Source organism: Pinus tabuliformis, chromosome J (assembly GCF_031772625.1).
Source record: "Pinus tabuliformis cultivar Carrire ecotype Pingquan chromosome J, CPIR1, whole genome shotgun sequence".
NCBI classification, from domain to species: domain Eukaryota; kingdom Viridiplantae; phylum Streptophyta; class Pinopsida; order Pinales; family Pinaceae; genus Pinus; species Pinus tabuliformis.
In genome coordinates, this window is record NC_142295.1 from 1,428,722,051 (window position 1) to 1,428,794,139 (window position 72,089).

Here is a 72,089-nt window from a genome sequence, read left to right on the forward strand (position 1 = left end):
TTGAGAACATGTAACAATACATAGTACAATACTCACAAGTATCCAACACTATCTCCACCTGTGACACACAAAACTAGCTCAGATCCAAACAAGTTACAGGTTCAAATCTTCTCCACTACTTTGCCTGCCTCTATTGCACAATACTAAGTGAAAATCACGTGAGCACAGGCTATTTCACTGGGCATATACTGCTCAATCCTCATGGGCATACTCAATCCATTGATTGTGCAAGATCTCATGCACAACTATAGTCACAACTGATAGCAATCTCAACCTCTAACACCTGTCTCCACTGAACTGTACATGCACTAAGTTAACTGATGTATTCTTCAGTTGCATTATGAGTTAATAATTAGTGAATTAATTTAATCAATTAATTCACATCACTCATCACTAGTCTATTTGTAGTTAGACTAATTACAACTAGTTTAATAAAGTCAAACTGAACACAACTCCATCAACTCCACATCCAACTTCACCAAACTCAACTGCTTGAGTTCTAACTGAAGTCCTGCATGCAATAGCTCAACTGACCCACAAGAAAAGCATATTTCCTTCTGACAGCTGCATGTGCCACATCTGTAGCTCAAACTGAAGTGCTCCAAGAGGATAAGATAATGTTTATAGTCTAAATATTATTATGAGACAATAATATTTGACTTTTCTATTTTTTAGCCTGGCAGTCTAAAAATAGACTCTGATCACTCCGCTATGAACCAAAAATAGAAGTCCATCTATTTTTCCCAACATGACCAATCATCCATAAACAACATCCTGCAACTCATAGACCATGATCCATATGTCTAAAAATAGACTTTGCACCATAATTTTCCTGCGGGCCCACTTAGTGAAGGCGACTCCTTTCCACTAAGCTCCATCATCTTGTTGCATTCTCAACAAGGCCTCAACGCAATAGAAGAACACTTTATACAACTTGAGAAGCCAAGGGCTCGCTTCCGCACAAGAGTTGACAAAGCAGAAATTGAAAGAGCATTTTATTAGAAAGATCACACCGCCCATCAACTCATCCCAGAACACTCAGAGAAAGTCTGGCAATGCGGTTACAATGAAAATAACTTTTGTAGACAGTAAAAATAATCCCATCACTCTGGAAGTAGCAGGTAGAGAAACTCTTCCAGACACTTCGACAATGTCTCCAAAACTAGACTATAGTATATTTGATGAGATGAAGAAAGATCGTGCGAATATTTAACTCTTTGAGCCGACAAAGATCGCGAGCTAGCTGGAATTGCTTGTCCGCGCACTTGAATAGTTCATCTCAAGTAACGGTGCTTATTCATAGAAGGGATCTAGTATGTCCTCTGGTTCCCTCGAATCTATGCTTAATCCTTTAACGTTAGATTCAAATGCACTCTGTGCTCCATTTCTGTTAACGTTTGAAATTTTTAATTATAATGTGTTTTGGGTGCAACCCAACTTGGCAAGATTCTGGACAAGAATTTCGAATTTTGTGAAGTGTGTAGTACAAAGGATGTCACGGAGTGTGAAGTGGATTGTGCAATAGATAAATGGAGCACAAAGAAGACCATGCAACAAACTCAACACAAAGTATAGGGATGAATAATAAAGGAGGAAGGTAGTTATTGATCCAGATCTGTGTTTTATGGTTGTATCTTTGTGAAATGTAGGGGTGAGGTTCCGCAACTGAGTGCGCAGAGGCCTAGGTCTACATATTAGTGCATAGACCATTTGTAGCTTGGTGCATAGACAACCTACAACTGTGTGTGCAGGGAAAGAACTGTTTGTTGTACCAAATTCTCTAGTATAAGAAACAGTTCTTGTGGACATAGTCCCCCATTAGGATGAACCATGATAAAATCTGTGTCTTCATGTGTTTTGCTTATTATCTGCACTTTGTTTCAGTACTGTGAAGTTTATGTATTTTTATGATATGTTTAAGTGATGAATGTAATTATGTGAAGTAATATATAAGTGTGAAGTAGCTCATGAATGTGAAGTAATTTATAAGTGTTAAAGCATAATAAAATATAGAATTTCCACACCGCACTATCCCTCAAGGTTATAGAAACCTGGTTCTACAACCTCCCATGGTCACTTCGGGTGATATTGCGACTTGTTTGCAGGTTGCTGCTGAAAAGGCCAGTGATTGAGGGTTTTGTTGGTGCACAGTAAAATCTGAACCCGGTCATCCCAACCTAAGCCGAAAAATGGTTCCGCTGTCAGGACTAGGATCTGTTTGAGGGATGTTTATGTGGCATCTATCGAAGAAAGAAATCCAAGAGTGGGTAGAACAGAAGGAATGAGAATTTGTAGAAAAAGAGAATAGAAACCCTCGTCTGTCAACTAGGAGGTGGTTGGAGAAGTATATTTTTGAAGATCAATACAAAATCTTCTTCAACTCATTCCATGTTGAGCTATACGAGTGGATATCAAGGTTGACTAAGAGAAAATACTATTTTAAAGGAGACGAACCTAAGGAGTGGACTCCTGAACTAATACAACAACTCAAGAACATTGACAATAGGATCTCAAGAGCTGTTGAATTTTGGATTGATAACATCTTGGGAGGATTCATTACCGAGTTCCTAGTAGACTCGATTGTGTCATAAAACGAAGTAGAACATAATTTTTTCAAAGGACCACGAGGTGAGTTCTTGAAATATCTAAAACTTTGGATTAAGATGCTTTTGCGCAAAAAGGGAATTTTACGAATGCAATCAAATTATTACTTACTTATGTTTGGGAGAAGATCCGAAGAAGAAACTAGAACAACGCAAAGTGGAAAAATATATAGAATAAACACTAGGAAGAGATCTTATGGCCAAGATCTGAAGACTTATATAGAAACTGACTATAGCCCCATATTGAGTGAGTCTGAAAGTGAAGAAAACCACCCTAAGAACCCTGAAGGAACTCAGAAGTATTCACCCTTTGAGCCTAAAAGTTCGTCGAAGCTAGAATCAAGTAGTAATCAGGGTTCTTTTAGTTTTCTCCACCTCCCCTACCCTCCCTACCCACCATCCCACTCCCCTTACAAATCCCCTTCCCCCACCCCCTGCTTCCCCCCCCCCATTCCAAGAAGAACTATGGCCGATGATATTAAGCTACCTACCTTTAAAGGGACTGGATCAGAGGATCCAGGATCCAGAGCAATTCTGGTTTTTATGCGAAGTAGTATGGACAACGAAGCAGGTCTATGACAAAACTATAAAGAAAGCGCAACTTGTCACAACATTTTGAGATAGAGCGTTGACTTGGTACATGAAGTATTTGAGAAATCAGATCAAATCATTTGCAGACATTAAAATAGTGTTGGTAAAAGAATTTAAGAAGATGAAATATGATCGCTATGTATCACAGAGCTAAAAGAAATCAAACAGAAGCCTATTGAGTCTGTTTGGGAATTTGATCAAAGATTCAAGATATTATTGGATTAGGTGAGCTTTGAAATAGCTCTGCAACAACATAAATAATGGTTTATAGTTGCACTACTTCCACATATAAGATTTCCTTTGTCACAATAGAATATAGAAACTCAAGATGAAGCTTTAGAACTTGTGATGAAATTAGAATCTTCGCCTATAGGGGATACCAATGCAGGTATGCAGTAGATCCAGAGTCAGCTGGCAAATTTGACTCTATAGATACAAGATATGAAGAAAAGTAAAGAAGTCTGCAAAGAAGTGTGGTGTACGAAGTTTAAATAAGAAGGCCATTCTAAAGAACAATGCCCTCTCTTCAGAAACTAAGTGGCCAGTGGAGCACCGAATCCTTTGAATCCCGGATCCATCTTATGGTGTGAAATATGTAAAACTAGAGGTGAACATCATGCAAAAGTTTTATACCTATTACAGAGGTATGTCCAAACTCCAATAAACTTATATTGCAAATTCTACAAATCAGTAGGGCATGATGAAAATAATTGTCGAGTTTATGAATTGATGGTAGAGCGTTGTATTGATACCTATAGAATTCATGTTGAAGAACACGAACATGAGGAACATGGATAGTACAGTGGTCGAGGTGGTTATCATGGCTGAGGTCGAGGTGCTAGTCGAGGTGGTGGAGCTGGTCGAGGTCATGGACATATTATCTGCTACAACTGCGGCTAGGCAAGTCACTTTGTAAGAGATTGTCAGAATCCTACTACGACATGTAATTATTGCAAATAATTTGATCATGTAATTGAGGAACTCGTCTTGCCCAATTTGGTTTCTGCTACTGAGTACTCTGTTTTGTTGCAGATGATGGTAGAAGAAATGAATATTCTCACAACAATTTTCCTATAGTATGATAATGAGAAAATATACTATCAAAACTCAACACTAGCTACAAAACCCATTAGCAACCTTTATCGAAGTCTAGAGATGGGTGATTATGTGGAGTTCACTGTGGATGCTTCCACTTCAATTGAAAATATTGGTGCACTCAAGGAGAGGATAACAAACTAATTAATTTTGTCCTCCATTTCTTTGGGTTATAATTGTTTGTACTCTAGGTTCGCATACCCAACTAATTTGATTTAGTGAAATATATCAAATGGTTGAGTTGTTGTGTTTCTCCTAGTTCTCTCTAAATGTTGATGATAGTATGAAGTTAATGGTCTATTCAATCAATCTAGATCCCGGAACTAGATTAAAATGTATAACTTTCCTTATATGGACTTACAAATTTTTTCCTTTAGTAATATAATTATATTTCTCTGTCCTCCTCCTCTAGAGATATCTCAAAAGCAAGCCATAACACTAGAATCCAAGGCATAGCGTGGCGGTGCTAGAGATATAAAGCCTGAGTACAAACAAAATGGCCTTGTATACCCAACACACCATAAACCATCAGAACATGGGTGAGATTGAATCGGGGACCTGATCTTGTATTAGAGATGAAGATTTTTTTTAAGAACTTGACATTTAATACCATTTGTTGCCCCAAGAAATCCATATCAAGTATGTTGGCTCAGCCACAAATCAAATTCCACTGTAATGTTGACATTTGAAAATTTGGAAAGCTAATCATTGAATCCATATTTTGGGGTTGTATGCTCTACTATTCATTTTTATCCCATTGATTGCTATTATATGTTATAGCATTTATTGTATCGAGTTAGTTAATGGCAGTTCCCAATGATATCTGAAGATTTGTAAGTAATAATGCTACTTGTGTGTGAAAATGCAAATTTAGGTGGATTGTTGTTTCTCGGGATTCCAATGCCCAATCAATTTCAACATGTGCCTTGCGTGCTCATCCACATAGAATTATATTATAGTTCTCTTCCTTTGGCAAATTGATTAGTAATGTTTTTCATGTTTTTCAAAGTGTATGTGAAGTCCAAGTATGCCTCGGTTCTATCATGTTTCACTGTTTTCTGAGATGAGATTTGATGTATGTAAAATGGGGTTGTTAAATGAGTTTCATGTGATTCTTAATCCCTTCAGAGGAAGGGATTCAAGATAATGTATGTGCATTTTGAATCATTTCTTATATCAATTCCAGGAGGTTGTCACAATTCTGTTTTTTTATTATCAAGAGTATATCATTTTTAGAGTGGTGTTCTATGTGCAATAAAATACTTGTGAGGTCCAACACTATGTATGGGGTTTTGATTTCAAGATATGTTTGTCTAGAGTAAGGAATATTTCAAAGGTTTTCTACAATAGGCGGAAGACTAGGTTGTTGAACTTTCTATTGGCCATGTCTCTCTTGAACAAAATCTAGAAAACAAGAAGCAAGGTGGATCGTTTTTCATTGTTTGAGTTGATGAAGACAGACTGAGTTGATGAAGACAAATGAGTGTGATACGTTGCTCTAGCTTTATAAAATGTCATCACAATCTACTAACCATGTGATCCTTCAAATTTTATTATGTCTTTTAAACTAGCAAAGGACAAATATGTGGCAATAGTCAATAAATCATTTCCTTCAAATTTTATTATATCTTTTAAACTAGTAAAAGACAAACATGTGGCAACAGTGAATAAATTACTTCCAATATATTATTGGCATAAATTAAGCTACAATGAACACTAAAAACAATGCAATAGACTACTTTTTACTGTTCCATTGCATAAATTTTTTACTCCTTTTTGCACCCTATTTCTTAGGCCAAGGCCGCAATGATTAGTTTTAATTAATCAAAATTTAATATAACAATCTTATCACATTGAAATGCAATTTTAACTATCTGCGATTAAAAATTATAAAAATCATAAATATTTTGTATAAGAAAGGTGGGACGTGTTTACCAACATAGTCAAACGAAATTTCTTTGAAGCGACTTCCACATATTCTCTCACATCCACGCGCTTTACCTTATCATATTCCCTCGTGATCAACGCAGGCAAATGCGTGGCAATTGCTATAAATCTCTCCTTCAGTTCCCTGAGCTTTGGAATCCCGACATAAAATAGTCGCTAATCTCATCTGTGCTTCTAAGCATTCCACGGACAAATCAGAACCACGGGGGGTAGCCATTACCCATAAAGCATCGAATTCTTCTGTATCGAGGGTGCCAAGTACAGTTGCAGTTGCTTCGGCTCTGCCATGGGAACCGAGGCGAGCAAAGTGGTACCTCAGTCGGAATCTTTGTGGCCGAGGTTCAAAAGGCATATAAAACAGAAAAGCAAAAAACAGTCTTCCAAAGCAGGCGATTTCTCAAATTACGGTGTCGAGATTTCTCCTACTTGCCCTAACAGCGCGAAATCGAGGCCTTTGGTGAGGATTGTATCTATTAACCGAGACGGAGAATTCGTTCCTATAATTCTGTTACCTGTTGGGAAATCAATATCCAGAGAGCGGCAGCCCACAAAAAGGGAGAAGTCAATGGGATTCGATGCAGTAGAGATGAAGGTCAAGTCACGCGATCGCAAAATTTCGGTGAACTCACGCAAACTTGAAGTTTGTACTCAACAAAAAGACGAGGCTTCCATGAAAAAGTCAGATAACCGGTGGTGGTTTCGATTCACCAAGGCGTTTAAGTTCCCAAAGGTAAGGCTTCGATTTTTAGCATACATCAGCGGTTTTTGTGTCGGATATATATATATAGCTGGGAGGAATGTGTGACTGACGTTGCCCCGCTGCTATTTTTGTCTGACAGGCACTTGCTTTTCACGCAAACGGCCATAAGGTTTCGCAAAACCCTTATCCAAAGAAGTCAGGCAAAGATACCAAAACGCTGTGGTGGAGCGGCACGAAGCAGAAGAGGTCCGGGAGAGAAAGAAAGTAGCAAAATCGATCCCGGGACCAATAGAGCATTTATCCAAGTCTAATGGCACCTCCGCTGCAGTGGATTCTAAGAGCAGCAAGCTCTGGAAATTTATTAATTTTCGTAGGAAAGTGAGTTGTCATGGTACCAGACGTCAGGGGATCAAGTCCTCTACCCTCTCACAGCTTCCGCGCCCAAGAAAAAAAAAATAGTACTGCACCTAATTTCCAGCCTAAAAAGATTAATATGTCTGCAGAAAGAAAGGGAAGCATTACAGGGGACACCACAAGCGAAGGTGACGGATACAGTATGGCAATAAATTTATGGATTTTTATTATAATTATGGCATGCTTAGTAATGTTCTCAAACAGGCTCTTAGCCGTTCTGTGCACTTCCATGTGGTGGTATTTACTTCCCAGCCTCCTAAAACAGAACAGACTGTCAGCGGCAGCATCCTGTATTAACAGTGGCAGATTAAATGTTAAACAGGTGAGCCGAAGAAAATATAAGGAGAGTCCTTGCGATGTCAGCGGCCCCAGTGAGTTGTGTGAGTGAGGGTTTTGCAGTGGTGTTGGTATGCAAGGTTGGAATTTCAAAACAGACTCACCATTAAAATTTTACAGTTTTCACACCGCTGTACGGCTTTTACAATTTCAAAAACAGACGTTGACGACAAATCACACCTCTGGCCCGCTTGTAAATTTTTAAACTGTATATTTGACCGACAAATCACACTGTGACGGGCAAATTTCATCCCTGTTGTTATGTTGCGACGACTACTTCAATTTATAGTCAATTTCTACGGAATACTCTCATTCATAATGAATCGAGTGTTCGCATCGGTATACATAACACTAGGCATTTGTCGGGTTGGAATGGGATGTTAGGGGCTGGCCGTCCGGTGGTTGCCATTCACCCGTGACTAATGTTATAATGTCTGTATTAATGTAACATATCAGATTTTGACTTTGAAATTTATCTGTTTATTTTTTAAATTTATTTGCATGGGTAATATATTTGACATGAGTTACGGTGCTATCTTTGCCGCAAATTCTTCGCCATTCAATCCACACAGATACAAAACTTTAAAAAGGGAGCATATCTATAATTGAAAACTACCAACAGATGCAAAACGCATGGTTATCAAAAGGCTGACAATGTATTTACCCGGTGGGTTATTGACTTTGCTTGTTTCAACTTTTCGTGGTAACTCACTTTTACAGGGAAACACCATCACAGTATGAAACAAGTGTAACAGTGAAAACTACAAACAGATGCAAACAAAAGCATGGTTATCAAAAGGCTGACAATGTACTTTCCCGGTGGGTTATTGGCTTTGGTTGTTGCAATTTTTTTTTAACCTATTTTTTTTGCAATTTGTTGTGGTAATTTATTTTTTGAGAAATATTGTCACAATATGAACTAAATATGATATGTAGCATTCCTTTTTAGTACATGTATGTATGTGATATTGATAAGTCATGGTATCGCTATAATATTGTAACAAAGTCTATTTACAAGTTAATAATATCCATAGTAAAATAGGTATAAATATCCATAATATTGTAACAAAGTCTATTTATAAGTTAATAATGTCACATATCTAACCTGTCTTTAAGCATGTAAAAAAAATTTTCTACTATGATGTCTGCACCATCATTAACTTAGTCGTATATTCCTATGTCATTTATAATTGGCATTTAAATATTTCTATTATCGAATCAATGGTTTATGATAACGTATGGCCTAAATGTCAAACGCCATTACGCTACCATGCTGTCTCGGTACTATGCCAAGGTTAACCTTTTATGTGATTATAGAACAACCCAACCAACATTATATGCTGGCGCTCCCTCCGCTAGACACCTGGACTGGCTTTTAAGGCTGCCGGCCTGATCACGTGCTCGGGCATGGCTTTCCAAGCTGGAACTCTCCCGCGCTTGCACTTTGGTTTTACCGCCATGATCGACGGTGTAAGGATTCCGGGAAGGATCGAAGGCGGAGGTTGCTCCACGTCTCAAGGTTGGGACTTTGCGTTTATAAACTCAATATTCCGGATTCTTTACGATTTGGCTGGTTATTGTTCAGCGCTCCAGCGCTCTGTGCATCTCTTCATCGTAACTGGAGATCTGTCTCATATTCCGGCGCCATTCCTCTGTTGCCGCTTCTTGCCCACATGCAACCTCACCGTGATGGTCTCCGCTCCGAGGATGTAAGTCTCCAAATGCGCATGGTAAGAGCTCCATCTGTAAATGTAAGTCTCCAAATGCGCATGGTAAGAGCTCCATCTGTAAATGTTCTCATTGATTTTTAGAGTTGTTTAATTAACACACAGAATAACGACTGCACATTGTTGATTGACAGATGGAGATAATCCGCTATCGAGGCTTCCTCGGCGGTCTGCTCTTCTCTCCGGCGTTATCCTCCCAAATGTTTACAGGTACACAAATCATTTCTAACTTACCTTACGGGTAAATACTCTTGGTTCCATGTTTCAGGTTATATTTCCTCTGTGATTTATACTTCTATGCTTATTTTGCAAACCCCAGCCACCTTATCCCTCTACGATTGACGCAGATGGCGGTCAAGGACTTATGAGTTTACGGGTCCATGCGTGTAGGGTTTGATCTTGGTGGAAGCTGGTTAAACTTTCCCTTCTTCCACGGCAGTTTGAGTCTGAGTCTCAAGTCCATGAGACTATACAGCTCGACTGTGTCTATGTAACTACTGTACATTGTTTTGTCATATTTTATTTGTATTGATGGCTAAATTTACATACCCATCATGTTTCCTTCCGAATTAATAGATTTGGGACTGGACCCATATGGGTTTGACGGTTCTTGTTTTAAATGCAATGCCATGTTAACTATACTGGTTTACTTTTATTTTCCGCATGAGGTTTTCCCAGTAAGGGTCGGCTTTGAACATTATACAGTTTGCTTATTTAAGTTCTCGTTCTGGGTTCTAATCTCGTATTACCATATCTTTGATTTATGACGACATTTGTCCCTTTTTACAGCCGGACTTAAGGGTTTCCAACGAGTTCGCCCTGCATTTCATTCTATAGATGTAAGGACGAACTTGATGTTGAGTTCTGGCAAGAGAAAGACCTTCGGTCTTACATTCAGACTTTGGATATAAACTTTATGCTGTTCCTTTATTATCGAGAAGTAGATTCTGTATGCTATATAAGATTTGCTCTACAGCTCTCAGTTATGAATGTCATGGCTTGGCCGGCTTTTCTATTACAGCAATAATGGTTCTCTTCATGGTTACAGTATTTAGCACATGACTGCCCGTTCACTAGGATGATGGTTTCTCTGTTTGTTACAGCTGATGCGGACCGTCTGGATAAAGATTACTATCTATTGGCTGATAGAATGATACTGTTTACCTATTGATAAAATAATGATGTTCATCTGTTGATGAAGTAATACCGTCTCTATGTTGATGAACCAATACTGTTTATATGTTAATGAATAACACTGTCGCGTATTCAGGTTTAATGCTATGAAAGTCTGCTTGCAGTATTACCGCTCAGATTCTGGTTATTATTTGTAATCCATGCGTAGGTTAGGTTCTGTCTTCGAACTGTTTATCTTCGAAAAGAATATTGGCAGAGTCCGGCTACGGCCAGCCGCAGGTATCCACCGAGTCATCCCTGTCGCGGACTTGACCCGAATGGAGTCTTAAGGGTTTTGTTTCGACTCTACCGTCCTTCAGACCTAGCAACCTGAGAGCTATCTAAAGGAGTTCTTTTCAAGGTTATAGTTACACAGTTAATGGTACTTTGGCTTTCTATGTTCCTTATATGATAGGGGTCGATCCTACTACAGGACTCTTGGGTCTGTTCGCATGTTACCCGACCATCATGCTCTAACCCTATCTCCTGCTAACGTATTCATGTTACTATAACAGTTTATCTTCCCATTTCAGTTGTGCGAATAACTATGGTACTTATTTAAACATAACAGTATGCATTCCGAATCTTGCATAAACAGCTACAGTTTACTATCTACCAGTATTTTGGAGATTCTGTCGCTGTTAGCTATAGGTATTCTAAATTACCTGTACTGTGTAAATAACTGCAGATACTTCAGAGTTTTAGCTACTTACCTGTTTGCTGCCGGTGGAAAAATCTCTTCAGTAAGTCTCCTGTAAATTCCTGTGTCAAGCTCGTTATCCACCCATCCGTGAGACTTGTCCTCCGGGACCTGAGCCTCCCCCCGAGCTTACCCTTACCGGATCACAATCCTCAGTAAGACAGCACTTAGTGCTTGACTATCTGGTCACTACCAGACTTAGTCCAAAACAAGGTTTTTTCCCTTTTCTTCTTCTGTCTGTCTCTACAGCACCGAGAAAACTGTCCACCCTCCCCATTCCTTTTCCTGGAAATCCTTCCAGTTAGAGGAGGTGGTTATTTCAGTTTCATTAACTACTTTCCTTTTCCTTTTTCCAGTTCCCTTTTGGGAGCCCAATGCTTTTCTGAGTAATTCTTTAAACATTACTTTAATGCATATTTAAAATTAACAGATTACTCTTAAAAGAAAATAAGTTCTCAATGTCATTCAGTTTTTACCACAGTAAACTTTAAATAATTACATTTACGGGGTCATCACATCTCCCCCCCCTGAGTTTGGACATCGTCCCGATGTCTAATGTTCTCAAACAGCTCCGGATAAGCTTTCCGAAAAAGCTCTTCATCTTCCCAAGTGGCCTCATCCGGCCCATAGTGCTGCCACTGCACTTTAATTTGGGTAATAACCCGCTTCCGCAGCTGTACTTCTCTCCGGTCGAGAATGTTCAGCGGCTCGACCAAGACCTCTCCTTCCGGTTCGACCTGCAAACAATACCAGTGTCAGTTTTCTATCTCTTGACACTTCTTCAATTAGTTCAATTGAAAGTAACTCTTACCCGTATATCTTGCCACTTGATCACATGCTTAGGGTCATAAATATACTTTTTAAGCATGGATACATGGAAGACATTATGAATTCTAATGTGGCTTGGTAAGGCTAGCTGATATGCTACTGGCCCAACTCTTGCCAAGACCTGAAAAGGTCCAAAATAACGAGGCGCGAGTTTGGCACAACTGCTCCATTGCAAAGTACTCTTCCTGGCTTGTATTCTTATGTAAACGTGGTCGCCCACCTGATACTCTTTGAACCTTCTTTTTCGATCTGCAAAATTCTTTTGCCGATCCTGAGCGGCCTTCAGGTTAGCTCGCACCTTTTTAACCATGTCCTCCATTTCTTTGAGCATTTCAGGTCCCAACCTTAACTTATCCTCCGGGCCACTCCAATTTGAGGGCGTCCGACATTTGCGTCCATACAAGACTTCAAATGGAGACATTTGAATTGATGTGTGATATCCATTGTTATAAGCGAATTCCACCAGGTGTAGATAATCCTCCCACTGAGTCGGTTTTTGCATTACACATGCTCTCAGCATGTCTTCCAACACCTGATTCACTCTCTCCGTCTGTCCATCAGTCTGGGGATGGTATGCTGTACTAAAATTCAACTGTGTACCCAGTTCTGCAAATAGTGCTTTCCAAAAAGCGGATGTAAACTTTACATCCCGATCTGATATTATAATCTTTGGAAGCCCGTGGAGTCTGAACACATTCTGCATAAATATGTGTGCAATTTGGACTGCCCTGTAGGTCGATTGCACTGGAATAAAGTGGGCTGCTTTACTCAATTTATCAACTACCACCATAATAGAGTCATTGTTCCTCTTTGTTCTAGGCAACCCAGTTATAAAATCCATGGATATAATCTCCCACTTCCATTCCGGAATTGGTAGGGGTTGCAATAACCCAGCCGGATGCTGATGCTCTGTCTTGATCTGCTGGCATTCTAGACATCGCGCTAAATATTCAGCTACATGTCTTTTCATTCCTGGCCAGTAGTACTCCTTCCGAAGTGCAGCAAGCATTTTCTGATATCCAGGATGACCTGCGTAGTGACTGGTATGAAACTCATTCAGAATTAAATCTCTAAGATTATTGTCATTTGGTACAAACAGTCTCTTTTTATAAAACAACATTCCATCTTTGCTCACTTCATACCCTTGCTGGCTTTCCTGGCTGGAAAGTGACTTTTGTTGCTTCATTTGCTGATATTCGGCATCCAGGTTTGCTGCTGTTTTTATCTTTTCTTGCAAGGAGTTCTCCCACTTGCTGAGAGTAACTTCATATAAACAATGTACTTTTCGGCTTAGAGCGTCTGCTACGCGATTTTCTTTTCCTTTCAGATGCTTGATATCAAAATCGAATCCGCTTAAGAAATCTGCCCAACGGGCTTGCCTTTCATTCAGAGTGGGCTGACTGAAATAGTTTGTCAAGCTATGATGGTCTGTTAATAGCAGAAATTTCTTACCCAAAAGATAATGTCGCCACATTTTAAGGGCATGTATAACAGCTGCCAACTCCAAGTCGTAGGCAGAGTACTTCTGCTCATGTTCTTTCAGCTTTCTTGACTCATAGGCGATCACTCTTCCTTCTTGCATTAACACACCTCCAACGCCTTCTCGACTAGCGTCGGTGCATACTACATAATCCTTATTAGGATCAGCTATGCTTAAAACGGGGGCCGTAGTGAGTAAGTGTTTAAGTCGTTCAAAACTTTGCTGACATTCCAAAGTCCATTTGAATGTCCTTCCTTTCTTTTGTAAAGAGGTGATAGGATATGCCACTCTCGAAAAACCCTCCACGAATCTTCTGTAGTACCCTGCTAACCCCATGAAAGATCTGATATCTGCCACATCTTTGGGCACAGGCCAATTCATTATGGTTTTAATTTTCTCAGGATCCACTGCAATCCCTTCCTTGGTGATCACATGGCCTAAATACTGAATCTCTTCTTTGTAGAAATCGCACTTGCTGAATTTAGCATACAGCTGATGCTCTCGCAGGGTTTGCAGCACTATCCGGAGGTGCTCCTCGTGTTCCTCCCTGGAACGAGAATAGATCAGAATATCATCAATGAATATTAGTACAAACTTGTCTAAAAACTGATGGAACACGCTGTTCATCAAACACATGAATGTGGCAGGTGCATTAGTCAATCCGAAAGGCAACACTACAAATTCGTAGTGCCCATATCGGGTTCTGAAGGCTGTTTTAGCAATATCTTCTTCTTTAATTCTGATCTGATGATAACCAGATCGCAGATCGATTTTGGAGAATACTGTCGCCCCCTTGACCTGGTCAAAAAGCTCATCAATCCGAGGTAAGGGGTATTTATTTTTGATTGTGAGTTTGTTCAGCTGTCGGTAATCGATACACATTCGAAAGGTTCCATCTTTCTTCTTGACAAACAGCACCGGTGCTCCCCATGGAGATACACTGGGACGGATATAATTTTTATCCAACAATTCTTGTAATTGCATTTTCAGCTCAGTCAACTCAGGTACACTCATCCTATAAGGTGTCCGCGAAACTGGGGCAGCACCTGGTATTAACTCAATGGTGAAGTCAATATCCCTCTTCGGAGGTAATCCAGGAATTTCCTCCGGAAACACATCCGCGAATTCTTTTATTATTGGAAGATGGTCTAGCGGACTCCCTTTATCTTTGGTTTCTGCATAATTTATCTGAATGGCATACACTTGGCATCTTTTCCGAATGCATTTCACTAACTGGGATGCAGTGATAGGCCGGACCTGCACTGGCCGTTTAATTCCCTGCATCTCCTGTTCCATTCCCAAGTCATCCTTGAATCGTATGACTTTCGTTTTGCAGTTCACTAAAGCCCAATGCTTTTCTAACCAATCCATCCCAATCAGGACGTCATAGGATCCAAGTGGAAGCATGTTCAAATCTGCTACCACCTGCTGTCCTGCTACCGTTATGGGGCAGTTTTTGATTTTTGCCATTACTCGTCTTTTAGCACCTGTAGCTAGCTGTACCAGCCACGGATTCTTGAATTTTTCAGGCTGCAATTTACACTGTTCAACTATCTTTGGACTAATATAACTTAAAGTAGCTCCTGGGTCAATTAGAACAGTGATAGAAAGGTCTGAAATTTTACCTTCGAATTCTACCATGGTGGGCTGATATTCTGCCTGGCGGTCGTCCAAGGCTGCATTAATTTTTGGCACACTTCGCCCCATGTCGCCCACGGTTGATGCCTCATGAATCTTAGAGATCTGATCAGTTCCCTTCCGTTGCGGACAGTTCTTGACATAGTGTGGTCTGCCACAGCCCCAACACTGTACTGGGGGTCTGGTTGCTCCCTCATTATCCAATTTGATGGATGGCTCTCCCATTCTGGTTTCACTAACAGGCTTGGGTCTGAATGAGCTTCTTGGTGCTGCTTTGCTACTCTGGCCTTTGACACTTCCTTTAGCTCCACCAACCCGGCCTCCTCTATTGTTTCCCACAACTTTACTACCCTTTTTCTCATTCCATTTCCTATTGGAACTGTCCCCTTTCTGTTTGCTCTGCTGGTAGCACATTCTTGCTTTACGGATAGCTTCGTCCATGGTTCTGGGATTGTCAAATTCAATCCTTTCTCTCATATACATGGGCAAACTGCTAACGAACCTTTGCACCTTTGCTTTTTCTTCTTTAAGGTAGGGTACATAACGGAGCAAGGAGGTGAAACGATTGATGAACTCATCCATAGTCTGCTGTCCCAATCGCAGATCATGGAATTCCTTTGCTTTTTCGTCATAAAAGCGCTCTGTCAAATATCTCTCTTTAAAGTATTTTTGAAATTTTTCCCATGTTATGGTTCGCTCGCTTACCCCCTTTACAATTTTAACTTCTTCCCACCACAATGTTGCCTTCCCTTGCAACTGAAAAATGGCCAATCTCGCCTTCAGGTTATGGTCATACTCATATAGCTGGAAATATTTATTCATGTTAATCAGCCATGCTTCAGCTGCTTCTTCTTGCTCTCCATCGTAGTGTGGGGGTTTGATTTTCCGGAATTCTCCCTGCAATTCCACCTTTTGCCGCTTTGAAGTCTGCTGTTCTGATGCATTATCAGATTGATCTTCTCCATCTTCTGGAATCTCAGATTCTGCGTGATAACGCTGCTCCTCCGTCATTCTCTGTTGCTCTGCGCTAGGGTTGGCCAGTGGCGGGTTCTGTTTGTCAGACAAACTTTTTAATATCCTTTCCTGCTCCATTGTCAAACGTGCATTGTCCTCACGCAACCGAGCCATTTCATTCTTCAGCTCTTGAACTGTTTCTAATATGGCCAGATTTGTACTACGGGTCTCCTCCCCCAACTGCACCCACAACTCTGGGTTGTTTCCCGGATTCATTTTCCCTGTATTCACCTGGTCTGTTCTAATCATAAAACAGTCAACATTGTGAGCTTCTGGCACAATTTAATCACCTCAATCAAGAAATATCAATGCTATAAGGACTTTTTTTTTTTTTAAAGGAAAACATGCTATTCATACCCCAGAGGCCACAGTATGGCAACCCGGGCTCTGATACCAATTGTCACATATCTAACCTGTCTTTAAGCATGTAAAAAAAAAAATTTACTATGATGTCTGCACCATCATTAACTTAGTCGTATATTCCTATGTCATTTATAATTGGCATTTAAATATTTCTATTATCGAATCAATGGTTTAAGTTAACGTATGGCCTAAATGTCAAACGCCATTACGCTACCATGCTGTCTCGGTACTATGCCAAGGTTAACCTTTTATGTGATTATAGAACAACCCAACCAACATTATATGCTGGCGCTCCCTCCGCTAGACACCTGGACTGGCTTTTAAGGCTACCGGCCTGATCACGTGCTCGGGCATGGCTTTCCAAGCTGGAACTCTCTCGCGCTTGCACTTTGGTTTTACCGCCATGATCGACGGTGTAAGGATTCCGGGAAGGATCGAAGGCGGAGGTTGCTCCACGTCTCAAGGTTGGGACTTTGCGTTTATAAACTCAATATTCCGGATTCTTTGCGATTTGGCTGGTTATTGTTCAGCGCTCCGGCGCTCTGTGCATCTCTTCATTGTAACTGGAGATCTGTCTCATATTCCGGCGCCATTCCTCTGCTGCCGCTTCTTGCCCACATGCAACCTCACCGTGATGGTCTCCGCTCCGAGGATGTAAGTCTCCAAATGCGCATGGTAAGAGCTCCATCTGTAAATGTTCTCATTGATTTTTAGAGTTGTTTAATTAACACACAGAATAACGACTGCACACTGTTGATTGACAGATGGAGATAATCCGCTATCGAGGCTCCCTCGGCGGTCTGCTCTTCTCTCCGGCGTTATCCTCCCGAATGTTTACAGGTACACAAATCATTTCTAACTTACCTTACGGGTAAATACTCTTGGTTCCATGTTTCAGGTTATATTTCCTCTGTGATTTATACTTCTATGCTTATTTTGCAAACCCCAGCCACCTTATCCCTCTACGATTGACGCAGATGGCGGTCAAGGACTTATGAGTTTACGGGTCCATGCGTGTAGGGTTTGATCTTGGTGGAAGCTGGTTAAACTTTCCCTTCTTCCACGGCAGTTTGAGTCTGAGTCTCAAGTCCATGAGACTATACAGCTCGACTGTGTCTATGTAACTACTGTACATTGTTTTGTCATATTTTATTTGTATTGATGGCTAAATTTACATACCCATCATGTTTCCTTCCGAATTAATAGATTTGGGACTGGACCCATATGGGTTTGACGGTTCTTGTTTTAAATGCAATGCCATGTTAACTATACTGGTTTACTTTTATTTTCCGCATGAGGTTTTCCCAGTAAGGGTCGGCTTTGAACATTATACAGTTTGCTTATTTAAGTTCTCGTTCTGGGTTCTAATCTCGTATTACCATATCTTTGATTTATGACGGCATTTGTCCCTTTTTACAGCCGGACTTAAGGGTTTCCAACGAGTTCGCCCTGCATTTCATTCTATAGATGTAAGGACGAACTCGATGTTGAGTTCTGGCAAGAGAAAGACCTTCGGTCTTACATTCAGACTTTGGATATAAACTTTATGCTGTTCCTTTATTATCGAGAAGTAGATTCTGTATGCTATATAAGATTTGCTCTATAGCTCTCAGTTATGAATGTCATGGCTTAGCCGGCTTTTCTATTACAGCAATAATGGTTCTCTTCATGGTTACAGTATTTAGCACATGACTGCCCGTTCACTAGGATGATGGTTTCTCTGTTTGTTACAGCTGATGCGGACTGTCTGGATAAAGATTACTATCTATTGGTTGATAGAATGATACTGTTTACCTATTGATAAAATAATGTTGTTCATCTGTTGATGAAGTAATACCGTCTCTATGTTGATGAACCAATACTGTTTATATGTTAATGAATAACACTGTCGCGTATTCAGGTTTAATGCTATGAAAGTCTGCTTGCAGTATTACCGCTCAGATTTTGGTTATTATTTGTAATCCATGCGTAGGTTAGGTTCTGTCTTCGAACTGTTTATCTTCGAAAAGAATATTGGCAGATTCCGGCTACGGCCAGCCGCAGGTATCCACCGAGTCATCCCTGTCGCGGACTTGACCCGAATGGAGTCTTAAGGGTTTTGTTTCGACTCTACCGTCCTGCAGACCTAGCAACCTGAGAGCTATCTAAAGGAGTTCTTTTCAAGGTTATAATTACACAGTTAATGGTACTTTGGCTTTCTATGTTCCTTATATGATAGGGGTCGATCCTACTACAGGACTCTTGGGTCTGTTCGCATGTTACCCGTCCATCATGCTCTAACCCTATCTCCTGCTAACGTATTCATGATACTATAACAGTTTATCTTCCCATTTCAGTTGTGCGAATAACTATGGTACTTATTTAAACATAACAGTATGCATTCCGAATCTTGCATAAACAGCTACAGTTTACTATCTACCAGTATTTTGGAGATTCTGTCGCTGTTAGCTATAGGTATTCTAAATTACCTGTACTGTGTAAATAACTGCAGATACTTCAGAGTTTTAGCTACTTACCTGTTTGCTGCCGGTGGAAAAATCTCTTCAGTACGTCTCCTGTAAATTCCTGTGTCAAGCTCGTTATCCACCCATCCGTGAGACTTGTCCTCCGGGACCTGAGCCTCCCCCCGAGCTTACCCTTATCGGATCACAATCCTCAGTAAGACAACACTTAGTGCTTGACTATCTGGTCACTACCAGACTTAGTCCAAAACAAGGTTTTTTCCCTTTTCTTCTTCTGTCTATCTCTACAGCACCGAGAAAACTGTCCACCCCCCCCATTCCTTTTCCTGGAAATCCTTCCAGTTAGAGGAGGTGGTTATTTCAGTTTCATTAACAACTTTCCTTTCTTTTTTCCAGTTCCCTTTTGGGAGCCCAATGCTTTTCTGAGTAATTCTCTAAACATTATTTTAATGCATATTTAAAATTAACAGATTACTCTTAAAAGAAAATAAGTTCTCAATGTCATTCAGTTTTACCACAGTAAACTTTAAATAATTACATTTACGGGGTCATCACAAATAAAGTTATAATTTAAATTTACAAAATCATAAAAAATTAGCTAGTGGTAAAAGAAGACAAAACATGTCAATTTAAATTCAATTTCATGTCATATTTTTTCTAAAATTTAATATCTATTTTTTACCTAATTTATTCGTTTTCTTTAAAAGATATCATTAATATTTTACATAAATTTTTAAGTAGTGACAAAACTGCGACCCCCCATTTCTCTATTGATTTATGTTTTTCAATTCCAATTTCTTTAAGAGATGTGTTGTAAACATTCTAAAGATTGCTAAACAAATTTAAAAATAAAAAGTAAGCATATTTTTTAATTATTATTAAAATACTAGTAAAAATGATCATCTTTTCGTATATATAAAACCGCCACCCAAGAAACTACCCTTTCAAATTTATAAAATCAATTTTTTTTAATAGAAATTTGAAAATAACATATAACAAAATGTTAAAATTATGTTTTGAAAATTTTTAAAATATATTTTAAATTTTTTATAATAATTTTTTTAATTATGATTATAATAACATATTTTATATTATTCAAAATATAATATATAAAATTATTTGTTTAGAAATTCTAATTCTATTTTTATATATATTTTTAAAGAGTTTTAACATTTCATTTAACTTTACATAAAGTTATTTATATTTTGTGAGTGATTAACCATAGCTTTTACCAATATTTACTATCAGTTGACTTATTTGCAAATTTAGTATTTACTTTTTTATAACATTATTTATATCTTCTAAAACCATTAAATAGGTTCACTATAGCTTTTACTAAAATTTATTGTGACTTAGCTTTGTTACAAATTTAGCATTTATTTTTTATAATTAACAAGTATGAAACTCAACTCATTTAATTGATAAATATATATATATATATATATATATATATATATATATATATATATATTTATCTTTTTTCATTTAAGTACTTATATATATATATATTTATTTATCTTTTTTCATTTAAGTACTTTTTTGCTTTTGCCATATAATGAGACACATTAGCATGCTTTTACCCTATATATATTTTACATAGTGAGAAATCTATCATAGTTTAGTTATCAAACTATCGGTGGGAACGAGCATTGTTGGCTTTATCTGTGAATGTAGGCTGATCCATCACTGCTATTCAAGGAAAACTATCTCACTTGGAATTACCTACTAATGATCCATAAAGGGGAGGTTTTCACTCTTGCCAAATTTCTTTGAACCTTGAGCTCTATTAGTATACATCAATGTAACTAAATATCTATTAGTAATTATAATATAATTGGTTAGTAATTTCTTTCAAAATAAACTTAATAATAACCAATATTTTATTCACACATTAAATTTACCTGTTAAAAGTTAATTATGATTTATTAGTAGTTTTGGAGATATTATATAATTATTATTAAATGAAATGTTGTTTATTTTCCAATCACATTGTGCTAGACTTTCTATATATAAATGAAAATATAAAGTTATAATTATATATTTATAAATTTCAAATTAATTTGTTAGTTTATGTAAAGTTAAATTGTAATTAGTTTTGAAATGTTATGTATGAGGTTTAAATTCTCCAATTCACATGTTTCTAGGTAAAAAATATAGATATTATAGAAATTATAGTTGTAATGGTTGAAATCGATCTCATACACACTAGTACAAAACAACTACAATTATTAATTCTTCTTAAAAAAATTATAATTAAAATAATATTCAATTTTATTATTTTTAAATAAAAAATTAAATTATAAATAAGTTAATATCTTTCTTCATATAAATAATTAAAATTAAATATCATTTAGAAACATATAATTGTACTCTATAACCTTAATATGGCTTGAAAATACATCATCTTAACATTAAAATACACCAAACTAGTTTTCTTGCTGATATTATCTAAGTTAAAATTATCCTTACCTACTGAGGAAAATCCAATGATTTGTTTGACGGTGAGTTTACAATTGAGATGTGATTGGATTTTCCACTTTCAAGGAAAATGCATGAGTTAAAATCATATTTTGATTGTGTTAACAAAAGTGATAATATATATATCCTATGAAATGTGTTTAATGATTTATTCAAATGTAATAGTCCACATGTCAGTGTGAGAAGTTTTATTTTAGGATATTTTTGGTATTTTTAATGCAAAAAACTCTTACCTTTTTAGTTAAATGGAATAGAATTTTAAAATTTTGAAATAGACTCGTCTCATTAATCATATACAAACCACAACTATATTAAAATGATCAATACGTTAACAAGCTATAAATTAAATTTTAAAATTTTGAAATAGGCTCATCTTATTAATCATATACAAACCACAACTATATTAAAATGATCAATACGTTAACAAGTTATAAATGAAATAAAATTTTAAAATTTTGAAATAGACTCATCTCATTAATCATATACAAACCAGAACTATATTAAAATGATCAATACGAACTAACAAGTTATAATTTTTTATTATGCTCACAATTAACCTACGATATTTTATCAGATAAATAGGAATTACACTTCCACCTCTTTATATATATTTATTATTGAATTTAGTTTTCCAAAAAAATTCTTCCAAGGCACTCTCATTTAAAAATTGTGTTTGAATTTTAATTCACCCTCCTTTTTCTAACATCATCAATCTGTAAAATTTAATAAATTATATATTAGAATTAAGCAGGTTGTCTTTATATATGATTCATTTAAATTTTAAATAATTTTTTATTGAATGGGTAATAGTATGGAGTTGAGTTACACTTTTTGGTAAGAGGGGGAGCATTTAGGTGAAAAAAGAGAGGACTTGATCGAACAGTTTAAGCGTTCAATCGAGCCATTTTTAAGCACTTGCTCGAGCTCCTCGAAGACTAAAAAATAGTTCAATCAAGTTATTTGAATTTAAAATAGCTTGATCGATCTATTTAAATTTAAAATGTTCAATCAAGCTATTTGAATTTAAAATAGCTTGATTGATCTATTTAAATTTAAAATTTAAGCGCTTAATCGAGCTTCTGAGATCCTAAAATCCACAGTTTCAACAACCCTTCTATAAATTGTTTTGCAACACCATTTTGTAGCCTTGCACACTTAGGGAAAATTTGACCTTAGGTGGCAAAGTTGATCATGTTGGATTCATGAAAAAATCCTCTATCCAATGACATATGAGTTTGACATTTTTGAATTCATATGAAAATTTTCAACTAATTTCTTTTAAACATAATGCTTGAAACTTTTTTGGACAATTTTAAAGAGGTTGAATAAAAAATCGATAACATAAAAATACATAATGAAAAAATTTCAAAAAATACCACTATCTCGTTTATGAGTCCTCTTCAAAAGTGTACTCTAGGTTTTTCAATTTATTTAAATAGTTGAAAAAAACTTTATATATTTAAATGTAATTTAATATTACTTCACTCTCTTTGAAAAATAATAAAAAAAAATATAATTTTGCATAAAAGATAAATTTTTAATACGAAAAAATTAGTTCTTTATGTAGAGCATGCTCATATATATATATTTTTAAAATTACACATTTTAGAGTAAGTTATGTTAAGTGAACACACACATACCTCTTAATATGTGTGAAAATTTACAAGGAAGAGCATTTCATTTAGTGGAAAATTGACATATTATAAGACCCTAATGTTTTTTGCAAAATATATCACTATTTTTGCAAAACATATCACTAAGTCAACATAATTCTTCACAAATTGTCTTTTTATTCTGAATCAAAATTCACAATACTTATATAAATTTTGAGGACTTCAATTCGATTAAAAAATATAATTTTGAAATTTCATCACCATATTTGACCAAAAAATATAACCAATCTTCATACATTCACCGCAATATGTAACCTCCAAACAAATTTAATAAATATTTCCGCTTTTGCAAACAAAAAAAAATACCTAATTTAGAATTAACATATATCTCTCACCTAAAAAATATCAATACCATGTACCATCCTCATGGGCAATAAAACCTCCAAAACAATAAAACATACTTAACTACTTCTTAATTGATACATGAAATCAAGAGCTCCTCTTTGACTAATATCTCAACGAACTACACATGATTTATATTATATGCGAGATGCACGGTATCAGAATGAACTGCTACAATTTGAAAAGAGCTTCATTCATACATCAAACTTACACCACTTTGGGATTTCACAAAGCTATTTTATATTCACGTAACCAATCTCGAGGTGAATTTCTTCTAAATGACTCAAGTCTTATTGAGATTTCATAAAAGTTCCCCAAAAAAAACAGTGTTTACAACCTAGGTCATCTTTTGGTTTAGAGTACCTATGTCTAAGTAGAGATAGGGCCATAATTGAAGCTTGTTTTTAATTTTTTTTGAAAGAGATATTACTTTTAATGAAAATTTCAATTTAATTGGGGTAGAGATTAGTAATAACTTTTAGGAGGATATATAGTTCATAAGTGTTTGTTATTTGTATTAGTATTTTCAATTTTATTTTTATTTAAGTGCTTAAATTAGTATAAAATATATTTATGTTATGATAAGGAACATTTTATATAATGTAAACATTTTTGCCTTATGAAATATATCACATTTTTTCATAACGGAAACATTTGAAACTTTATTCAAAATATCTTTATTCAAAATTATGGGAAGCTTAAATAAATGAAGATCAAATCGACTATTTTAGGAATAATAGAAATTTCATATCAACACGTCAAATAGAGGTAGTGGTAGGTTTGGAAAGAAAAAAACGTCGGCAATTCCTATTTCCACTTCTATAGCATTATAAATGTCCTTTGACATGCGAGGGAAATAGCGCTCGCCCTCTCTCTCCACGCTCGCCCTCTTTCTTCACGTGTTGTCACTCAGAGGGCGAGCGCTATTTTCCTCACATGTCAAAGGGCATTTATAATGCTATAGAAGTGGAAATAGGAATTCCCAAAAAAGTCCTCCCAAACATCAATTTCCAGACCTAATTTCAAGCAACTTGCATTCAATTGCTGTTCCACGTGTCTTCAAAAAGTCTATATGTCAAGGTCAATATTAAATGGTTTAAAAATGAATGTGTTACAAGGGTTGATTGACAGTATAATGACGAGTAATAAGCACCTAAGTATCTCACTAAAATATTTAATAATTTCAAATTATGTTATATCTAATCACGTACGCATCAACATATTTCGCATTAACTTATATCGTAAAGCAGTACGTGACAAAATCATATAATTTTTATTATTATCGGAGTTAAATGTGGAGCATCTGATTCACCATGGCATTTATTGAAGTTTGTAACGATGGGAATCAAATGTTGAGCCTCTCTCCCCAAGTGAAGGTTCTTTATAAAGAATTAATTAACCCGCCATTTCAATTCAATTTGTATGACGCATCAGCTATAGGATATAATAATCAAGAGTTATTCCAGTCTCGTTCAAAACTATAGCGATTTTTATGCCAATAAAGATTATGCAAATGAGACAAATAAAATTAAGCAAATCAAACAAAACGTTTATGGCATGTGACCCCGCCATGAGCAGGCCTAACTCGAGGCTGGGTTATTTAACAATTCAACCCAAAGTGATAAATAAATGAAATATCAACACATACCAGAACCCGAAACACAACTATCAAATCGAATCTCCACCGATCACCCCAACATAACGAACTTGATAATATATTTTATTAATAATATTAATAAAATATTATTAATATAATAAAAATAAAAATAAAAAGATAATTATTTATATAGAAATATTAAAGATACACATATATTATTACTCATTTTACAATTTTAATTTTAGCTATAAAATTTCACAGACATATTTTTTTGAATAAAATGTTTCTATTAAATTAAATTTTAGGTGCTAGAAACTTTAGAAACTTAAATAGTATCTTATTGAAGTTATCCATTATTAATAATGATTATTGGAATATTTAGTGTTGAATATATAATTAAATTATTATTAAATACTTTAAAAGAAGCTAATGAAATATTTTAAAGCATTTTATAATGATGACCTTAAATTTGATCATTCTCTCTGTGAACATTATTAATTTTTTTAATAAAGAGATTCCCATATCATATGCATCAAAAGGTGTAGATAAGTTAAAAAAGAAAATATCAATTTTTTTTTGTTGTAGTAGTAGATAAGTTAAAAAAGAAAATATCAATTTTTTTATACATAAAATGGTGCAACACCAAAACAGTTACATCTATTCATCGAACTAGCCACTATGTTGAGCTTGCTTGCACAAAGACATTGCATTAAATGTTAATTTGAAATCCATTTCCAAATAGATTTCCTTAATCTAAATATCATTAGGATTTCATTAAAATATTTATAATTTATATGGTGGATTAATTTAAAGTATTTAATGATGTGTGCAATCATTAGAATGGAAAGTTAATTGTAAAAATTAAATAAGAATGAGAAAATTAATAATCAGTAAGTATTTTGATTAAATTCAATGTATAATTAATAAAATATTTCCATAAAAAATAATATTATTAGTTTTGATCCATTTTAAATACTGATCTAATATGAGTTGAGAGGGATCTAATTTCTTCATGTGTAAATTTTTTTATGAACCGATATTTTATTTATTTATTTATATTTAGGTAGACATGAGCGAAATTTCAACTTTGATGACAGACACACAAAGTTACACATAATACTAGGTTGTATAATGAGCCTCTCGGCTCAATTATATGCAAAATACTATTACTAGAAATTGCATCAGATGTTGCAAAGGAAACGCTGTAAGGCATAAATTTGAGAAGAATCATGACATATAAAAAATCTGTGAACATTATTAATTTTTTTAATAAAGAGATTCCCATATCATATGCATCAAAAGGTGTAGATAAGTTAAAAAAGAAAATATCAATTTTTTTTTGTTGTTGTTGCACCATTTTCTTTTTTGTTGTTGTTATTCCCTTATATATTCAGAGAAAATTTAGTTTGCATAAATATAAAACTCTGTGCATATTTCTTTCTCCTCTCCTAATATTTTTTGAACCTTAATCTCTTCCCTTATATATTCAGAGAAAACTCAGTTTGCATAAATATAAAGCTTTGCATTCATCGCAAATTGAACCTAAACTATTTGCATAATAAAATAATCTTCCTTTTACCTACAAAGAACTCTTAACTTTTATATTTTTTTATTACTCATTTTTTTATGATATTTATTATAATCATCTTTTAAAAATATACGAAGCCAAACTCTACCAACTATGAAGCAAAATGTCAAATAAGCATTTCCCAACTCCTATATAAGCAGCTATAAACCTAATTACAAGCAACTATAAAGCATCAATACAGTGACTTACTCTATCCTTCAAGAGTAAAATGTGGTAGTTGCAACAGATTTAATAGTGCACAGGGCTGGCAAAATATCATAATTTGGAGTTACGGACACAACAGAGTCTTGAGTGAATGCTCAAGATCTTCCAAACCTAGACAGTTATATAGATCAAATCAATTATAACTTTTGGTCATAAGAAATTAAAGAAGTGGGATTTGAAATGTACCCTATATTCAGACACAAACGTTCTTCGTGTCCTTTTCAGTTTTTAACCAAAAAAAAGAGTAGCAAACTATTGTGATAAGCCATCTAATATAATAAACAAAATGTTGTAAAGCTCTACAAGTTGAAAAGACTGAATACAAAGAAGAGTCCCCATCTTCCTTCTACAACTGTATAACAAAGGTTTCTATCTTTAACACTACAAATGTACAAGCACAAAGATTAGATAGGTCCATTTAGTTCTGAAGTTGTATAGCTACATTGAAATGAAAAATGAAATAAAACAGATTTTGTACATACATAATCAACCCCATCCAAAACCTGCACGACAAGTCCTGCTCCTAGTGAAGTTAATCTCAAAACTCTACTCAAAATTGCATCAAGATTACACAAAGGCATGTTAACATATAAAAGATTATGATCAATTCCATGAAACCAAACAAAGCACACAACATCGAAAAGAAATTTTTTATTCTAATATTTATATGTGTTTTATTCATCGAACTGCACAAAAGAATACATGAACTTTGGAATCAACCTTCTGAAACATAAGCAATAGCCCTTGGTGAACTCCCAAACAATGATTCGCTTGCTGATGCAAGTCCATGTAACATGTTAACTACTTCAACAGTATCATCTAGGATTAGCCTTACTGGCTTCTAACCAATAATGCATGCAAATACCTCCCTCTTTGCAGTTTTAAGTAAGGCTGCCATTGCACTGTCAAAAATCTCAAACATGTCTTCATCTGAACGATCATCTCCTATACACAAGACAAAATCTAGAGGATTCCCCTAGCTAGCCATCATTGTTAAAAGATGTTCAACTATAACACCCTTTCTCACTCCCCTGCACATTTTGAATCCAAACAATTTTAATAAACTTCCTATCTTGAAGATCTTCTTGCAAGATCAAAATGGCATAAATAAAATTCACATCCTTGAAAAAATTATCCTTAAGACTACTTGATTAGTGTACAATACCTAAGGCTTGACTTCCACAATTTGTTGACCGGCCTTGACAACAACTGGCTCATTTGCCAGCACACTCTCAAGATGATCCTGCAACTCCTTTGTTTGCCAAGAACCAAAATCTAGATCTACATCCTCGAAGTGCCATAGAATACTACTCTATTTGAACTCAATAAATAAACCATCTGTGCTTTCCATGTAAAACTTCATAATGGGGCCCACAACTGCTTTCCAACCAAAATCCATCGTTGGCACACAAGTTTTCCATTCTTCATCCTTCTGCCACCTGCTCCGGCAATGTAAATGAAAAAGGTTAAGATGTAATTTGAACATTCGAAAGGTGTGCAAAGGCTTGCATGATTTTCTAATGTAAGCATATAAAGTTAAGAGTTCAAATACTTGAAAAACAAAAACCATGCTCTGTAACAATCCCAAGGTTTTTACAAGTTGAAAACCAATCATTCAAAGTTTGTTGCCTTTGTCCACTTACAATAAAGACCAGATTCTTTGGATCATTGCAAAGCATGTTTAGGACCGCAGGACATGTGAGTTGCCCTCGTCCACTTACAATAAAGACCAGATTCTTTGGATCATTGCAAAGGGTGTTTAGGATCATAATCCAAAAGAATGGCTCATCTAGTACTCTTTTTGTAAGCCTAGACAATATGATCAGTTGAAAGTTTTCGAAAATTATAATAAAAAAGGATGGTTTTTTGACAACCTCCATATCGAAAATGAACTTTGTTTCCAGAGTAAACAAGTTAAGCCTTTAATAGGGGGTTGCTAGCCTCATAAGCTATGATAACGATTTGATGTCTGCTGCCTTAAAAGTCAAGCTCTGATGGAAAATTGAGGTCACTCTAGGTTTAAATTCAGCAACAATCTCTAGGTTCAATGTTGATGTGTACTCCTTGGAGTATTCATTTTTTTTTTCCTTAAGTACAAAATATCTTCCCCAATGTATTGATGGGTTAGGATTTCTTGGTCTACACCTTCCGTCTCCTATTTGATATTTCTGGGAATCCAAGTAGACGTAGATGGAGAAGAAGTAGAGGCATATTAATATCACTCATTTAAATTTGTAACCAAAAATAACTTGATACGCACAATGATACATAGACAAAGTTCTATGTAAGTTTGTACCTGTGTATGGATCGATAAGAGCTCTGATCACCACTATGGGATTCTCGTTCAATTGGATGATGGATTACAACAATTAAAACTCTTCCCCAATGTATTGCTAGGCTAGACTTTCTTGGTCTACACCTTCGAACTCCTGCTTGATATTTCTCGGAATCCAAGTAGAAGTAGATGGAGAAGGAGCAGATGCATATTAATATCACTCATTTAAATTTGTAACAAAAACAAACTTGATACGCACAATGCTACAAAGACAAAGTTCAATGTAAGTTTGTACCTATGTATGGATCGATAAGAGCTTTGATCACCAATATGGGATTATCGTTCAGTTGGATGATGGATTAAAACAATCAAATGTAAGGGGTATAGACAGTACTAACCTGTTAGTAAGAAAATCAAACCACAAATTTGTCATCTTGCAGGAAATACCATGAGCCGTTTTGCAAAAACAGGTTCATTAAAGGATAGTATTGGTAAAGCACCAATGGAAAGTGAAAATGATTGGTCAGACTTAGCATGTGCTACAAATAAATGTGGATTATCATTTACCAAAAATAACTCCTCAAGAAGTACATATGAACCCATAATAATTTGTCCTCAAATTTCCTGTCCTTAACCATCAATCTAATCATTTTTGGTCTTCTTTTAAAGAACATTGTCAATTTTCATCAGTATGTATGATTGAGCAAGGTAACTCCTCAAGATGTGTAACATACCTAATAATTTTTCCTCAAATTTCCTGTCCTTAACTATCAATCTGATCCTTTTTGGTCTTGTTTTAAAGCACAATGTCAATTTTCCTCAGTATGTATGATTGAGCAAGGAAACTCCTCAAGATGTGTAACATACCTAATATTTTCAGGAATGGGACTTGATTTTCCTCACTGTATCTCTCTTTCTCATCCATCCATTGGCTGCGCTGATACCACACTCTAGTATACCTACTATCGACACCTACCCTTGGTCCAAATTATAATTATAATTTTAAGTTTTTAAGCTCCCAAGACTAAACTTTGAACAACCTTGTTTGTTCTTTGCCTTCCAAATATGTTTACTGCTAATACTTATCTAGATTTCATTTTATACAAAAGAAGAAAACTAAGACTATATGGAATCTCTTCACATGTAAGGCAACATTTATGTTTAAGGATACCATGCATACTGTCCAGAAATTGGAAGCTCTTGAATGCATGCATGACCGTTGGCAATAAAAAGAAAACCGAAACTACTACCTTACTATCTATGTAAGGTGAGATCCATAACATTAGAGAATTTTAGTAAGAAGGTAGTACTGTAGTAATTGGATGGGTAAGTTTGTAACTCTACTCACTAGTACAAGGCCTCTTTGTGACCATATTCACTGGATCAAGATCCAATCCTTGCTAGCCTACTTGTGACAACGAGGAAATTGCCATAAAACTCAATTTGACATCTTGTACCTCAATCCTCCATTGCTATCTCTTCATGTGAGTAGTTAAAGAACTTGTTCAAGCAGTCAAAATGCCCTCTTTTAGCCAACTTAGCAATCCAGAAATGTGTAACAGCACGTACAGAGGTTTAGCCTCTTATCAGTTCTCCTTTGGTTCTTCTATGCAAGCTCCTTTTCAATCATGTGCAAAATGTGAAAAAGTACATGGAAAATTAAATAAACAAGTGACACTTGCCTCACCGCTTGTCTTTTAATTGCTCATTGTCACATCATATGCTCCCTCTCTCTTCCCCAAGGAAACCATATCTACATTTAAAGATTTATTTGCAGCATATTTACAATTTTACATCATTTACATGCTTGGTCTCAAACTCTAACTTAGGAAATGTAAAGTATTCCTATATTCAGAAACACAGGCTAAATGGGCCTTAAGTATTGAGCTCTTCCCCATAAAGGATTGCATTACATACTCTCCGTGATTGCACCAAGAGTTGCATTCTACAACCCAGTATGGGGAGGATGTGTAATGTAACATATTGCTGATGTAAGCACACCTGTATTTTCATATGAATAAGCTACAACCCAGTGAGGAGATGTGTGACATAAAATAATCAAACGTAAGGGGTATAGGCAGTACTTACCTGTCAGTCAGAAAAAAAACAAACCACAAACTTATCATCTTTCAGGAAATAACATGAGCAATTTTGCAAAAACAGGTTCATTAAAGGACAATATTGGTGAAGCACCAATGGAAAGTGAAAATGATGCATGGTTATGGAAACCTTACAAAGGCTTCTTAAGACCACAAGCATTCTGCCTTAAGCATGTTGTTGGGGTAGAGGAGCAATTGCAGGCAATGGGAGCTGCATATCTGCTGCTTCTATGTCATTCAAGTAAGACTCCACAACCTTATTCCTTCACACATTCATATCTATTTTATTTGTTGTACGCTGGATGTTTTTTGTAGAATATGTTGTAGCTATTACTTCTTGGATTTTACTTATGGTATTGTTAGTTTGTTCTATAGCTTACTATGTTCGCACTTAGTCATTCTATGTTTCTTCAATAACATAAACATGGGAGCATGGCAGATGACTCACACGGCTCACACCTTTTTACAACATTGATTGAAGGGGATTTGGCTTAATTATTTGTTTTATATTTCATTGTATATTTAGCAAATTAGAACATAAATTATGGACTAAATAGAAAAATGCCTAGGGCCAGACAATTCTTAGAAAATGGTTGTCAGTATTCTGATCCAAAGAATTTGAAAGAAGCCCCAAAGTCATCAACTTTGAATGTTGCAAGCATGCCAAATTGATTATTTGTCTTCAGTGAGGTTTTATTTTGAACCACTAGGGCATAGGTGTAACCTGAAAGAAATGTGCATTATGTATTGAGGCAATAGTTCCTTAGGAGGTATCCTGCCCTCGAACACCAATTTGATCTTCTTTTGCTCAGACTTAGCATGTGCTACAAATAAATGTGGATTATCATTTACCAAAAATAACTCCTCAAGAAGTACATATGAACCCATAATAATTTGTCCTCAAATTTCCTGTCCTTAACCATCAATCTAATCCTTTTTGGTCTTGTTTTAAAGAACATTGTCAATTTTCCTCAGTATGTATGATTGAGCAAGGTAACGCCTCAAGATGTGTAACATACCTAATAATTTGTTCTCAAATTTCCCGTCCTTAACCATCAATCTAATCCTTTTTGGTCTTGTTTTAAAGCACAATGTCAATTTTCCTTAGTATGTATGATTGAGCAAGGCAACTCCTCAAGATGTGTAACATACCTAATATTGTCAGGAATGGGACTTGATTTTCCTCACTGAATCTCTCTTTCTCGTCCATCCACTGGCTGCTCTGATACCACACTCTAGTATACCTACTACTAACACCTACCCTTGGTCCAAATTATAATTTCTTTTTAAGTTTTTAAGCTCACAAGACTAAACTTTGAACTACCCTGTCTGTTCTTTGCCTTCCAAATATGTTTATTGCTAATACTTATCTGGCTTTCATTCTATACAAAAGAAGACAACTAAGACTATATGGAATCTCTTCACATGTAAGGCAACATTTATGTTTAACGATACCATGCATATTGTCTAGAACTCGCAAGCTCTTGAATGCATGCATGACCATTGGAAATAAAAAGAAAACCGAAACTTCTACCTTACTGTCTATGTAAGGTGAGATCCATAACATCAGGGAATTTTAGTAAGAAGGTAGTAATGTAGTAATTGGATGGGTAAGTTTGTAACTCTACTCACTAGTACATGGCCTCTTTGTTACAATATTCATTGGATCAAGATCCAATCCTTGCTAGCCTACTTGTGACAATGAGGAAATTGCCATAGAACTCAATTTGACATCTTGTACGAAAGGAATAACAACATGAACATGTCACAGAATAAAATGCCATACCTAAAGAATTGTATTCCTGGCACAACATTAAAGATAATGCTAATTTGATTTTCCACTACCTCTTCTCTCACAAATCAATTATCTCAACAAATTTGGGTTTCAAAAAAGATGGTTTTTTGACAACCTCCATATCGAAAATGAACTCTATTTCCAGATTAAACAACTTAAGCCTTTAATAGAGGGTTGCTAGCCTCAAAAGCTATGAGAACATTTTCTCTTTCCAGATTGTCTATTAGTGTGAGAGCACATGAAAATGGTCATGAAATTTCTGGCATTGAAGATGCCATTATAAGTGATGTCTGTGTCCAACATTTTCTAGAAGGTCAACATTTTTCCTCCACATTAGCTGCAAAAACAAAAATAGAAGAAACTCACAGCTCTGATGGAGAGTTGAGGTCACTCTAGGTTTAAATTCAACAACATTCTCTAGGTTAAATGTTGATGTGTACTCCTTGGAGTATTCAATTTTTTTTCCTTAAGTACAAAATCCCTTCCCTAATGTATTGATGGGCTAGGCTTTCTTGGTCTACACCTTTGACCTCCTGCTTGATATATATGGGAATCCAAGTAGACGTAGATGGAGAAGAAGTAGAGGCATATTAATATCACTCATTTAAATTTGTAACCAAAAAGAACTCGATACACACAATGATAAAAGACAAAGTTCTATGTAAGTTTGTACCTGTGTATGGATCGATAAGAGCTCTGATCACCACTCTGGGATTCTCATTCAATTGGATGATGGATTAAAACAGTCAAATCTCTTCCCCAATGTAGCAACATGAACATGTCACAGAATAAAATGCCATACCTACATAATTGTATTCCTTGCACAACATTAAAGATAATAAGGTTGTATGTATGTTTGTACCTGTGTATGGATCGATAAGAGCTTTGTATGAATCAAGATGCACCAGTCTGAATCCCAATCCAAATCCTAGCCTATAACATCAGCTTCACGAGTGCTCTCTGCAGGTTGCAAGTCTCCTATGAAACTCTAGGCCCAAAAGGCTACATCATGAGTGTTGACATTAATAGAAGTATTCATAGCATCAGGTAAAGCTTCAATATTCGAGGGATTTACACGAATAGCTTCACTTAGAGAAGGAGAGCATCCAATAAACTCAGACACTACCAGCATACTTTCTTTAGGGTTATCAGATGTGATTCCAAATCTGGCATCTAGTTTTGTAATACCTTGTCTGCAAACAATGTATTCGTATGGGATCAAATTCATACCATCTTGAACATTCTGCAATTGTGTAATATGCAACCCTTTCATACAACGGAACATGTCTCTGCACCAATTCAATAGGTTGATATATTTCAGTTCTGAATGACTCGTTTATCCTTGCTGAGGTGACAGATATCTCCTCCTGGACCTCCAAAACATCCCTACCTTGCTCGCGTGCAAGGTTGAGAATTTGCACCATGACCAATTTACCAACCAATTCTGGGTGCTGATACAGAAGATGTTCCATTGCCAGAAGTTTCAACCCTATGTCCTTGAAAATGTCCATGTCATCAACCCCAAAAAGCACAATCTTACCCTCATACTTTGCCTTCAACTCACTAATCCGCCACTGGGTATTAGCAAGCTTCAATACACCCTCAAGCTGACTCGTATGTATGCCCACAGGCATAATCTTGATCCCCACAGTGCACCCATAATACTCCAGGCCTATATACCCTCTCTTGGACTCATACTCCAATCCCAACATCCTACTGCAGCAAGAAAGAAAGTGCCTCGCATAATCGAATGTATGGAACCCAATCAGATCAACATTGAGTAGACCCCTCAGAATCTCTTCACGCACAGGAAGAGTGCGGTAAATCTCAGAGGAGGGAAATGGGTTGTGAAGGAAGAAGCACCTGGAAGTAGTGCCGAGCAATGGCGATCCACGTAGTGCCTAGCAAGGACGAGGTTTATCTGCCCGAGTATAAAATTTGTAATTAAATTTCTAACTAACTTAATACTGTTCGAACACTAATAATATGGTTGAAACTATTTTAATCGCCTAACACCTAAATCAAGGGCCTATGAATGTACACGTAACCTGTAACCTGAGAGGGGAGTTGATTTCATAGGAAACACCTTACGGCATAATTATTTTTATTTTTATTTAAATTAAACATGTTATTTGTAAAAAATGAATTTGAATAAAATACAAAATTGTTCTTTTAAACAAGGTAATTAAAAGCTATTAAATCTAATTGATATTCAATTACATATTTACATATAAAATAACATATATATTTTTTTTAATATTATTTAAAATTTAACATATTATTTATACAAATGGAATTTGAATTTGTGGCGTCAATTGACCTTTTTTATATGGTTCAAAATTTAACCTATTATTTATACAAATGGAATTTGAATTTTGGCATCAATTAACCACAATGGTAGTAAAAATGAAGCGATATGTTCCATCAGATTTCAGTTCAAATTTCCCTAATCTACCTGTGGCCCTAATGGCAATGATTCATGGGCATCTCTTCCAAACCCTCTCTCACATTTCATCATCGAGATTCAACCCAAATACAGAATATTCAGTCCCTCCTTGACGGTATACAAAACGCAAGGAAAGACCTCACGAATCGCATCTACACTGTTGGCTACAGAGTTTTTGACGGCGAAAATAGACCTCGATGCGAACAACTAGTGTCACAATGGAATAGATCCCAGCAACGCAGCTTTCCATCCCATCACTTACCCCCCTCCCCCACCTTGTTCATGATGGTGATAATAATAGATTTTTTTATTGAAAAAAAAATGAATTTGAATGCTGAGGATGAAAATTATTCCACCCAACTAATGTTGAGTGAATTTTAAAATATTATAACTAGCATTTGCACCTAATGCTGTAAAGGAAACACCATAAGGCATAGTGTGTGGAAGAATATTGAAATGTGAATGGGCTTTTTTGAAAGCAAGGGTCGATGATAATGAGTTTGAATTGAGGAAGCCATGTCGAAAACCCTATTCGGGGGTTAAAGTGGCTATGAAATAGAATAAAAGTAGTCATAAATATCCATTGAACTTGTTTAGATACCTTAAAGATTGCCTAGTTGAAGGTGAAGTTAAACAAATGAATTCACGTGAACAACAACTAGGTATCCATATTGATATACAAAATTTTAAGGAGAGGTATGTTAATCTTTTCAAACAACATTCTAATGTATTTGCCTAGAAATATGAAGACCTTAAACCATATCACATTGTGATGAACTGAATCCCTGCCAGGATATATTCCTTATGACGCAGAGAAGCCACAGGTGGTTGATAAGGAGGTGAAAACAAATGCTTGGGCTCATGAAGGAGCTCTGTATTGTCCTCCAGCCCACACTGTTCCTATGCCTATTATATTCCACGGCAACATCGTACATAGAGACATCTCTTGCTCATTACTCCTAGTATGGTAATATTGACTAACTCTACCTGTGTCACAAATCATATAAAAATGGATTTCAGTTAGCTCCGTGGTCCTTGGACAATAATAATATATACAACTTTCATCCATCATGGCCTCTCAATAGTCCAATTACTTAGCTAATTGCAGACCTATCTTGAAACATTCTATATGATGCCACTTTTATTACAGGGATGCAGAAATTAGATTTTAGAATGGGAATTGTGCTTCAGCATTATTTTCATTCAAGCGGCATTTGTGCCAGCTATGTCTTTTGGACAATTATGGTTATTCTAAATGGTAATGTTGTGTCAAGTAGTATGTGCTAGCATTTTTATTTTTATGATGAAAGCTGCATATTATATCAGTTTAAACAAGCATAATCTGATTTTCATGCTACACTGCAATTTTTTTCATAGGCATTGAGTTGTTTTTCTGCAGAGTATCCAGAAGTCTGAATGCCCTAAAGAATTAGAGCCAGCAGAGTTTTTGGCCAGAGTTTTGGCACTTCTGGAGGGTTTTGGCCAGAGGTTTGTTTAGAATGAGAGTAAGAATGATGATGAGCAAACCTGGAATAGTTGCCCATCCAACTGTGGCAAAAAGGATGCCAATTGCTACACAAATTTGCAAAGGGACGGTCCAACCCCAATGCAGCCACCACGGAAACTCTCCAAAACGATATGCATCTACAACTATGTAGTTTACAATCTCACCAGTGGCATGTCTTTGTCTTCCTAGACTGGACAGCCGAAGTTGTTTCTGATATACAGCTGCCATCAAGGCCGAATGCATTCGCATACCTATGCGTCTGGAATTGAAGTATTTTTTTTTTTCTGTTTGCTTAGGTAGGCCAATGCATGTTATGAATGTAGGGAAGTCTGAAATTCTGTTGACTATCATTCAATGTGCTTAGGAAGTTCTGCTGTTGGAAAGTTTGATTAGGATGCATTGAATTAAGTAAGGCTGAAACATTATTTTTGACGTTGTAGCTGTAGTTGTTCTGCATGTTGTTGAATCTCTTTGCAGGGTTGGTTTCACTGTCCCCATATGCTAAGGAGAGGGTCCTCTTGAGAGAATTGAATTTGTTATCATTCTCCACTGCTAATTCTTCTTGTTTTGGGACAACTTCATATCGGCAATCGCTATTGTTATCATTATTATTGCTGAAATTGTTTTGAGAGAGGTTGGAGGACTAGACTTGAGGTAGTCTGCTACTGTTTCCATTGCGATCCATGGCTTCATCGTTTAAAAAACCATCTATGAAAGGATCGTCACTCTCCAATAACCCACTGAAAGAGGAAATTTTGGGCAGTTGCAGTTTGTTTTGCTGATCAATATCAGGCAAAGAAGCCATCACTTCATCTGAACTTGGTGATTCATCTCGTTCTACCCCTTGTACTCTCTGAAAATGACCATTTTTCTTGTAAATTCGGCACAACACCCAATCATCAAGCTGGACAAAAAAAGTGCCATCAAAATCAACAATACCAATTTTAGTTGAATGAATCAATTCCTATTCATAAAGAATCAAAACACAAGAACTATGAAAGGAAAATCATTCATATTGATCAATATTCAAGAAGACATCACTTTGTAGGGTGTGTTATTTGTATTTACACAATTGATTTTTTTGGAGTAGTCTACCTAGGTGAAGGAATTGCCCGGTTTCCGTCGCCGCCCAGAAAATTGTCCGGCTCCGGCCGTCGGCAATCCCTCCGTCCTCCGCCACCCTCCCCTAGCTCCGCCACCCTCCGTCCACCGCTCCGCATTCATTTCCTGACATTTCCTGACAGATCGGATCAGAGCTGGCAATCCTGACATTCTCTGACAGATCGGATCGGCGCTGGAATTGCCGCAGCGGAGAGTTGATGCCATTTCCAATTCGAAATGGAGGAATTGCTAAACCGCGGGCTGCTCCCCCAACCAACACGACTCAGCCCCTGCAGCTCACTCACCTTCCTCCTCGACTCGGCGCCTGCAGCTCACCACAAAACTCCGGCCCAGGCAATTCCTCCACTCTGCAGCTCACCACCCAGGGGACGTCACCTTCAGGTTCAGGCGTAATTGGGTGAGTGCCGATTTTTAATATTTGTTGGTAAATTGAACAGTGGGTGCTTCACAAGGAGTCCATCCACCACGAGGTGAGCAGAGTTCATTCTATCCACCACAGGCTAATGTCGAGCCACAAGGACATACGGTTAAGATCCATTGTGAAGCCAACCCAGAGTTTTTCTTGGCTGCTCGTGGTGATGTTGCAGTGCTTGCGCTGGAAAACCCACATGATCCTCATCAGGTATGTTCATCAGTTTGAGCTACTTTATTTGAAGCTCGCTGAAAGCATTTGTTCATCTAATAATTGATGATTGATCACTATCCTTATTCCCCTGTTTGATGGAACCTTTTGTCAGCAATGGATCAAAGTAGATTCATGGGGCCTTCGAGTCAAGGATGAAGCTGGCTTCCCAGCATTTGCCTTGGTGAACAAGGCCACCAGACATGCTCTGAAACACGGGGATAAAGAATGGGACCAGGTAAAACTTTCTATTTCCCTTTTCCTTTTAGTTTCATTGTTTAATATAGCCTCTCCTCTGGATATGTAGAGAAGTCTTATTCACTGCAATGCTATAAACCACCTTAACTCAGGGTTTCGGAATGCCAGGGTCTTGGGCATTATGGGCTGCAACAGAGCTGTTTACAACGGTGGTCCCCTAATCCATAGTTTTTGTTGAATGTTGTTGAACAGATATACTTGGCAGATTATAATCATGACAAGGCAGAGCAGTCTGTTCTGTGGACCTTAAGTGCAGATGTTGGAAATAGGTATCAATGTCTGAGGCCTGTGAACAACATTAATTTGAATATGGATGCGAAAGTTGCAGATAGCCATGTTGGAGGAATATGTGATGGAAATGAACTCATCCTCTTTGAGTGGAAGAAACAGAGCAACCAGAAATTGAAGCTCCAGCCCATCTATTGTAAGCAATCTAACAATAACAAGTTGTCTTTCAAGCTCTTTATTGAAAGTAGCATCATTTCTATAAGTTTATCAATAGAAAGGACAGAGGGTTCATGCTACTTGAAAGTTTATCATTTCTGACATTTTCTGTAAGTTTTTCTGGCATCATTTTCCACATTCTTTTGTTTGCAGGTTTGGGTGTTCATCATAAGTTTTCTTGGCCTTGCACCTCTTGTTGAATGTATAGGCTTTGTCACCGAGTAAGTGAAAAATTGCATGGTATATGTACATAGGTTACGTGTAATCTATACCTTGTACTGCAATTGTTTATACACTTGGAATGGTCACTACAGTGCAGTGACTTCATAAAATATTATGTTTGTTGGTTCTACAATATGATGTTTTGTTGTAAATTGTTGCAGACAAATTTCATTCTACACTGGACCAACAAGTGAGATTCTTATATGTATATGGACTATGTACTCATATTTGTGGATACAAGATATGAGCTAATTGATATATATGAGAAAGTGTTTGACATTTCGAAGTAACTGATGCAAATATATTGTTAATTAATTCTCCTATAGTTGGTGGGCTGCTCAACGCCACATGTGGAAATGCAACAGAGATGCTCATTGCAGTGTTTGCACTTTACCATGGCAAGACCAATGTGGTCAAGTATTCTCTACTAGGCTCTATGCTTTCCAACTTACTTTTTGTGCTTGGCACATCTCTCTTTTGTGGAGGAATTGCCAACATGAAAAAAGAACAACGGTTTGACAAGGCATGTGATATATTTTTAGTTTCTCTTTAACAACCTAGGCCACCAAAACAAGTCCAACCTGCTCATGATATTCATTCATTAGGGTCTAACCATGGGTGTTTTATTGCTATATGACATAGGTTATTTCTGGAATCGACTCCAGTCTTCTCACGATGGCTTCACTGTGTCTCATGCTACCCTTGGCCCTTCAACAATATATGGCATATAGTGAAGCATCTGTATCAACATTACAACTGTCTAGAGTCAGCAGCATCATCATGCTGATAGCTTTTGCTGCATATTTGTTCTTCCAATTAAGGACACACAGACAATTGTTTGAAGAAGGCCCAGAAACAAAGGAGCTTTTTCTCTGAATCCTCAGCAGTAAGAATTCTTTGTCTTGGGTGGTTCCACTCCATCCCCATCTCCATATACATCCATAATACTCTGTTGAGAGACAATTGAGACTTATAGGAATCTGAATTCAACATTTTCTTGCTCACATTAGTGTAAATCTGCTTGACCACAATTTGGAATGCAGGCAACACATTTGTATTATCCAGAGCCAATTCATAGTCAAATGAATCCATGCATGATTGACTACAAGCAATGGCTTATCTAATCATGATTCAGTGTTTGGAGGCTGCCAATTTGACTCAGAGGAAGAGGTAAGTGATGCTCCAATGGTAATTGGGGATCTCCTTCTAGATTTGCAGGACACTGGCTTGGAGCTTGCAGCTTTGGATGAATCTACGTCAAATGGCAAAATTTTGTATCGTCTCAGATTGAAACTAGAATGTGCCTTGGAAAGGAGAGGCAAAAATGGTGATTTTTGGCACTCTAAATTTCTCGATTTCTTAGTGGCATTGTCTGATAGACAGCGCGATCGTGTTGAAAAGTGGCTTCACTGCAACCCTGCAGAATTTTCTGGGAATGCTCATGTACAAAAGTTGCAACTGAAGGCAATTTTATCACTTGGAGAACTGAAACAGGGACTCTGTATGTGTTTGTAAATGTTCTGTATGTTTTTGGCGATGTGTTCTAGAGAAGGGCCATTCCTCTGACCACTCTTGTATGGGTAACCATTGTTGCAATGAAAAGTGCACATACTGCTCTCTTGAATCACACCAAGGAAATGAATTGGAGGAATGCCTAAATTTGGTAGGTCATGATGGGAGTCATGATTGCAAAAAGAAAAATCATACATGTATGAAGCTCTATTCTTTATTTGATAAATCATCTAATTTTAACAAATTTTGTTTCTTGAAGGTTGGCCATGAGGGTTACAAATTGCTACAAATTGGCAAATGCCTACAAATTGTTCATTCTAATAAAATGAAAAGTTATTTGCAGGTGGGATGTTGTCTTTTAACAAGTAGACTTCCAAGGGTTGGAAAACTAAAGTCCCCATATGGATTATTAAACAATGATGCATTTGAGATTATGACAAATTCTATATCAGCATATTATTATACAACCTTAACTAATGCATTGACTAGCTTTTCCAATAGGCAATCAACTAGTGTAACAGATTTCACTTCGAGTGGATCCTTTCCAATATAATTGACTACAAGAAATGGCTTATCTAATCATTTGACTATGAATTCTCATGGTGAATTTGATACAAAAATTCCATCTATAAGGGACATTTTTCTTCTCCAATGGTTGACTAAGACAATTGAAGTTGTCTATGTTAATGTAGGTACGATAAATGACTCAAGAAAGACTTGATAGAAATAGTGTGTTAGTGTTGCTTTCATGGCATGTATCCTAAAGGAATTGATCTCAATAGACATTCAGATGCACAAGTTTAATCTAAATGGGAGAATGATATGACTAAAGAGTGCAATTCCTTTGATGAAAAATAAAAGTTGAGACTTAGTTCCCCAGGCATAAAGAAAGAATGTGATGAAATGTCTAATGGTCTACAAGACTAAATTTACCATCTGCAAGTGTTATTGAGAAACATAAATTTACTCGTGACAAAAATCTTCTCTCAACAAGATCATATTCATATTGACTACATTGAAATCTTTGCACCTATTGCAAATATGAACTCTTATCTACTTATTCTTTCACACATTATTCATTCTGTATAAGAGTTATAACATACATCAATTGGATGTCAATAGTGTTTTTTTACATGGTGTTCTCACTGAGGAGATTTATATGGAGCAATTTTTTTACATGGTGTTCTCAATGAGGAGATTTATCTGGAGCAACGAAAGGCTTTGAGAAGGGCCACAATCTTGTTTGTCTACTAAAGAAATCCTTTTACACTTTGAAGCAAGCCTCCATAGTGTGGTATAAGAATGATTGATTATTAGTTTTGGTTTGAAGCATCATGAATTTGATTGTAGTGTTTATATTTTGCAAATGACGATACTTACATGTTGGTGACTTAATCATAAATGTGCAAGTGATAATACTTACATGTTGGTGACTTAATCATAAATTGAAGTAGTGTCAACCTAATTTTGGGTTTGAAAAAACAATAAATAGAGATATTTAGAATTGCAAACCTGAGTGTGTTGTATTTTCCCTTATGGAAGCCAAGTTTTTCAAATGGATAACAATATATTTATTTACCTAAATATAAATCGCCATTCATTATACACGTTTAGGATGGAACACTATAAACCATTTTTGGCACCATATCAATCAAGAGAGAAATTGACTGAGTGTGCCTTTGAAAATTAATGGTACTCTCTACAAGAAGACTATTGGAGCCTCATTTACTTGATTCATAGCAGATTTGATATATTATTTGATGTTAGTGTGGTCTACAAATTCATGTAGGATATGAAAGAGGGCTACTTAGAGGCCACAAAAAGGATTGTTTATGAAAGATACATATTAGCACAGTATGAAGTACTGCATTAAGAATATGAAACTAGTCAGTTACTTTGGTCTTGTAAGAAGCAGGCAGAACTATTGACCACTAAAATTGAATATAAGGGTGCATTTAATGTTGACAAAATCAATGTGAATCCACATAATGGATGAGGTTGGCTTCTCGTTTGAGCAATAGATTCCAATGTATTATGCAATACAAAATCTTCTTGTTCATAGTAAAATAGTGTATGTGGAGTCTTCATGCCCATTATTTGACAGAATAAAGATATTGTGAATCTTCTTGTTCATAGTAAAATAATGTATGTGGAGGCTTCATGCCCATTATTTGACAAAATAAAGATATTGTGAATCTTTTTTATTGCAAGATAAGTGATCACATCATTAATATTTTTGCAGAGTCATTAACAAAAGTCAAGTTTACGAAACTTTAAACTATGTTTTGGATTTAAAAAATTGCAATCATGGTAGAGTGTACATAAGACAATTTCACCTCTAAAAAGTTTCAGATAGTTGTGTTGACAAATGAGCTTTGAAACATCAATTTCATCATACAATTTGACCTTTTATGGATATTGTTGATTCACAATGGAAGGTCAAATTACTAATTGGTTAGATTCGTCCAAGGTCCCCAAGTTATGCAAGTCGAAGTATCTAAGATAGGTCCGCAAGCTTTGCAAGTCAAAGTATCTAAGATAGGTCCCCAAGCTTTGCAAATCAAAGTATTTGAGATGAAGATCCAAATGCATTTAAGATGATTAACATTGATAGTTTTTCCTATTTTAGATGAGTTACTTTTAATTTTAAGCCATATATAAATCATACCGATTGTCTTATCATTAAAATTATTTAGTTATCCATTTTATGTCAGGCAATGCTTACTTGTACTTCAACACTGTAAAGATATCTTTGAACACAAAATTTTCTTGAAATTCATTATTCTTTGTTCCTGTAAGTCCACGGCTCTCTAACAACCATTACCATTGACTTGAGGACATTTAAAGAACATTGTGATATACTTAAAACCCTAGTTTTAAAAATAATACATAAATTCCTTGAGAATTCACTTTCTTTAGATCCTTTAAAAGCTCATTTTCCATAGGAGTTCACGATTTGTTGTTAACTATCCTTGGCTGCTGTTATAGACATTTTTGTGCCTTACAGCTATAAGCATGAAATGTCCATAATCCAAGGGATCCAAAGTCCCTAAACATGTTGTTCCTACCCCTAGAGGAACAAGGCTAACAAACCACAGCAATTCACAGAAGTTCTCCACCAGAAACTGCTCAAAAACAAGTCAATTTAGGATCAATTCAGAGGCTCCACTAGCTGCCTGCGTTGAAATGCAGAGGTTACACTGGCTAGTTGCATTGTAACGCAGGTAGAAGCACTATCAGGGTGCGCTGAGCGGGAAATGACAAATGGCAGAGTCTTTTGTGCGAGGTGTAAAGACTGTGGAAGCTTCCAGAATCTTCCTCCATGACACTTGCCTTGCTGAGTTCGACTAAGTGATGAGTAAGAGGCTCTTAGTCTCCAAGTGGAAGTAAGAACTGACAGAGAGAGAGGACACTAGTCAGATCTCAAGCTGACTCATCTTCTCTCCAAACATCTATATATAGATCTCTCCTCCATGAGATCTGGGGGGCTGGAATTTTGTTATTGCAAAGAATTGCTGTTGGTTTGAGATTGGAATCATTGGGTGCTTAATGCTTTGAAGGGAGGTGAAGATAGGAATTTCATTTGCTGGGAAGGAGATGCTGGATTGGAACTCTCTTGGTTGTATCTCCTCCTGAACCTTGTTATTCATCAATAAAGCTATCTTGGTTTCTCCTATATGCTGATGTGTCTTTGATGTATGATTGCATTAGTGTATTTGGTTTATTTCTAATCCTGAACTAGTTATGAATATGAATCTATGTCTTTGTGTAGTGTTCCCTTCTTGTGATCTTGCAGGAACCTGTTGAAGCTGGGCGAGTGAGAAGGCAAGTAGCTGGGAGCTCTCAAAGAGAAGAGAAGTCGGATCGAGGGACAAACGGAAGACACTGGTTAGTCCATCCATCTCTCTTCATTCTTAATTCATAAAGGAAGAATACTAGAATAGCTGTTTCTGTTTGTTGCTAAGGCACTGTCACACCTTAGGTGGATAGGATCGTCCTGCATAGGCATTTTTCCCCACAACAAATTGGCGACTCCACTGGGGACATCTGTTTAGTCATTTTATTTGTGTTTCTATCATTGTTTGTTTCATAGACTCAACAGCAACAATCGAACTGCATCTGCTATTCTCAGATGCAAAGTAGACAGCTGCTGCTTTGATCCAATCACTGGATTTGTCTATGATCTGAACAATGGACTCACAAATGATTTGATGATCCTTTGTGATAGATCTTAATCCTCCTTCAAAGCATCCCTTTGATTGTACCTTGCTTGTTGCTTTGATTTGGCCTAAAACTGTAGATTAAATAGCAAACCGTGACCCAGAACCCAGTGAGGAACTCTCGTTTCTCCTTCAGCGCAGGCTCTTTGAAGAGACTCTGCATTTCAACGCAGTTCCCATGAAGGCTACCTACGTTGAAATTCAGTTTCCCTGTTATACAGGTGCGCTGATCCAGTTAGGCCTTGTGCAGCTGGGGTTCTCTGCTCTGTTTTGCCTTGTTTTGATCTCTGATTTTTGCAGCCTGTAACCAGCATAGGTACCTGTCTGATAGCCCATTTTCTCTGCTTAAATTCCGCCTCCTTTTGTACAAAAGACTGTGAGTGTTTTTATGTTTTTGTGGCATCATTTACAGTTTCCCTTTGCAAGAGTGAAATAGTCATCCTGTAGCCCTTGATTCAGATCTGCTGATTGTGATCTTAGGAGAGAGTTCATTGGCTGTTTACAGTTGGTTATACATTCATTTTTGCTTTTGGTTTGAGTTTGTCTCTTTTGAGTGTCAAAACAAGTATTCATTTCGAAAATCGTTAAGTGTTGTAATCTCTTCTACCCTTTCTGATTTCGAAAAAGTAAACTTGTTTGTATTTGTCATTTAAAAGCAAATTCAAAGTTGTGCAAAAAGCTTTCTTTTTAGGCATCAATATTAAGAAAGCGAAAAACAAACACTTGCATTGTGCATTTTCATCTTGATAGTTTGCATGATTGATTTAGGGAAAGTGCATTTAGAGTGTGCTGATTGCTCTCTGAGAAAATATGGTGTCTTTCTTTTCCCTTTGTAGCTAGGATTTTCATTGTTGAAAAAGAGATAAAATTTGCTTATCATCTTTTAGATTGCATTTAGGAAGTTGTCTATACATCTCGTGGTGAACCTCAAAAGGCAAACTTCTAAGAAAGATCAACATAAAATAAATTGAATGAACTTAATAACGCTTTGTAACATAACGCACAACATAGAGGTCTAGGCTAGAGACGTGTTCCGGCGTCGTAAAACCTGGTATCTGTTGGCCTCGCTGATGGTTGGGTGATTCCTCCTGAGGGACCAAAAGTGCCAGTACGGATTGTGCTCCCACGTACCGTCGCGTATATATTGGGAGACCCCTATAGGCTTAAAACCTTTATCCTTAGGAAGCCATGTTGACCGCCCTACTGATCGCAATGCACCGAACACAGCATTCGGGAAGATTGACTGCCGTACCGTAAAACGTATTCTGCAGTTTTGTGATTGGTTTGGCACACCCTCTACCTAGATCTCCAGAGCAGTTCCTTTTGGCCTTTTTCAGACTCTATAATGGAAAAAGTCCATCCGAGCATTTGTCACTTCGGGCTCGTTAAAACATCGAAGGCGACTAGAGTCATCTTTTGTTTTTTCTCGACTCTTTAAAACTGAAAAAACAAGTTATGTCTAAAGCGTCATTAAAACTTATTTTAAACGGAATAATAAATCACCCTTATTCCCGCGTTTATCTTTCAGTTGAGAAAATGGAGCTCTCCAACCAAGGAATTCCCCTTGGTGGAAATCCTAGTCCCTTCTCCTCTTGGGGAGATGTTGGAGCACCCCATATGGCCACATTGTCGCTTCCAGGACTGACAATGGGCTTGCCTGTCTGGCTCTTCTCAACTAATGTTGTTCAAAACACCACTACTCCTGAACAATCGTATCAGCAGTTAGACCAGTCCAAAGCTGCCCACCAGCCTTCCACTTCCTATAATTCTTCCTCTCCTCCTTCCTCTTCGCATGATGGAGCTGGCCAAGCCAAAAGCCAAGCTCCTAAGGAGAAGAAGGAGAAGAAGAAGAAAGAAAAGAAGAAGAAGGAGCCAAAAGCAACTGGGGGCAAGCGAATGGCGTCTAATGAAAATCCACACACTGCACAGACCAGGCCTAAATCGCCATGTGTCATATGCAAGGGAGACCACTTTCACAGAGATTGTCCTTGCATCCCTCGGATACTAAGGGACTGGTCTCCCCGCTTGCACAATTCGGTGGCGTCAACCTCTGATAGCCATGTTGACAGCACGCCGTCAACTAGTGAAAGTGAAGCCACAGGACAGAGAGGGAAAGCTAGATTTCCCTGCAAACTATGTGAAGGCGACCATGCCATCCACTGTTGTCCCTTCTTAGACGAGTCTAAAATAATTTTGGAAGATCGCCCGGTTTTACCAGTGCAACTTCCTCCTGGATATCAAAAACTCCTGCCAAGTCCTTCACCAGTTGAGAATCCGGCTGGCCCGCTCAGGTGGTCAGCCGAAGCATCTATCATTGAGGATGAACCGTCTGAATCCATACCTGACGAAAGTCAAAAGGTTGAAGTGGCAGTTGACCCGGTTTTTCCTTCAGAGGCTCTATCTTCGAATGATACCATCACAGAGGAGAATAAAGACGACACCGTCCAAATTCTCTTCATTAACACAGACTCCGACGAACAAGGGGGCAATTTGCCCATTCCTTTATCGCAGGAAGGAACTTCGTCAGAGTCATACCCGACCGTCTATTCTATCCCACCACCAAGCAACCTAGTTGTATCCTTCGACTGGAACCAACTAGGCAGACCCCGGTTGCCAGCAAGCATACCATTCAGAATTATCGTTCAAATATACAAAATGGTAATGGATGGCACCATCATTGATGAGGGGGCATCTGTGAGTATCCTTTCCTCTATTGCTTGGAAAGCGCTTGGTTCGCCAGCGCTTTTGCCTGAAATGAGAAATCTGACAGGCTTCGATAAAGGAACCAGTCGACCTTTAGGGATTCTTCCCAATGTGCCAATCACATTGAAAGGGAAGACCGTTCAAATGAACGTGATGGTCGTTCAAGGACCCTTGGATTATAACCTACTCCTTGGACGAGACTATATATATTGCATGGGAGCCATCGTCTCCTCACTCTTTAGAGTAATGTGTTTTCCGCATGAAGGAAGAATGGTCAAGCTTGTGGACCAACTTTCATTCCCCGGATCACGCATCGCAAATAGTCATATACCATCCCTAAATGGTCTCTTCACTCAAGAAATGTCTCAACCCACGGTCCGTCCTCCTGATGAGCGCGAGTAATCCGGGAGGATATGACTGGAACCCAGGGGGCATGTGTCCTGGTCTGCTTCTGCAGGAAAACCTTGGGTATAGGGTAGGTTTCCGCGGGAGAATATGACTAGTCTGTACCCCATCCGTCTAGGAAGAGGGGTTATTCTAGAATAAGATTCTCTTGTCAAAGCTACGTGTTTGGCACTGAGGTCATTCACCTTTGTCTATCTCGGTAGACACCGCCGAAGAAGTGTTTTGTTTGAAAGATTAACGGAACAATCTTTGGGTAGCCTGAAAGAGGTAGGCCTCTCTCGGTAAAACAATTGTTTTGGCGGAAGTGAAGTAGAGGTAACCTTGAAACTCTATTTTATACCTAGGGGCATGCAAACCTTTTGGAGTGCAAGCAAAGAGCGGTTATTTATCTGTTTTTGGGATTAGCCGTTTCCTAACTTGCATAAAGAAAGGATGTGGGGAAAAATCTAAATGTTGCCGTTTTATATGAGACATTCTTATCATATTACTGGATTAATCGAGCAGTTTTAGCACACCGTTCATGCTCGTTAAAAAATAAACGCAAGATCCGAGCAGTTTTAGCACATAGTTCATGCTTGTTAAAAAATAAACATAAGATCGAGCAAATGTTTCCACCCGCGTTTAAGCTCGTTAAAAAATGAACTATTCCGGTAAATAACCACCATGAATGTAGCGACATCAGCCATTAAAGCCTTGGTCGTGTTTGCCCACCACCTCCACTCTTCCATTGGCCGATCATTCACCTCCATATGATTGTTTACCCATTTTGAGGAACAGCTGCGAAGAGTGATTTCACTAGCCATCCTTGTGACACTGCCGTGATTTGGAAATTCCAATCCTTCCCTGGAATCAGATGCTACCCCTTTTTATCACTCGTTCCTCAAAAGACGAGTCTTCTTTAAGCTCTTTTCATCTGACTCGTAAAATATGAAAAGATTGCCGAGTTTTGGCCTTCCAGCTCGTTAAAGTGACCGGAAGAGCTATCCCTCCTCTAGATTTTAATCTTTTTGGACCTGAGGGATTATTGCACAAAAAGATCGAGCGCTTGTTTTATTCGGCTCGTTAAAACTATCGAAAATTCATCCCTTCTGTATTGTTTTATACTTTTTCGGACTTAAGGGATTAGATGACGAAAAAGGAATTTTGGAGTTAAATTTATGTACCTTTTTAGACTCTCTAAAAATGAAAAGGACCGAGTTATCCTTGTCGTTAGACTCGTTAAATGCATTAAATAGCGACAAACTTGTCTTTAGACGAGAACGAGTTTCCCTATCGCTAGGCTCGTTAAAACATAGCGATGGGCTTGCCCGAAGGGCAAGTTATAGAACAAGCATATGTTATCCTCCTCAAGCTTGACAAAAATAAAGAGGTACTGGTCAGCAATGACTGGGGAAAAATTGGGAGAAACTCAAGAAAACTTTGATGGTAGCAAGTCACTCTTGAACATGACACTTTTCCTCCGTACCACAATCGGGTTGGGTTGTTTCATTCACCGGTCACATCACCATGGTCTCGCCATACCATCCATACTTGGGGTAATGCTACCAATCCATCGCATCAGTGTCGCCATATGTTCAAGAGAAGTCGTTCAGAGAAGTCACCTGTGTCCCATCCACTACCATACATTATACTCTTTCATGACCGCCACCCTGAATCATATGTCATCAGATTGTTTTCACCTCCATCAAAATCATTAGCTCCGTTCCGTGTCATCGATGTGGGATTCATTAAGGCCCTCCTTTGACGGATCGCTTCTTGTCGACATCAGCTCATTATCCAAGAAGTTGATCTAGGAACACCCCTTTCAGTACTTTGAAGCTTGCATGCCTCAATGGTAAGTTTCTCACTTCCGGCGACAGGTATACATCAATGACCTTCGACCGAAAGATTTTGCGTGGTGTTCGATGCCAAGTCCTCTATTCACACCACGTGAATTGTACTGCAGTACCTTGAGGGTCATCATCATTATCGGTGATTCCTCTCGCGCTTGTTAACCGTTTACATCATTGACTGGTAATCAAGCGATGTCTTTCCATGTTCGACTTCAGAGCAATTCTCACATGGATCGACTTGTACTTAGAGTGAAGATCGGACGAGATTGAAGACCCCGGATCTAGTTTCATCCATCCGGGCTGCGATATATATTCATAAAATAAAGACATGGAAATGTACAGCTTTGCAGCACAGATAATCATCCTACCAAAAGGATGATGGCTCTATCAGAGTCATCAGTCTATCATCAGACGATTGTCTGTTATATGTACATGAAAATGAATTTATAAAGCTGAGCATGGGAATGCCCGCCTCAGCTAGATCATGAAAAAAGTATGAAAATAATGTATTGTATTGTATTATATTACAGGTCTCCTCCTAGCATTGAAAGAATTTCGGATCCTCCTAATAAAGCATTTCACCCGATAAACGGCCTCATACTTTAGGGGGCAACTGTTATAGACATTTTTGTGCCTTACAGCTATAAGCATGAAATGTCCATAATCCAAGGGATCCAAAGTCCCTAAACATGTTGTTCCTACCCCTAGAGGAACAAGGCTAACAAACCACAGCAATTCACAGAAGTTCTCCACCAGAAACAGCTAAAAAACAAGTCAATTCAGGATCAATTCAGAGGCTCCACTAGCTGCCTGCGTTGAAATGCAGAGGTTACACTGGCTAGTTGCATTGCAATGCAGGTAGAAGCACTACCAGGGTGCGCTGAGCGGGAAATGACAAATGGCAGAGTCTTTTGTGCGAGGTGTAAAGACTGTGGAAGCTTCCAGAATCTTCCTCCATGACACTTGCCTTGCTGAGTTCGACTAAGTGATGAGTAAGAGGCTCTTAGTCTCCAAGTGGAAGTAAGAACTGATAGAGAGAGAGGACACTAGTCAAATCTCAAGCTGACTCATCTTCTCTCCAAACATCTATATATAGATCTCTCCTCCATTAGATCTGGGGGGCTGGAATTTTGTTATTGCAAAGAATTGTTGTTGGTTTGAGATTGGAATCATTGGGTGCTTAATGCTTTGAAGGGAGGTGAAGATAGGAATTTCATTTGCTGGGAAGGAGATGCTGGATTGGAACTCTCTTGGTTGTATCTCCTCCTGAACCTTGTTATTCATCAATAAAGCTATCTTGGTTTCTCCTATATGCTGATGTGTCTTTGATGTATGATTGCATTAGTGTATTTGGTTTATTTCTAATCCTGAACTAGTTATGAATATGAATCTATGTCTTTGTGTAGTGTTCCCTTCTTGTGATCTTGCAGGAACCTGTTGAAGCTGGGCGAGTAAGAAGGCAAGTAGCTGGGAGCTCTCAAAGAGAAGAGAAGTTGGATCGAGGGACAAACGAAAGACACTGGTTAGTCCATCCATCTCTCTTCATTCTTAATTCATAAAGGAAGAATACTAGAATAGCTGTTTCTATTTGTTGCTAAGGCACTGTCACACCTTAGGTGGATAGGATCGTCCTGCATAGGCATTTTTCCCCACAACAGATGCACTTGGAGATGACACAACGCATAGCAAACTCCCGTGAAATAACAACAGAAATCTTATAAATCAGACAGAGCAAATCAACATTTCCACGAAATACCTGAAGTATCATCATCGCGGTTACTTCATAAAAAGTGCCAAACATAATACAAAGAACAATAGCACAAACAAGCACCACACACATTTGTAATAAACTTTTATTATTATGGGCTGATAAAGAAATAGAGGATACAGAGCTATATAGAGGCCAACCCCCAGTCAAGTCGATCACAAACAATGAACTATGATCATCCAGAGGCCAACTCCATTGAATTTGCTATACAATTATTTACATCTTTTACATAATCAATACAACGGTATAAGGAGTGCAAGTGATCAGAAGTGCCAGTGGATTCAAATGATTTAAGAAAGAATGGGGAAGCACTGTATTAGTTGATCCAACGAAAACATACCACTGACCAGGAATCTCTAAACAGAAAGGTGGGGTGCAGTTCCTATTCGATGAAGGAAAGAAAAAAATACCAGCAATTGCCCCAAATTGTCACCTTGTGTTGTACCAATCTCCTACCAAATCACACTCCTTTCAGATTCAGATGTTCAGCAAGAAGTCCAGTAGTATCCAATGCCTTCTCCATCAGTCTGCCCAATTCTTGCAGATAGACTTGGGATCGTGCCTTCTACTTTTCAAAGGAAACCTCCAGTGGCTAAAAGGAGTATTTTACTTCCTACAAGGCCAAGAAGTGCTAAGAATCTATGTTAAGCACTAGAATCTATGCTAACATTGTGATCCATCAATGGTCTTTACCTGTGTAGTTTGAAGAGTTGTCATTCTGTAGAACAAAGACTATTTATCAGCTTGTAATTTGTACAACTTATATAAGCAATTCTAGATTAGGTGGATTTAGTTCCTTTCTCCTACCACCACTGTAATTAGCGCTGTCTTCTTTCAGTTCTACCAATTTTTCACACTTCTCTATGATGAGGTCAATTTCGCAATTCCTGGGTCATCAAATGATAGGGCGATGTTCGGCCAGTGTGGTGAATAGTTCTCCATTGCTGGTCTTCTGTTCGATGATCAACAAATCATGTTTAGAAAATCCCAATGGTATTGTGCTTTCCAGAGCCTGGCATTGCTGTACCCAATTTCTGTCTTTAGCAAGGCAATTGTCACAGTGGAAAACAGATGAACAACGATGGTTTTTAGAGAACCATCGTCCATACATACAACCTTCAAAGGCAATTACTTAATTCCATTGCAAGAGGCCCAAAATACAACATCTAAGAATATGATTTTATCAATCCAAGACTGTAGAGAAAACGCTCTGACTTTGATTTGAAGAGATCACCATGGGAGAATCGGATGGCAGGTTCCCTTGGAGGAGATTTTGTATGCATACAGTCGTCTTTTACTTGCAAGATTGTTAGTCCAATTTCTTGGCGAACAAATTCTACTATCTTGGCATCAACGGGGTTTCCAGTTGTATCAGTCACATAGAACACATCAGCTACCTTATCACCCCGCGTTGACACCTCTGATTTTGTAACTGACATCCCATTTTCTCTAAATATGCGAGTCACCTCCGACAAAAGCCCAACACGGTCGTTGGTGCAGAGTTCCAGTCGCATACCCTGAATTCATAAAATATCATCAACAAAACTCACACTAAGCTGACTAAAATTTAAAAAGGATCGAATTTGAATGCATCGGGAATCCCAAGTCTTTGGGTTTTGAATAAATTTCCACCACGGATTCGATCCTTGGACTCATACCTCTGATGTTCTTCGTCTAATGGTAGCCTCCAAACACTGAATCACACGCTGCTTCTCTGCTTTTGAATACACGAGGCAACCATCAGTATGCTTGATGTAGTACTCCTGTATCACAAAAGAGAAGAACATAAATAAATACCCCAACTCCTGTTTAACCTAATTTAGATTAAATATTAATCCCATTAGGGATGTGATCTGAAACCACCTATACTTGGTTTAACAAAATCAAATTAGGAAATAAACAATTGAAGAAAAACAAAGATCCTACGAAAAATCAAGTCCCTTGTAAGAAACCATAACGATGAGATAGTAAAACCGTATAGTGCATATTCGGATTGAAATTACAGAGATCAAGAGAGAGCTCATTGTGAGCAACAGAGATCTAGATCAAAAAGTAGACAAGTTTACAGAACATCAAATACCTTCTGTCCTGCCAATTACCAAACAAATAAACTGTATAATCCCCTGAATCTCTATTAACTTGCAGCTCAACTGTTCCATGAACAATGAGACACTTGACAAATTTATCACAACCTCTAGCATGTGGATGTATCCTTGGCAAACGTTTGAACTTGGCAGTGAGAGGATTGACAACAAATAAAGTAAAGTCAGACCAAGCCACCAAAAATAAACCATCACAGGTAGCCTTGAGACCTAGGGTCTTCATGCCCATTATTTGACAAAATAAAGATATTGTGAATCTTCTTGTTCATGGTAAAATAATGTATGTGGAGGCTTCATGCCCATTATTTGACAAAATAAAGATATTGTGAATCTTATTTATTGCAAGATAAGTGATCACATCATTAATATTTTTGCAGAGTCATTAACAAAAGATAAGTTTATGAAACTTTGAACTATGTTTTGGATTTAAAAAATTGCAATCATGGTAGAGTGTACATAAGACAATTTCACCTCTAAAAAGTTTCAGATAGTTGTGTTGACAAATGAGCATTGAAACATCAATTTCATCATACAATTTGACCTGTTATGGATATTTTTGATTCACAATGGAAGGTCAAATTACTAATTGGTTAGATTCGTCCAAGGTCCCCAAGTTATGCAAGTCAAAGTATCTAAGATAGGTTCGCAAGCTTTGCAAGTCAAAGTATCTAAGATAGGTCCCCAAGCTTTGCAAATCAAAGTATCTGAGATGAAGATCCAAATGCATTTAAGATGATTAACATTGATTGTTTTTCCTATTTTAGATGAGTTACTTTTAATTTTAAGCCATATATAAATCATACCGATTGTCTTATCATTAAAATTATTTAGTTATCCATTTTATGTCAGGCAATGCTTACTTGTACTTCAAAACTGTAAAGATATCTTTGAACACAACATTTTCTTGAAATTCATTATTCTTCGTTCCTATAATTCCACGACTCTCTAACAACCATTACCATTGACTTGAGGACATTTAAAGAACATTGTGATATACTTAAAACCCTAGTTTTAAAAATAAGACATAAATTCCTTGAGAATTCACTTTCTTTAGATCCTTTGAAAGCTCATTTTCCATAGGAGTTCATGATTTGTTGTTAACTATCCTCGGTTGCACTTGGAGATGATACAGCACATAGCAACCTCCCATGAAATAACAACATAAATCTTATAAATCAGACAGAGCAAATCAACATTGCCACGAAATACTTGAAGTATCATCATCGCGGTTACTTCATAAAAAGTGCCAAACATAATACAAAGAACAATAGCACAAACAAGCACCACACACATTTGTAATAAACTTTTATTATTATGGGCTGATAAAGAAACAGAGGATACAAAGCTATACAGAGGCCAACCCCTAGTCAAGTTGATCACAAACAATGAACTATGATCATCCAGAGGCCAACTCCATTGAATTTGCTATACAATTATTTACATATTTTACATCATCAATACAACGGTATAAGAAGTGCAAGTGATCAGAAGTGCCAGTGGATTCAAATGATTTAAGAAAGAAGGGGGAAGCACTATATTAGCTGATCCAGCGAAAACATACCACTGACCAGGAATCTCTAAACAAAAAGGTGGGGTGCAGTTCCTATTCGATGAAGGAAAGCAAAAAATACCAGCAATTGCCCCAAATTGTCACCTTGTGCTGTACCAATCTCCTACCAAATCACACTCCTTTCAAATTCAGATGTTCAGCAAGAAGTCCAGTAGTATCCAATGCCTTCTCCATCAGTCTGCCCAATTCTTGCAGATAGACTTGGGATCGTGCCTTCTACTTTTCAAAGGAAACCTCCAGCGGCTAAAAGGAGTATTTTACTTCCTACAAGACCAAGAAGTGCTAAGAATCTATGTCAAGCACTAGAATCTATGTTAACACTGTGATTCATCAATGGTCTTTACCTGTGTAGTTTGAAGAGTTGTCATTCTGTAGAACAAAGACTATTTATCAGCTTGTAATTTGTACAACTTGTATAAGCAATTCTAGATTAGGTGGATTTAGTTCCTTTCTCCTACAACCACTGTAATTAGCGTTGTCTTCTTTCAGTTCTACCAATTTTGCACACTTCTCTATGATGAGGTCAATTTCGCAATTCCTGGGTCATCAAATGACAGGGCCATGTTCGGCCAGTGTGGTGAATAGTTCTCCATTGTTGGTCTTCTGTTCGATGATCAACAAATCATATTTGGAAAATCCCAGTGGTATTGTGCTTTCCAGATCCTAGCATTACTGTACCCAATTTCTGTCTTTAGCAAGGTAATTGTCACAGTGGAAAACAGATGAACGACGATGGTTTTTAGAGAACCATCATCCATACATACAACCTTTAAAGGCAATTACTTAATTCCATTGCAAGAGGCCCAAAATACAACATCTAAGAATAGGATTTTATCAATCCAAGACTGTAGAGAAAAAGCTATGACTTTGATTTGAAGAGATCACCAAGGGAGAATCGGATGGCAGGTTCCCTTGGAGGAGATTTTGTATGCATACAGTCGTCGTTTACTTGCAAGATTGTTAGTCCAATTTCTTGGCGAACAACTTCTACTGTCTTGGCATCAACGGGGTTTCCAGCTGTATCAGTCACATAGAACACATCAGCTACCTTATCACCCCGCATTGACACCTCTGCTTTTGTAACTGACATCCCATTTTCTCTAAATATGCGAGTCACCTCCGACAGAAGCCCAACACGGTCGTTGGTGCAGAGTTCCAGTCGCATACCCTGAATTCATAAAATATCATCAACAAAACTCACACTAAGCTGACTAAAATTTAAAAAGGATCAAATTTTAATGCACCGGGAATCCCAAGTCTTATGGTTTTGAATAAATTTCCACCATGGATTCAATCCTTTGGCTCATACCTCTGATGTTCTTCGTCTAATGGAAGCCTCCAAACACTGAATCACACGCTGATTCTCTGCTTCTGAATACACGGGGCAACCATCAGTATGCCTGATGTAGGACTCCTATATCACAAAAGAGAAGAACAGAAATAAATACCCCAACTCTTCTTTAACCTAATTTAGATTCAATATTAATCCCATTAGGGATGTGATCTGAAACCACCTACACCTGGTTTAACAAAATCAACTTAGGAAATAAACATTTGAAAAAAAACAAAGATCCTATGAAAAATCAAGTCCCTTGTAAGAAACCATAACGATGAGATAGTAAAACCGTATAGTGCATATTCAGATTGCAATTACAGAGATCAATAGAGAGCTCATTGAGAGCAACAGAGATCCAGATAAAAAAGCAGACAAGTTTACAGAACATCAAATACGAAGCCCCGGGAGAATAACCAGTATATAGCTCTACCATCAACAGGATTATTAAATGGTCTTTGAAGAAATCCAAAGCAGCAAATAAACAAAAATTAAATCCACTGAAATCCCTCAAAAATCCTAACAAAACCAAACCAGTATCAGTCGTCCACCACAGGTAACAAAAGTGGGCAGTGAAACATTACAGTAAAATATCTTGCCATGATGATATTCGAAGTCCATCATTGCCGGCCCATTCGATAACAAATTTCCATTGACCATGGCATAGGGTTGGTTGTTATTCTTATTATTATCACATGAATAATGAAAGTATTCACGGGTGCTTGAGACACAAGTAATCACATTATCACGGCGAAAACTCCACAGAGGAGAGGGAAAAATTGTGGAGAAGAGAGGTATACCATTTCCAAGCATGGAGATTGGTTGCACTGTCCACAACTTTGTAGTGGAGGTATACCTAGCAACATGCACAAAACTTTCCCTTCTGTCCTGCCAATTACCAAACAAATAAACTGTATAATCCCCTGAATCTCTATTAACTTGCAGCTTAGCTGTTCCATGAACAATGAGACACTTGACAAATTTATCACAGCCTCTAGCATGTGGACGTATCCTTGGCAAACGTTTGAACTTGGCAGTGAGAGGATTGACAACAAATAAAGTAAAGTCAGACCGAGCCACCAAAAATAAACCATCACAGGCAGCCTTGAGACCTAGGGTTTTCATGCCCCACCTATCCCAGTTGCAGGGAACCTTCAGCTCAAACCAACGAGTTGAGGCAATGCTGAAAGCCCATATGTCGAGGTTACTGTTATTAATGAAAATGCATCTATCTGTTCTGTCATAGACCGATTGGAAACGTCTGGAAGCATAAACAACAGCCCAATCATTAGAAACTGATATTGAAGTTATCAAATCAGCCAGTGAGATTCTTGAAAAAATGTTCTCCAGTATATCATTTGGAAGCTCTTGAATGACAGGGCAATCACTTGCGCAAAGGGGCCTGGAATCTTGATCTGGTGTGCCTCTGGAAACCCTTTTGCGTTTTGGAGATGTGTAACAGTTCTTCATGGATTGCTGAACCAGTCGATTAAGCCATACCTTTAAACAAAGTCGATATTGCAACGAGATGAGACTCCACTCTACCCCGGCGTCCACAACCTGCCGCCCTCCGTTGCCAAGCTATGCTGAGCTGTGCGGCCGGGGTCACCAGATTGAAAGTAGGCAAGGAAGGCCCCGCTCAAGGGAACACCATCATCCAAATACAACCCATCCTACCTCTATGCGCTCCGTTGGTTTGCATCCCTGCACAAACAAGAAAACCAGTCAAAAAAAAATGATAACCCTAAAACAGAACAAAAGCAAAAGCAAGAAACCTGGCCTGGCGCTCCTCCTCCTGCAGAAAAATCCGCCCTGCACGACCCTCCTCATCCTCTTGGCGCTCCTCCTCCTGCAGAAAAATCCGCCCTGCGTGGCCCTCCTCCTGCAGAAAAAGCTCGTGCAGCACACGACGAACCGGCTAGGTAGACAGACGGGATGCGCTGGGTTTAATTAATTTTTTAACTAATAACTGTTTTTTTAATGTTTTTTTTGGATGACAGATAATTGTTCAATCGTCTAACAATAGATATGACAATTAAGATTAGGACAGAAAGACATTTACGGGAGTTCATTTCAGAGAAAAACGTCTTACGGCGTAATTACTTTTATATTATTTGAATTCAATACCATGTTACTTGTGAAAAAATAATTTTGAATAGAAAAACTAAAAATTGAATTTAAATGTAAAGAATAATCTTCTTCTCAACTCCATGACAAACCCAATTAATAATTAATTACGTATTTACATGACAAACCCAATTAATAATTAATTACGTATTTACATGTAATATAACATAATAACTTTTATATTACTTTAAATTCAACTATGTACATATGTACCTCAATAAAACAGTGAGATGTTTATTGGACAATGACATGTTTACGCATACATGAGAAATTGCTTTGATGAGTATTGATTCACCACGCCCCATCTAAGAATGTTTTTAATGATAGGAGTTAAAGCTTTAAAATCTCAAGGTTTTTATTTTTAATGATGGGAATTAAAGGTTGAGTATCTCTTCTCATTTGAAAAATATTTTTGGGTGAAAAAATAATTGACGCACCCTTTTCATTCCTCGTGCGCATGAAATATGCGGGAGTTAATGAAACATTGCATAATTTTAATATGCGACACAGGCGTTTGGTAAGAGTGGCTCTGTACATTCTCTTCCTTGAGCATTTGGTTAGCCGTTAAATATCACATTTATGCACTTTATGCCTTCTGAAATATATCAAAATATAACTCTTTAATAATAAGATAATATGGCATGGACATTTGCATGGTATATAAATTCTTTTAAATATCACATTTATGCACTTTATGCCTTCTGAAATATATCAAAATATAACTCTTTAAATAATAAGATAATATGGCATGGACATTTGCATGGTATATAAATTCTTTTAAATATCACATTTATGCACTTTATGCCTTCTGAAATATATCAAAATATAACTCTTTAAATAATAAGATAATATGGCATGGACATTTGCATGGTATATAAATTCTTTTAAATATCACATTTATGCACTTTATGCCTTCTGAAATATATCAAAATATAACTCTTTAAATAATAAGATAATATGGCATGGACATTTGCATGGTATATAAATTCTTTTAAATATCACATTTATGCACTTTATGCCTTCTGAAATATATCAAAATATAACTCTTTAAATAATAAGATAATATGGCATGGACATTTGCATGGTATATAAATTCTTTTAATAAAATAATAAAAATATTTATATTTCTATGGTTAGAAAGGGTGTTATAATGTTATGTAATATTAAATGAATTAATGATATTATTGGTGTGATTTAAAAAGTGATTTTGTTGTTATATCGTTAAGTAATGTTTAATGAATTAATTATTTTATTAGACTAGCACGATCACAATAATAAATATGGTTGATAAATGTCGATAGCCTCGTATAAAATATATATATCAATTATCAATAATATTAAGAATGAATTTTATTAATGTTATTGTAAATAATATTAATATAATAAATATAACAACAACAAAAAATATTGTAATAAGAAAAATGATAGGCACAAAATGATAAGAATTTTGTGGTTGAGTTGCACCCAATAATAGAACAATAGGCTTACCTAGACTAGAAAGTAGATTGGAAAGAGATATGTCAAAGGATATGTTAAACCATTTGACTAATCCTCCAACTTGTAATTATAAATTTAAGCGTGGATTCAAAAATAATAAAATTACAAGTTTTTACATGTATATATATTATTACATGTTACATTTTGTTATTTATATCTACCATTGATAAATATATAACAATAGAAATAATAATACTAAGAAAAATATTGCAACACAAATATTATTATTATGACTATAATTAATAATAAAAATTAATAAAGATAATATTACAACAAAATTATTATTATTATTGTATTCGAAATTAAATAATATTAAATAATAATGTGAACCCTTACATTAATAAACTCAAGGGATTCATATCATCAACCCAAGGGAATAATAAACTTAAGGGATTAATACTAAAAACCCAAGGGAATAATATTAAACCTAATGGATTAATATTATAAACCCAAGGTATATAAACCTTAAGATAAATACTACCAGCTTAGATCCATCTAACACCGGATCTATCATGCACCGAGAGGGATCAAATCCCTCGAGGTACAAACCTTTCCTTAAGTCCTACACTCCAAAAGCAAGGTTTTCACCTCAAGTAGTTTGATCCCTCTCGACGCATGATAGATCTGATGTTAGATGGATCTATGTTGGTTCCAGTTTAGGGCAACAATGTCACATTTTTAGATTATCATTATTATGTATATGTTTGAGATTAACTTCAAAATTCACATTATGTTTTCTTTGCTTGGCATGAACATATCATTCTCTTCTTTAATTTAGTCTGTGTTGCTTGCCTTAATGGTTTGTACATTTGTGTTTGGACGCTTTGAGTGGTTTGTGTGTTTGGATTTGGATGATAATGTTTTTGAATGTTATAGTTGTTGTGTTATATTTTTATATGTGTATGTAATTGTTTATTAGTAATTAGTTGGTGATGAAGAAGGGAGACAATCTTGTCAATAGTTTGTAGGAGGATTGATACTACACATCTATTTCATTTAATTTTAGATATCACAACTTATGACAACTAATTAATTCTCAATAGTGTCCTTCTGTGTATTACCAATGTCTATTGAAGAGTAGTTTTAATAATTTATTGCATCAAGGTTACTCTTGAAATAATCATTTTCTTTGCTAATGTTTGAAATAATTTATTTCCTTCAAGAATATTTTGATGATTTTTTTATCTATAGTCTATTTAGCAAAGTTAAGAAATAATGTATTTTTTGATTTTTTTTTTTTAATGAGTGGCTAGAATTATAAAATATTTATATTATTTGTTTCTCCAAATAATTATCACATCTCCTTCAAGAATATTTTGATTTGTTTTGAATATTTATAAATATATCTTTTCCTCTCTAAAATATTACGAATACATTATTCTATGCAATTATCTATTAGTAATTTGAATATATGTAATTGTCTATTAGTAATTAGTTGGTGATGTAGAAGGGAGACAATCTTGTCAAAGATTAATTTGCACTTTGCAGGAGGATTGATTATGCACATCTATTTTATTTTAATACTAAGTATTGTAACTTTTGATAGCTAATTAATTCTTAATAGTGTCCTTTTAGGTATTAATAAATATATCTTGAAAATGTTTTTTCTTAATAATATACAATGTCAAGATTAACAACATCTAATGAATCTAGTGCAAGCAATCAAATAAGATTAGAAAATAACATCTACACTGAAATCAATGCATCTAATGAAAGCAATCAAATATGATCAGAAATACAAATCTACACTAAAGTAAATGCATCCAATGCAAACAATCAAATAGGATTAGAAATCAACATCTACACTAAAATCAATGCATCTAGTTCAAGCAATTGAATAGAATTCCAAGTAAATGTCATCTACACTGAAATCAATGCATCTAGTGCAAGAAATATTCTTTCCTCTCTCTCCCCTCCATCTAATCTTGAAAAACATTTTTAATAATTTATAGCCTCAATATTAACAACATCCAATCCATCTAATGCGAGCAATCAAATAGGATTAGAAAACAACATCTATATTGAAATTAATATGTTTAATGCAAGCAATCAAATAAGATTAGAAATCAACATATACACTGAAATCAATGCATCTAGTGCAAGAAATCAAATAAGATTAGAAATCAACATATACATTGAAATCAATGCATCTAATGCAAGGAATCAAATATAATTAGAAATCAACATCTACACTGAAATCAATGCATCTAGTGCAAGCAATCAAATAGTATTAGAAATCACCATCTACATTGAAATCAATGCATCTAGAGCAAGCAATCAAATAGGATTAGAAATAAACATCTACACTGAAATCAATGCATCTAGTGCAAACAATCAAATATAACTAGAAATCAAAATCTACATTGAAATCAATGCCTCTAGTGCAAGCAATCAAATAGGATTATAAATCATCTTCTACACTAAAATCTATGCATATTGTACAAGAAATCATCTTCCCTCTCTCCCCCCTCCACCTATATCTATATCCCCCTTTATCTCTCCTATCTATCTCTCTATCTCACCACCCCCAAACACACACACACACACTCTCTCTCTATATTTATCTCTCCCTCCCTCTCTCTATCTCTCTCTTCTTCCCTCTCTTCACCTCCCATCTATATATCTATCTCCCTTTGCCTCTCCTTTGTCTCTCTATATCACCCAAAAATCATACACACTCTTTCTCCATATCTACCTATCTCTCCCTCCCTCTTCCTCTCCCTATATCCCCCTTCTATTTCTCTCCCTTCCTGCTCTTCTCTCTTCCTCTATCTCCCCCTCCAACTCCCTCTCTCTCCCTCCCTCTCTCCTCTCTCTCATGTCCTCTCTCTCTTCCTTCCTCTTTGCCCCTTTCTCTCCCACCTCACTCTATCTCCCTCCCTCTTTCTCTTCACCATCCAATTTTGTCACTATCTCTCTCCCTCTCTCCTCTCTCCTTCTCTCCCTCCTTCCTTCAATCTCTCATTCTTTGTCTCTCTCTCACCCCAAAACTTACACACACCCTCTCCATCTCTCCCTGGTCACTCTCTCACTCTCCACTCTCTATGTCTTTCTTTTTCAATCCCTCTCTCCCCCTCCAACTCCATCTCTCTATCCCTCCCTCTCTTATCCTCTCTCTCAAGTCTTCTCTCTGGTTCTTCCCCTCTCACCCTTTCTCTCCTACCTCCATCTCTCTCCTCCCATATCTCACTCTCTCTCTCTTGCCTCTAGCCTTGTCACTATACATCTTTCTCTCTCTCTCTCCCATCCAACCTTGTCACTATCTCCCCCCCCCCAACCTTGTCACTATCTCTCTCCCCCTCTCTCCCCCCTCCATCTTTGTGTCTCCCCCTCTCTCTCTTATCTTTCTCTCCCTCTCTCACTCCTATCTTTCTCTCTCTTCATTGCTCCTCTTCCCTCTCCTTCATTGTATCTCTTCCTCTCTATTTTCACTCTCCCAATCTTTCCACCTTTGTCACTCTATGTCTTTGTTCTTCCCTCCATATATATATATATAGAGTTAATATATATCACGATATACTAAGATATATTACAATATAACAGATTGAATATTATATTAAGTTTAAAATTTTATTAATCCAAAGTTATTAAATTTGATAATATTAATATTATAATATCAATATTACATTTAATGATGTTTTTTATATGGCATGATAATGCAATTTATAATAAAACTACATCAAATTAATATTTTCAAATATTACAATTTTGATGTGGAAATATTTATGTTTTTAAAGATTTTAATATATTCCTAGGATATGGCTTTTCCTTTTAAATATTATTTTTACAAATGTTTAGTTAAAAGAAATATTAGAATATTTTGGAGCAAGATTTTGGATTCTTTGTGTTGAATTAACCTTTTCCCTTTGATTTAAGAAATTACATTGGCTTTAGTAAAGAGTAAAAATGTTTAAAATTTTACCTATTTTGTAATTTTAATGTGGTAAAATATTTTGTTAAAGGTAAATTTATGATCCATTCACATTCAAGTGTGTGATAAAGGAACTACTAAACACATGAGATAATTTACTATCCATTCAAATACATAGTTATATTTTAATATTTAATCTTAGTCCATTAATAAGATTAAAAAGTTATATATAATTTAAGATTGACCGACATTACGAATATTATTTTATTATTTTTTGAGGACATGACATACTTACACATCGGGCTCATACTGGGTTGTAGAATGCACCTCTCGGTGCAATAAGTGAGACAATCTTTGTCACAATGTGACATTGAATTATGGTTGACCATGATTGATTTTAATATTGAGACAATCTTTGTGACAATGTGACATTTGACCATGGTTGGCTATGATTGACCATGGTTGACCATGATTGATATTATAAATCCAAGGGAATAATCAACCCAAGGGATTATATTATAAACACAAGGGACTAATACTAAAACCCCAAGGGATTATGAACCCAAGGTATATAAACCCTAAGATAAATATTGTAAATACTAAAATAAGCATGGTTGACCATAGTTCATTTTCATATAGACACAATACTTATCACAATGCGACGTTGGAACACAGTTGACCATGATTGATGTTATAAACCCAAAGTATTGATATTATAAACCCAAAGGAACAATAAACCCAATGGACTAATACTAAAACACTAAGAGATTATGAACCCAAGGGAATAATACTAAACCCTAGGGACTAATATTATAAACCCAATTTATATAAACCCTAACATAAATATTATAAACAATAAAATAAACATGGTTGACCATGGTTGATTTTCATATCAAGACATTTTTGTCACAATGTGACGTTGGACCTTGGTTGACCATGGATGTTTTTCATATCGAGTCAATCTTTGTCATAATGCGACGTTGGACCATGGTTGACCATGGATGACCATGGTTTATTTTCATATTGAGACAATCTTTGTCACAATGCATCATTGGACCATGTTTAACCATGGATGTTTTTCACATCAAGTGATTGATCATGGATGACGATGTTTTATTATATAAACATGGTTGACCATGATCAACCATGATTGTCCATGATTTTCACATGGAGACATTTTTTGTCATAATGCGACATTTGGCCATAGTTGACCATGGTTGGATATGATTGACCATGATTGACCATGAATGATATTATAAACCGAAGGGAATAATAAACCCAAGGGTTTAATACTAAAACCCCAAAGGATTATGAAACCAAGGGAATAATATTAAACCCAAGTGACTAATATTATAAACCCAAGGTATATAAACCCTAAGATAAACATTATAAACACTAAAATAAGCATGGTTGACCATGGTTGATTTTCATATTGAGACAATCCTTGTCATAATCTGAGATTCAACCATGGTTGGCAATGATTGACGATGGTTCACCGTGATTGATATTATAAACCTAAGTGAATAATAAACCCAAGGGATTGATATTATAAACCCAAGAGAATAATAAACCTAAGGGATTAATACCAAAACCCCAAGGGATTATGAACCAAAAGGAATATTAAATCCAATGCACTAATATTATAAATCCAAGGTATATAAATGCTAAGATAAATATTATAAAAACTAAATAAGCATGGTTGACCAAAATTCATTTTCATATTGAGACAATCCTTGTCTCAATGCAACATTAGATCATGGTTGATTTTATAAAACATGGTTGACCATGATTGACCATGGTTGTTTGTGGTTGACCATCATCATTGATCATGATCAAAGAGACTTTAATCAAGGTATCATGGTTGATGAAATTCAACCATGGTTAATCATGGTTGACCATCATTGACCATGGTTGATTTTATAAAACATGGTTGACCATTATTGACCATGGTTGTTCATGGTTGACCATCATCATTGATCATGATCAAAGAGACTTTAATCAAGGTTGATCATGGTTGATGAAATTCAACCATGGTTAATCATGGTTGACCATCATTGACCATGGTTGACCATGGTTGACTGTGGTTGACCATAAAGACATTGACCATGGTCGACCATATTCAAGCATGATTAACCATCGTTGATCATGCTTCATCGTAGAGACATTGATTAACCATTATGACCATGGTTGATGATGGTGGAGCATGCTTGACCATGGAAAATCATCGTTGAACATTGTTGATCATGGTAGATAATAGTTGACATTGAGTGTCCATGATTGAACATGGTTAAGCATGTTTGACCGGATTCAACCATGGTTGATTTTTATATCGAGACAATCTTTCTCACAATGCGACATTGGACCATGGATGTTTTTGATATCAAGACAATCTTTGTCATAATGCGATGTTGGACCATGGTTGATTTTCATATCGAAATAATCTTTGACACAATGCGACGTTGGACCATGGTTAACCATGGATGTTTTTCATATAGAGACAATCTTTGTCACAATGCGACGTTCGACCATGGTTGACCATGGTTGACCATATTTGATTCTATAAAACATGGTTGACCATGATCAATCATGGCTGACCATGGTTGACCATGATTGTCCACGATTTTCACATGGAGACAATTTTTTTCACAATGCGACATTCGCCTATGGTTGAACATGGTTAACCATGGTTGGCTATGATTGACCATGATTTATATTATAAAACCAAGGGGTTGATATTATAAATCGAAGGGAATAATAAACCCTAGGGATTAATACTAAAACCCAAGGGGTTATGAACCCAAGGAAATAATATTAAACCCAAGGGACTAATATTATAAACCCAAGGGATATAAACCATAAGACAAATATTATAAACACTAAAATAAACATGGTTAATCATGGTTGACTTTCATATTGAGACAATCCTTGTCACAATATGACATTCAACCATGGTTGACCATGGTTGGCTATGATTGATGATGGTTCACCATGATTGATATTATAAACTTAAGGGAATAATAAACCCAGGGGATTGATATTATAAACCCAAGAGAATAATAAACCTAAGGGATTAATACCAAAACCCCAAAGCATTATGAACCCAAGGGAATAATATTAAATCCAATGGACTAATATTATAAATCCAAGTTATATAAACATTAAGATACATATTATAAAACCTAAAATAAGCATGGTTGACTAAAGTTCAATTTCATATTGAGGCAATCCTTATCCCAATGTGACGTTAGACCATGATTTATTTTATAAAACATGGTTGATCATGATTGACCATGGTTGTCCATGGTTGATCATCATCGCTGATCACGATCAAAGAGACTTTAATCAAGGTTGATCATGGTTGATGAAATTCAACCATGGTTGAATATGGTTGAATGTGGTTGACCATAAAGACATTCATGGTCGACCATATTCAAGCATGATTAACCATCATTGATCATGTTTCACCATGGAGACATTGATTAACCATTATGACCATGGTTAATGATGGTGGGGCATACTTGACCATGGAAGATCGTCGTTGAACATCGCTAATCATGGTAGATAATGGTTGACATCGATTGTCCATGGTTGAGCATGTTTGATCGGATTCAACCATGGTTGACCATATTCAACTTTATAAATTTATTAATATTTTTTATTAACTTGTTAAATAGTATTAATTAATTAATAATTTATTTAAGGTCATTTATTTATAATAATTAATATTAATATATTAATGTAAACATGGTTAAATTAAAATTAATAAAATATTGTTATCTATTTATAATATTATTAATTATTTTTAATAATATTCATATTTAACACTATTGTTGATTAATATTTAATAATGTGTATTAATTTAAATTAAGTGATTGATAATAATAATAATACTAATTATTATTATTTAAAATTATCATTAATGATGATGATGATGATGATTATTATTATTAACGTCCACTAAGACCAATGTGGTCTATTGGACCTCAAGAAAAGAGAGTCTAATTGTCATTATTCAAAATCTTATTTATGTGATCAAAGAGCACGGAAAGAAGTGTTCCAAGATCACTATAGTTGGGTTGGCTTAATAAGTCAAGAAGATTAGAGGTGTGACTGATGATAGGGAATTGAGAGCAGATGTGGACAAGAGTTGGGCAGTCTAATAATTAGAAATAATTAGCAATAATTACTATTAATATTATAAATTTATAATAAATGAAAAAATAATATCAACTTACCTCTCAACTATAAAAAATAAATCCAATTAATAAAAAAATATTTTTTATCATCTTGAAAGACTACTAAATTAAAGATAAATCAATATATAAATTACTAAATTAAATTATCTTAATCCATATCACAAAAAAATATTTAAAAAAAACTGAATATAAATAAAAATCAACATAACAATACAATCAAATCTATATTTTACAAAACATATAGGCCATATAATTCCTGAAATTGAAAAATTTCAAGACTAGTTAAGTTTATACTCATTTTCAGTATTGAAATTTTCATAATGTTTCTCAATTTCGAAAAATTTCTAAATTATGTAAGAATTGTAGTAGGGAGTTGTGATGAGCCTCGATATTGCAACAAGAATGTTGCAACTCCCAAGGCTACCGAATTTAAATTATCAACCCGGGGTTCGTACAAACTTAAGGGGTATCGACACTATATGTGCAGCATATAATGTGTCATTTCTTTGTTGTCATGATGTAATGGAGTGCATGTACTGAAATCAAACCCTAAACTAATTGCAAAAAAAGAACTGAAATGGAAACTCTAACCTATTGCAAGAAATAAAGTACAAGGAAAAAAACATATTCTAATTCCATAAAGATTATGAACTAAATGTAGAAGAAACCTAACTTAATCCTATTTGTCACATGTGATGATTTAAACTAACTGAACATGAAATCTTATCTAGAGAGTGCTAGTTGTTGTGTGCATGAATAAATATAAAATAACTTTTTCCTTTTATATTTTTGCTTGAAAAATCTAAATGCTAATCTTGCTTGGTTCTTTGGTAGGGGAGATGGTTGTGGAAGAAACGTAGTACAATGGTTCAGATGGCTTGGAGGGAAAGTAGGGGCCTAATCCTGGCTTCTAGTGATGATTTTTCTCAATTTGGACTTAAAACAGACCACTACAGGTTTTCCTATAGGATGTCTATAGGAAGTACTAGTTCCTACAGGATGTCTATAGGATCCCTTGTTTTATTACAAAAAGCCAGTCAAAATCTTAGGAAGTGGTGTAGAAAGTGGAATGGAGCTTGGGAAAGGTGGATAATGGAAGAATAAGGCATGGAGGTGGGGGACACTACCCAAAAATCAAGAAAGGGCTTTAATATGGGTAGATTTTCTCAATGAAAATGACAATTTTTGCTTATAAAGCAAGAATTCAGATTGAGACTTTAGTGGATTTAACAACATGGGTGGATGAGGCAAGATGAGATCTCCTTGCAATGTAGAAGTTGTTGCAACAACACACATTATTGTATGCATCTATCCACAAATTTGATGTATACATGGGAATTATTTATTAAATAATGAAAAATTACTAGTCTAAAAATCAGAAATTCGAGAACTAGTGAGCTAATAAATCTATTAAATTCCTAACCTAATCAAGTGAAAATGCAATGTGGTAAACTTTGTTATTGAATAGAATATTTTTGTGATCTAATGCAAGTGTAACCAACTCGATTGAAGCTCATTAGTATGCTCTAAAAAATAACAGAAATTTACTGTTCTTTGCTAAAAAGGAGTTCCAAAAATCTAGATTTGAGAATAAGAAGACTAATCTAAGCAGCTTAATGATTACTATGACCTTACAAATATTTTCCAAGTATGCAATGATGCTTGTGAACCTGCAAATAACTTACATAAACCATTTAACCCAATCCTACAACAAGAAATCATTAATTCTAAATGCAGAAATGGAAAGAAATAAGAACAAGAGATGCATGTGAATAAGAAATGAAAAGAAGAAAATAAATGATACAAAAGGGCTTTGACGCTTCTGGGATGGCTGAACCCAAGGAAAATCAGAGGCCTATGGAGGAGAACAAGATTTAGAAGCTGAACATGACACCAATCTTCATTATTTTCATCAATACAATTACATCCTTGCAAGAAAATATAATGGAGCTGCAAAAATACGAGTTCTCTCCACAAGAAGATTAATAAAAATATCTCCCTAGAGGAAAATTCAACTTGGTACTTATACAAAATGATTATGAATCATTCCCCATGAAAGGAGGAAGCTTTCCCCACCAAAATCCCTTGATTAGTGGATCTGGTTCCCAATATTAGGAATTTGCTTGAAATGGCAGGGAACACATTTGTAGATTTTCTCAACCATTGGAGTTCAACAATCTGTGCCATAAGTCCATAATACCTTGTTGATTTATTATTTAATATTGATCCTCCTATAATAGGGAGCAAGTCCCTAAATTATCTCCTCCTCCAAATCTTCATAATCTGCCCAATACTCTCACAATATTCCACAAAAATAAATAATATTAGGCACAAATATGCAATTATTCAAAAACCTTTTTAATGAACATATTAAAGTTAAAAATACATTATATAATGCAAATATAGAGGTTTAATGTGTTGAAGGATGGTCATAGGCCTTAATTTATGTTTAATTTAAAGACATGGGCCTTAATTTATGTCTAATTTGGAGGCCTATCATACCCCTCTGCTGAAAGTGTTGCTCATCCTCTAAACATCTTAGTGACCTCATTGTGCCTCATTCATGGCCCTGGTGGCCTCTCTCTTGTGCACCTCTCAGTCCTTTCTCTTAAGAATCTTGACTGTAAGTTCTGCAAGGACAAGCCCAAAAATCTATTTGTGCATAGAAAACTCATTGTTTCTTGAGACCATTACCTTGCTTTCTTCCCCTTATTCAAGATGGGTTCTTGAATAGTTTTTAGTTTGACAAGGTATTCCACATCCTTATCAAAATTATGCTACCTTGTTCCACCATTTGGATACGTCTGAAACCTTCAAAATGCCGTTAGATGAGAACTAGGTAATCTTGTAGTAATTCCTGTCAAAACTATAGGAAACCTACAGAAAACACTGTTAAAACTACATGAAACCCGTTTTGAGCATAAATAATAGTCTAAGCCTAGGGCAGGCCCTCAACTTGACTTCTGTGCCATTCTACCATTTCTATAACATCTTTTAGGCCTTGGAAAAAAGCTATAAAGAGATTAGAGACCTTTTGGAAAGCCTATTTTTATCACTGCAGGTTGAGTTCTGTTTTGGTGGTGAATGCCTCATTTCCTTTTGTTGCCTTCTTCTTCTCTCTTGTGGCCTAGATGATTGCCTAATGGCCTTGGATTTTTCTATTTTGATTAGGTCTATCTTAGGCACTGTCTTTTTTGGTTTTAACACCAT

General features: G+C 36.3%; 2 protein-coding genes, 1 long non-coding RNA gene and 2 pseudogenes across 4 annotated transcripts; 4 read left to right on the top strand and 1 right to left on the bottom strand.

Annotated features, from left to right (window-relative positions):
- Positions 1 to 3,068: 3,068 nt before the first annotated feature.
- LOC149232726 (uncharacterized) lies at positions 3,069 to 8,168 on the top strand (annotated as a pseudogene). The gene is made up of 4 exons (XR_016248479.1): positions 3,069 to 3,174; positions 3,953 to 4,094; positions 6,465 to 6,966; positions 7,076 to 8,168. The product of XR_016248479.1 is annotated as an uncharacterized LOC149232726 (transcript).
- Positions 8,169 to 8,954: 786 nt separating this feature from the next.
- Positions 8,955 to 9,624, top strand: LOC149232727 (uncharacterized). Its single transcript, XM_089376555.1, has 2 exons — positions 8,955 to 9,416; positions 9,548 to 9,624. Exon 1 carries the CDS (start codon positions 9,094 to 9,096, stop codon positions 9,397 to 9,399), a length of 306 nt encoding a protein of 101 aa, XP_089232681.1. The 5' UTR covers positions 8,955 to 9,093; the 3' UTR covers positions 9,400 to 9,416; positions 9,548 to 9,624.
- Positions 9,625 to 16,752: 7,128 nt separating this feature from the next.
- On the top strand, positions 16,753 to 17,817 carry LOC149232728 (uncharacterized). Its single transcript, XR_016247559.1, has 3 exons — positions 16,753 to 17,284; positions 17,374 to 17,449; positions 17,587 to 17,817. It is a non-coding gene; the product is annotated as an uncharacterized LOC149232728 (long non-coding RNA).
- A 9,851-nt stretch (positions 17,818 to 27,668) lies between these two features.
- LOC149232729 (alpha,alpha-trehalose-phosphate synthase [UDP-forming] 6-like) lies at positions 27,669 to 37,880 on the bottom strand (annotated as a pseudogene).
- A 533-nt stretch (positions 37,881 to 38,413) lies between these two features.
- Positions 38,414 to 39,623, top strand: LOC149232730 (ricin B-like lectin R40G3). The gene is made up of 4 exons (XM_089381989.1): positions 38,414 to 38,546; positions 38,635 to 38,819; positions 38,935 to 39,057; positions 39,270 to 39,623. Exons 1-4 carry the CDS (start codon positions 38,414 to 38,416, stop codon positions 39,621 to 39,623), a joined length of 795 nt encoding a protein of 264 aa, XP_089238115.1.
- The last annotated feature ends 32,466 nt before the right edge of the window (positions 39,624 to 72,089 follow it).

What these genes read in the sequence shown, in the direction of transcription:
- LOC149232727 (XM_089376555.1), top strand. Translation starts at nt 9,094, where the DNA reads ATGGCTTTCCAAGCTGGAACTCTCCCGCGCTTGCACTTTGGTTTTACC.
- LOC149232730 (XM_089381989.1), top strand. Translation starts at nt 38,414, where the DNA reads ATGGAGGAATTGCTAAACCGCGGGCTGCTCCCCCAACCAACACGACTC. An exon ending in ACCCACATGATCCTCATCAG is followed by an intron (nt 38,820 to 38,934) that starts GTATGTTCATCA and finishes ACCTTTTGTCAG; the next exon opens with CAATGGATCAAAGTAGATTC. An exon ending in GGGATAAAGAATGGGACCAG is followed by an intron (nt 39,058 to 39,269) that starts GTAAAACTTTCT and finishes GTTGTTGAACAG; the next exon opens with ATATACTTGGCAGATTATAA.